Source organism: Triturus cristatus, chromosome 7 (assembly GCF_964204655.1).
Source record: "Triturus cristatus chromosome 7, aTriCri1.1, whole genome shotgun sequence".
Taxonomy (NCBI): domain Eukaryota; kingdom Metazoa; phylum Chordata; class Amphibia; order Caudata; family Salamandridae; genus Triturus; species Triturus cristatus.
The window spans coordinates 1,257,302,798-1,257,374,886 of record NC_140590.1 but is presented as its reverse complement, the minus strand read 5'-3'; positions in this window follow the sequence as shown (position 1 = coordinate 1,257,374,886).

The following is a 72,089-nucleotide window of genomic DNA, read 5'->3' as shown; positions in this document are numbered from 1 at the left end:
GCTTCCTTAGTGACAGAATCATACCTTAGCTGGTGGCACCAATACCACCCATGCCTTACTTGGGCTCACAAACCCCTGGAAAACAATATGGCTTTCATTTCACAGTTACTCCGGTTTCCACCATGATCCGCCCAAAACCCTCTGCTGCTGTTCCTATTCTAAAGGAATACATTTGAAATTTTAGGGCATCATCGAGTTCACAATTCAACAACATATCAGCATGACTAGTTTATGACTTCCAGTCACGCCGATAACATTACTAAGTATATATACTCAACAGTGCTCGCCCCTCAACTGGACTTCGCACTTCAGGACCCTAAATCATTCATTCAAGCATATCTTTCCAATGAAACTACAGCCTGTCTCCTCTGTTGGCCTGACAAACTCTTCCCTGCCACCACATGCAGCTAGTCCAGTCCCAGTGTCACATCTTCTAGCCCAAGACCCCTGTTGTTGCTTTTACCCACAACCTCAAATATTCTGAAAGTTTCAAAACACAGAATGGAAACTAGAGCTTAATAGCCTCTTTTACCACAAAGAAGCACATACTTTCCTCCTTTGTCACAGCAACATTTTCAAGATACGTAGAGCAATCGCTTTTCTGTCATTGACTTTACAACTCTTCTCTTTCCGACCTCTCTATTGTGTTCCAAAACTACCTACCTGTTGGCTCAAAACTCCAGATAATTTCCCCATAGAATATCATTGCTACCAGTTCCACAACCATGATGACCATGTCCAAATGGTTTTCAAGCATGGTTGGTAAATAGTTAATCATGTAATTTATTTTTTGTTCGAACTCATCAGGGCCACCAGTACATTCGACTTTCCCCATTCGGAAATTCCTTCGAGGCTTGCCTGTAAGTAGCATGTATCATCAGTACCAGCTAACATTCCACCAGAAATAGCAGCACCATTCTCCTTCCGTTTAAATGTCTCCCAGAATCTCAGGTGGACTCCTCTCCAACTCTAAATGTAACCCATGGAATCTCAACCACTGTGAACAAGATAGGGTATCAACCAAAATATCATCGAAGAAGGTATGTGTCTTGCTGCTCTGAATAACACATTCCATTACAAGCACACCAAAACCATTTCACATAGCAAACTCACCACCCAATGTCATTGGCCATCATTTCCCAACATAAATGTCATTTCTGGCTCGCTAATTCTGCCCCTCATATCATTAATGACAACACCCCTGGAAAGAATTACAGAAACGCTAAACTATGTTTCTGTGAGTGCCACAACTCTGGCTATTCATCAGCACACCAAAGTCCATTCCATCACAGTTCAAAGCCATCTGTACCCTCCCATAGGAAAATGTTGCTATTGTCCACGTCAGTTGAAAATGTGACTATGTTGCGTTGCTAAGCACAGATTCGCTGTCCATTTCGCTACTCTGGGCACTGTGTATGGAGTACTGAAAACAACCTTAAACCCCTTGTCAATGATCAGTGATGACTGCCAGTCTGGATAGTGAGCTAGCCACACCCTCATCTCATTCAGCCTAGCTGAGATTCAGACCTTTCACCAGTAACTCTTCAAGTGCCCCTCTCCCTGCCTGGTGCAGTGAACGTCTCTTTCCTGTTTAGAATGGAGCTGTCCCAGGAGGTTTTTGCCCCCATATTTACAGTATTTGTGCTTAAATCTGGAGGGTTACCTGTAACATACACCTATATTAAATGGCCAGCTCATGGCCTCTCCTGCTGGCTTTTGGTGTATCTCCAGTAGTCCCTAGGAGGGACACTCTGGAAAGAGGCTGTATAGAATAAGCAACCCCACTGTTACCATGCATGACCGAGATCAGTCTCAAGGACACATCTATTGAAGCCACAGATCACTATGACTCTCTGCAAAATCACTTTTTGGTATTCCCTCATCTTAACGCAAAACGTTGTCATACTGAAACCATGTTATCCCTCCCCTCCTAAATATGTTGGTACTGCCCTCATGAAATCTATATGCTTAAATAATGTTACTTAGGGTTTAGTGAATTTATTTCAAGGAATCCAAGCAAAGATAATGAAATGTGTCTATGCTTATGATGAGTACCCTTAGTCTCCTGGCTTGCTCCCTTTCTTCCTCTTTCAAGCACTTCTTCCACTGCTTCGCGACATGTTACATTTTTAAGATGTCTACATATATGTCTGGCCACCTTTTATCCTTTGTGCCTGGCATAACATGTGCACCCATGAGTTTTGCAATGCCCATGTCCAGTAGCTTCGGATCTCCTCTGCTATCTCCTCTTCTGTTATTGTCCTCCCGCCCGTATCACCCTTCCTTTGTGCATCTCCCTGTTCTAATGCTTTGACGTATCCTTGTTTTGTCTATTGTGCTATCTTTTGTTCATTCTTTAGAAATGAGGACCTCTCTATCTTTCTTTAAATCTAATCCTAATGCATTCCAACCACTGTTTACCATTGGCTTTGTGTTTCGTGACTCACCTTTGTTTGCTTTCTATTTGCTGGCTTTGTTTTAGGCCATCCAGCATGTCTTTGTACCTGCCGTGGAACTTAGCCTGTTTGCCACCTTTCTGACTGGCTTCTAGTATTCCTCCATGAGTGCTCGCTTTCTGGGAAATCTTGCTTTCTTTTTCTTGAAGCACTCCACGGGAGTACATGTGTTTTCAGTTATCGTCCTACTATGCTGCTTCATAGCAGTAAATATTCTGTACTACTTTGGAAAGGTTTCCCCAGAGTAGATTGCTAGCTGGGCTCAGGGGGGTCAAGGAGGGGACTGGTAAAAAGGCCCCAAATGTGTGGTGTATGTTGCAAGCATAGTACATATGCTCGCCACCTGTCCAGAGCTAGTAACATTTTGGCAGAAGATAGGCCATGCAATGAGGTTACAATTGTGGATAGGTTCCCCTCCTACAGTCACAGAAATTATATTGGGTTATAAAGAAGAGAGCCAGGTGCTGAGACGTCTTATTGCAATCTTATTGGTTGCTGTCCGACTCACCATAGCCAGGGCTTGGATTTCCTCTAAACCTCCTTCTATAGTTGAGTGGTGGGCTATAGTAAAGGAAACTTATGAAATGGAGAAATCCCTAGCTCTGGCAAGAGGAACCCGCTCCCTGATGAAATTAGATGCTATATGGGGGAGTTTGTCATTAGATACGTAAGATTAATAGACTAGGCAGGGGGACTGAGCTCAATTTAATTGGGAGAGGAGCCTCCCGAGATCTGGAATCTAGATGCTAGCCTTAGGTTTATTATTATCATTTTCAATTGTATTGTCCTATGTATGTTTATATATGTGTGGTGAAGTACTTTTAATGAGTTTTTGATATGTTATAAGATACTTCAAGTATAAGTTGTAGTGATGCTCCCTTGTTGACAATAAAAATATTTAAAATAAAAAACAATAATAAAATAAAAGGTTTCCTTGTTTCTATCTTTCTGCTTGAATGACTCTACTTATCTCTGCCACTACCAGTTCATCAACCTCACATGTCTGTGAGGAACAATGGAGCTTGCTTATTTTGGTCCATGCTCTTTAGTAATAGCATAACTTAAACCATCCTCTCCCTCAATTTCACGCCCATGCCATAAGCACTAGAAGTAGGGGTTGAAGCACCCCCAAAATAACTATGCTGGAGTTCAAAATGAATGAGCAATAAACAGACCTATTCTGCTTTTATCTTATCACTTTTGCTGTGCATTCAAAGACCGGGATCATTTTAGACTCTGTCTTCTGGAAGAGGTTGGTGTTTACTTTTCTTTTTCTGAGTTCAAAGTGAGAGAATGTATACATGCTAGGTACTGGGAGTGCGTAAGGAAATGCTATAGGATGTTATAGTTTTCTAGTACACAACAAAATGTAAGTGCCAGTATAAACTGCAAAAATAATTCAGAATATACTAGAATTAAGAAAGCAAAAATGTAGCACATTTGCTTGTAATTCTAAAGTGTGGTGGAAAGAAATATTTAGATATGATCAAAACAAATCAATACACTAGGTGATGCTGATTTTCACCCATTATCGTTTGTGCGCTGTATAGTTTTATTAGTAAAACTGTCTCTGTACAAATGTAATGGTAATTTCATTTGAAAATGTGTTGTCTGTAAAGACAGTGTGCTACCGCACAATTTATACTCCACTCTATGCCCCTCCACTCTACTTCACTCTATGTCGCTCCACTCTATGCCCTTCCACTCCGTGCCACTTCACTCTAAGACAGACCACACCACTCCACAACACCCCACTCTACGCTATGCACTCCACTCTACGTCACTCTACAAACCTTCACTCCACTCTACGCTACCCCATGACACTCCACTCTACTCCATTGTACGTCACCCCAATCTACACCACTCCGCACCATTCCAATCTACAACACTGTACTCCACTCTATGCCACTCCACTCTGACATGCCTCTTCACTCTACTCCACGCCACTCTGACTTTCCGCTCCATTCTATGACATCCCACTCTATGCCACTCTACTCCATGCCACTTTACTCCACTCCATGACACTCTACTCCACTCTATGACACTCCACGCCACTCCGCAATACTCTACTCCATGCCACTCTACTCTGTGACACTCTACTCTACTCCTTGCCACCCCACTCTGACACCTCTCCACTCTATGCCACTTCACGCCATTCCAGTCTATGACACTCTACTCCACTCTATGCCACTCTACTCTACGTCCCTCTATTCCACTCTAGTCTAAGACACTCCACACCACTCTCCTCAACACCACTAATGTTTAGCCATACTCAACAGCAACCACGCTGGTGTATAACATGGCTCACACACATTGGCAAAGCCAATACCTCTAGCATAGGCAAGACCTATTGGCTTCACCAATGCTTGTTTTCTAATGCAGCTGTTTCTTCCTCCCCTTTGCGTGATCATCTCTGTCTCATTATGAACTTTTCTTATTGTGGAAACTGTCCACGTCAATTGTATAAAAATAAAAAACAGTGCTGCCATACGCAGATAGCTAATACATGCTATGGAACACAGGAGGCCCAGGGGGGAAAATGGACACTAGTGAAGTGAAGGTGAACCTCGTATTTGCTGTGAGTAGAGTATCTGTAGGAAAGTAGTATCTGCTTCTTATGGTTACCATCACTTTTTGCTTGATGTTACACAGTTTTTGACTAATCTGACTGGGATCCTGCTAATCAGGACCCCGGTCTATCTGCTTTTTCCTTAAAATGTATTGACATGTACTTAGGTGCACTCCAGATTGGATACTGGGGTACCCTTATAAGTCCCTATGTTGCAGGGATTCTGCTCATGCACAGAACTATGTGCAGGAAACCAGGACCTCAGTGAATTGTGGTGTACCAAAAAACTCACCTCAGTACCCAGAACCCCTATCCGACCAGCATCAGTGTCCCATTCGTTATCCGTATTCTCTCGGAGATCCCAATGTATAGACAACCCAGAACAAGCGACTTAGAGTACTCTCAGGAATGGTGGGAATCAGAAATACCTGTTCGTAATTATTCTCATATCAGTCCACAACAAGAGTAATCAGAGACACGGTAAAGTTTAAAAGGTTGATTTTATAAACTACATGTCCTAAGATGCAGTACTTTGGCTAACATAAGCAGACACATGATTATAATTAAAACCATCAGCATTGTTACAATACCATAGAAAATGAAGGGAGAAATCATATTACAAATGACAGTGGAATACAGCCACCTTCCCTTCGCTAGTAGGCTAGTATTAATGTACTAAGAAGGTCTCTAGGCTTGAATGGGGAACCCCATACCGTAAAGATCAGCTTAGGTGAATCACATCACAGGATCAGCTTTGCTCTGCGCCTGGAAATGTTCTTCTCCAGAATGTGTTTCTAACGCATGCAAACAGTAATATTAAAGGCTCTCGACATTCAGGTATTTGCAGCTGTGTGCATATTATGGCTAGAGAGTGGGCCGATCAACCTGAACTCAAAAACATACATTGTCTGGCGGCTCACAGTGTTTTGCACACAATGTTAAGACCAAGGTCGCAGTGCACGTCCAAGGATGTGAACAACAGACAGTTCTCATGTGAAGAAAAAGCAAGCAAGCAGTTTTCAAAGAACAACACGTCTCTGCAGTGTTGTGTGCAAAAGCAGCAAAAAAAGGGCAAGATGGCTTTCTAACATCTAACGCGCTTATGCTAACATAGCAATGTATGCATCTAAATCGCTGCCTTCACTACCCCCCCTTGATCGGACCACGAACACATAGGGATACAAAAAGGAACGCAGAGTTCAAGTTCGACAGAGCGGAACCAAGTGCATGTATTGGAAATCCAAATAAAGAGGAGTGAAAGTTCGAGAGAAAAAAAACGTTTAAAAAAAAAAAAACACAATGAAGGGAAAAAAAGAAAATGGTAAGTCAATACATCATGCAAAGGCTCAACGAGCCCAGATGTAGCAACACACAAAAAAAAATGTGTGGTTTGTGCAAGGGAAGCTGGACGATAATCAAATTAATCCATTAATGTGTAAGCACAGTACGTAGCAACAGCTTCCAAAAGGAAGTCATCGGAACGAGTTGCAAAAGTGTCCGCCATCCAGTCTAATAAGGTAAACAAACATACATGTTCTTCGATTACTGGAACCTCTAGCACATTCAGAGGACAACTGGCGTGTTCTTCCAGATAACTTCTTGCCAAGAAGTCATACGGTGCCGTTCCGATGTCCCAATTCCCAAGGACTCCATGTGCCGCACCACAGGCCATAATCCTAACACCAGAACAGTCCAACTCATGAGCCACTAATGGATTCATCAGTCGATCATAATCCGGGGCAGGAGACACCGAGTTTGACAAGCACAAATCCAGAGCCCATTCGAAAGGACAATCTAGGCAATGAAAAACAGGTTGTACGCATGTAAAGTAGGCAAACCGGAAGGATAATCCATAGGTTATGCTCAGGGTAGCCAGTGGTAAAGTTCCGTAGTATTCAAGCATCCGGTTACGAAGATGGAGCAGCCGGGACAGGCTGCTGCGTGACACAAAGTGTGCAGCCATTGCGCAGTACGCAGACCAACAGCAGCACGCCAGCCGCGAGGGCGAGAATCAACGGGAGCCCTCCAAAGATGCTGGAAAAAATAGAATGAAAAAAGGCCGGTATCACACCAAAAATAGTTTGGAAGGAGGTCACGAGGCCGGAGCCCACAATTTTGAAAAAATGCGCCAAGCCAGTTGTTGACGAGGCTTTAAATATAGTTTGAATCAGGGCACCAAAATTAATTGGGAGATCAGTATTTTAAAGCGCCTGCACCTTGGTACGGGTGTTGGCCACGTGAAGGACAAATGTTTCACGGGACGAAGTCAGAGTGACTTCTTTTTGAGACAATAGAGCCCTTATTCTGCTCATCTTGTTGAACTCTGCTTTCAAGGTTGGAATGGAAGGCCAGATGGATACATCCAGCCGCCCATGCGGGGTGGGAAAAGGACATTTTTACAGCAGACTACTCTCTGTGATACAGTCACAATGTAGGGAATTCCCACTAGCATCCCGCAGCAAGCCTTGTTATTCAAAAGCAAATAACTAACGTTAGCTAGCAACGTGAAAGAAGGTGTAATAGCTGGCACTGGAATCCCTTTCAGGACGCATGCTAAATTAGGCGCTTGCACATTGCACGTGCCATGCAATTGGATGGGCCTACAGACTACAGAGTGATCAGGTGTGGAAGAACATTCCTCACCCTTCAAATATACTTCTTTACCTTCTCTCGTGCACCTGTATGTAAATGGGAGTGACCATACTTCATGCAGGAAAGCAGTACCCAACGGTTCATATCTGCCTAGGGCATAATGTTTCATGTACAAACTGAATTTAAACAAAGGAAATGGCAATGTGATTAACCCGTGGTTAAGCCACACAGCTGAGTTCAATTCGGCCACTGAGAAAGGCAAAGGTTCTAACTTTTCAATATGCAGCAATGAGTATGTTGCATCTTTCATGGACATGAAGTGTTGTTTCGCAGTTAGATTAAAAGGAAGGAATAATGATGAAGTATTCATGTAGTCCCAGGGGACTTTCCCAGCTTTTAACGTTTGCAAAGTCCATGCAAACTGCATTATAGAACACAATTGGTTCTGACCATGATATAAAACAGACACATCATTCTGCACGATATCAACAACAGATGAAACAATATTATCTAATGTGTAAATTCTGGAAGAAAGGGTGTTAATGCTATTATCTATAACAGCTAGCACTTTTTCCATATTGGCTTGATCAATAGCTCTCAATCTGGAAGCAGCTTCAATTTGTGAAAACTTCCAAACCTGGTTATAAATAGCATACACCCAACTTTTGGACCTGCCAACTACAAGACCTTTAACAAAATCATTCAAATCTATTTTGTCATGTAATTTAGATAAATGAAGTTTAACAGATGCCAAGGTGGAATGTTGCAGCCAAGAATGGCATAACTTCCCAACAGAGTAGGTAGTAACAGAATGAGAAGATTCAAAGCGGGGGTCTTCGCGAACCTGCGTATACCCAGGCTTCAGCCCCAAAAAACGATGTTGACAGGAATCTGAGCTTGTCCGCCAAGTCAACCATCCTTCTGAATTGAAATCGGAAATATTGAATGATGTGTTAGTAATGTATGACTGCAACGCATCAAGGGACAGCTCTGTATGATTATCCCAATGTGGATAAGCACCCAGATCTGGAATAGAGGGGGAATTCAGCTTTTTAGAAGTAGCCAATCCAAAACAGGTGGTCTGAAAAATAGTCAAATTCAAAAACAATATGTGGTTCGGGATGAGGCAGGCACGATGCAAAGCTTCTATTCCTTGTACCTGCCATGGTTTAGATCCCCAAACAGATTTAAGATCAATAGTATCTTTCCACAGATCATAACCCCTGACCGCTAAATCATCCATAAAGGATTTGGAATACAATAATTTAGTGTGTGTCAGCCTAACCTTCGAGGCAGACTCCGCTGCCACTTTAAAATAAAAGTCGGCAGGTTTTGAAACACTGAAATCAGTAAAATAGGCAAATTTGTTCACCAATGTGCTGGAGCTGCCTAACATTGGCGTTGGACAATGTTCCCATTGTGTATAATTCACAAAATTACGAAACGTATTGACTTTATGTAGGAAATGATTGCCATAATGTTGATAGCAAAACAACTCTCCGTAATTAGCAGTGTCTAAATACAAATCTTCAGCATCAAAAGCGGCATAATATTTCAAATCAGAAAACAGTGCTTCTATGGTCTGAACGTCCCAATCATCAGAGCGGATGTTTTGTTTAACCACATCACCCATAGAAACACGAAATACATTCGGAACATTAATAACCTCAGTGGGTCCATGAATTTGAAATTTAACAGCATGCCACGCAATCCCATCTAACACAGGCCAGGCAGTAATATTCACAAAAGTCTGGTCTCTCTTCATGATGTGTGATGAGGAGTGGGGGGCCAAAGTTCCATCAATTAATCTAATTGTCGATCTTTCTTTTAGGTAGTGTCCGTTCACAAGGCGAAAAAATACCACCACAAATCCGATGGACATGAATAAAAAAATACATATGAGCATTAGCCAAATGTAAGTCCAAGGGGGAATCAAAAAATGTCTTTTAAACCAAACAGCAAAAATAGAAACTTTTGATGGGGACCTGGAAGTCATAGAGTTAGTATCAAAGGAGAAACGTGACTGGGTAACTGCGGTTGATTGTAAAACAGGCAATGTTACATCTGCAGGATAAGCATACTCAGTATCTTCAGGTAGACCACCAGCCGGTGGTAGCAACAAAGGATCAGTAACTGTATGCATCTCGATGGCAACATCAGGCATGGTGGTAGGAGCCGGAGCCAAAACAGAATTTCTCAGCATCGCAGGGCAAGAGACAGCTGGAGTCATACTAAGAAGAATCGGCCACTCGCTGTAGTTTGACATTGTCAATGGAGATATACCTGTTATCCTTGCGACCAGGAAGTGGAGGTAAAATGACTGTTCTTGTACCCTGCACGCCAAGCACTGGAACCGGGGCACGATAAGACGGGCCGAACTCCTTCTTGTTCTCCACCTTCGAACGGACCAGGTCACCAACTCGAGGTAGCCAGCCGACTACCGGAATCTGAAGTTCAGCATCAGATGTGGAGGGCAAGTGTTCCTTCGCGAGACTATCTCTAGTCTCTTGTAGACTCTGCAACACAGCACAGTGATCATCTACGTCAAAGGGTGCGGCAGACGCCGCCATGTCTAGACCATCAAGGTCCGGGACAAACATTTTTATGCCAAAGAGCATCATGTATGGGGTCCGCCCACCCAGAGACCTTCTAGGGAGATTATTAAGTGCACGTTGGATGTTATACAGATGGGCTAACCAGTTCCGGCCAATGCCTAAAACCCTAGCTGTCAAGGATTGCTTTAAGTCACGGTTCATTCGCTCCACTACACTATTACCCTCAGGTCGGTATAGAGACAAAAATTTTACTTGGACCCCCAAATTTTTCATGGCTTCTTTATACGCCTTAGAGGCGAACGCAGGGCCCTGAATGAAAGGTACCACACGCAAAACTTCCCACAAAGACACGCAAATCCCTGATGACAGTACGGGCATCAGCACTCCTTTCTGGCCATACCCTCAGAAAACGTGTGCATGAATCCACTGCAACTAAGATATACTTGTACGCAGTATCAGAGGAGAATGGACCGCAGTGATCCAGATAAACACACCCAAGTGGTTTATTGGATATGTACAACTGAGTTTGTGGTGGACGCGCAGCAGTTGAAGGTTTAATCTGCTGGCAAATGTCACAATCAAGAACATTAGTGCGAGCCTGTTTATATAACCCGTGCCACCAGTAATGTTGTTGTAACAGAGTAACAGTTGCAGCAACGCCGGCATGGGCAGATGCCATACCCTCGTGAGCCGCTGATATCAACGATGGTCTGCAGTCCGCGTTGGGAATCAACCTGTCACCAGCGTCGTTAATTCTCACTAATGGGACGTTATCAGGACTTAAGTGATAATGGTAACGAAAAGGGAAACCTCTCTGGAACTTACTTCCCTTCTCTGTAGCAGCAATAGCTGCCAAAATGTCATCATCGATCTTACTTTTGGATCTTGTAACTGCTGCTACTAAATATGTCACCACTGCAGTTTTCGCTGCTTCGTCAGCTAAGCTGTTACCGACAGCGTGGACACCAACTCACTGGTGCCCAAGAGTGTGAATTACATTCACGAGAGGCAGATGGTCCTTAAGTTCTTCCACTCGAACCCAAAGCATTTTATGCTTAATTGTGCTACCTTTGGAATCACGATATTCATTTTGAGACCAAAAGAATAGATTGTCGTTGAAGGACTGAACACAGTAAAACGAGTCACTTACTATAAGAGTATTGACTCGAGGATCAGCAAACTCCAGTGCAAGCACCAGAGCACAGAGCTGCGCTAACTGTGCGGTACAATCACCCAATGACTGTGTATGCACGACATCAGATTAGAATTCACCATTTACGAAAGTACCTGCAACAATTGCGCAAGCTGCCGAATAGGCGTGCTTTGATTCCGTCGCCGGTTGCGCCGAACTGTCAGTATAAATGACACAATGGTAATCTTCGAGCGGGCGCAAAGACAGAGGAGCCGGATGAACAAATTCATATTGCAAGTACTCCTGCGTCTGCAATGAGGCATCAAAGATTTAAGTGACATCTGGCAAGGTCAGAGAGGTGGCCCATTGTATCCAACGCGGATGCAAAGCTTTTGAATTGGGTACACTGGCTTTCGTCACTGCCTCTAGGGCAGGATACAGTGTGACCACCAACATGCGTTTTCTTTGCGACAACACTCGTTCTTTAAGAATCGCCATCTGCACTGCAGTCAAAACTTTTTCGACCGAGGAAAAGCGCAGTTCAGCCGAAGTGTACAGGTGTGATTTGTATGCAATGGGGACGGTATCGCCCTCATTGAACGTTAAGTACGTGAAACCCACTGCGCCTGGCACAATTCTTATTACCAGGTTTGTGTGGTTATCACGTGTCAGTAAGTATTTTGAAGCAAGAAGATCAGCCTGCAAAGATTGCAAAATAGCTGAATGTTCTGGCAGCCAGCTCGATTTGGAAAAAGTAGGTTGTACCAAGGCATATAGTGGCTTGATACGCTGGGCATAATCGGGAATGTACGTACGACTGAAATTCAGAAAGCCCAGCAAAGACTGTAATTTTTTCAATGTTGTTGCAGCACGCAGACATGCGCACTTCTCCAGAAAGTGAGGAGCTAATCCTCGACCCTCATTGTTGAGCTCATAGCCCAAAAACAACACTGTATACTCTGCAATGTGAGACTTCGCAAAGTTGAATTTGTAACCGAAGTCTGCAAACATAACAATAATGCGATCAACCTTACTTTCATTATAAAATGATGATAGAATAGAGAGGGTGGCTGCTTCCTTATAATTTCTTTGCTGACGGAGACGACGGTGACGCTGTGTTCCTGAATCTTTGACAGACTGAATTGCTGCCCATTTCTTTGATGAACTCAGGACTTCCTAAATCTATGGGCACTGACAGATGCTTGCACGGCTCTGGTCTTGATCATTCATGGGACTGTAGCGTGTTGCATGAAGAACTTTCGAATTCTGACTGATTGATGACCAAATTTGATGACTTAGAGGACAACCAATAGCCAGAATAGGTAAATATGGTGTTCTGTGATTTGCGTAATGATTAATAAATTCACTAGATGAAACTAAATTCTTGCAATAATTAGATAAACAAAATATTGATTAACAAGCAAATGTGTTTTGGTCATTTATTAAGAGAGGATAGATCAGGATCTTGAGTGTATTTAGCCGGACTAAGTCACCCTACCAATCCAACTAAATGATCCATTGATCACGTGGGAGGAGTATCTTAATGTTTAGGTTTACGATGGGTAGATATAAGGTTTAATGTACAGATGTGTAAATAATTTTCTTCCTATAGGGTTATAAGGTATTCCTTTCATGTCAGCGCTTGGAACATTCATCTCTCCTGTAAGTGCAGACCAATGAGAAGTGAGGAAGGAATGTTGGTGTTATGGGCCCCACCAATGATTGTAGGAGTGAATGTGTTAATGTGATATTTGGTCTGTGACAAAAGGAGGATATTAGGTAAGGGGTTTCGTCTTGATTCCTGATACCCAGGTTTCCACGCTGCAACAGTTTTTCTGGTAGCAGAGTTATGGTTTTTATTGTTTTGGTTGGTGATTATTGCTTGTAAATAGCTTATTGATTTTTGGAAGGTATTGGTATGTATTAACACTCTATGTTGAGTTGCGTTGAGTTCCATGTTGTTTGACGGCTTCTGGGAGGTAGGAAGTCGGAAGTTTGTAACGGTTCCGTAGTAGAGCAGAGGTAAGCGCTGTTCTCGGGAAAGACGGAATTGTTGTTGCCCTGTAGGTACACAGGGGAAACGTGTAACGATTGGAGTTGCACGACGCATTGTCTGGGTTTGGTTTGGTAACATTGTCGTGTGTTACTGTTAGGGACTTTTCTGTATGAAAGAGGTGTATGGTTAGTGAAGGTCACCTGTGAAATTTTGGTCTTAGGTACCAGGAGTCCAAAAGGCACTCTGATTACGCTTATCACTGGAAAGGTAATAGGTGTTCCCTAAGCTTGCTAGAAGGATAAAGTAGAGGGAAGTGCTACTTTATTAACGTGTGTCATAATTCTGTATTAAGACAGACTGTTCGCTGTTCTCGGGAAAAACAGAATTCTGTGTGAATGAACTACATTTTCCATATGAAAGTGCGTGAATGAAATAGCATTCAGGTTAATTGTGAAACTCTGGTTTTATTTCTCAGAAGCATTGGGTCTCCAACTAGGTGTCTTAATTCTGGAGAAACGGTTAGCTAATGCTTGTTAGAAGGGTAAGGTAGATGTGCTACTTTATCAACGGAAGTAAGGATTCCATAGTAGGGCAGAGGTAAGCGCTGCTCTCGGGAAAGACGGACTTCTTGTAAGAAAGGTCATTGACTATTCTTTGGTTAGCGAAGCTGACAATGGTGGCGTTTTATGTCGTTACTAACAGATTCGTAAGTTAAAAGGACGTAAAGAAAAGTTACAGATACATTTTGTAAAGGAGGGGTCAACAGGAGCAGGAGCAGGAGCTGCGACAGCGAGAAAAGTTGACGTCAGAAAAGCCGCGCTGGGATTGGCTAGTCAGTAAGAAACGTAGACGTCCCTGATTGACGTGTTGGTACATGCCGCGCTAGGAGTGGAGAATTACAGGGTGACGTAGACATTGCTGATTGGTGCGTTGGTGTGAGACGCGCTGGGATTGGAGAATTGAAGAAGTGACATAGACGCTCCGGATTGGTGTGTTAGTGTGAGTCGCGCTACGATTGGTTAAAATAACAGAACAGTCGTAAGGAAAAGACTAGCGATACAAAAAGAAAAACAAAATGATGTATTACGATCCACCTGAAAAGGAGAAAAAGTCCTGGTTTGGAAAGATCAAGAAATGGTTTAAAAAGGATAAACCGATTGTGACTAGGGAAGGTCAGTTGCTTCCCCACTGAAAACCCCTGCATCCTTTATGGTTGCGAAATACGGATATCATACTTGTATTTGGTTCGATAACTGGGTGACGTATACAAAAAAGGATGGAGTTTTGGCATTTCCAGAATATGGTTCGTTTAATTTAGCGGTTTTAAGAAATTTAAGAGAGAAAATGATGAATCTAGAACCAAGACCTAGACCAACACAGTTTGAAGCACTAGCAGAATGGGAAGATGGGATGCATGACCGAGAAAGAGAGAGAAGTGGTGGAAGGTATAAGTACATGTTTGGTAGATACGGGCATGACACTCATGATGAAAAAATGAGAAGATGGCGGAATGCAAGTATGACTGAAGGTCTGTTTCCTGTGAGAACTACTGAGGAAATTAGAGGGAAAAAATGTACGGAAAAGAGACATAATATCGAACCAAGGGGATATGGAGTGGATGAATCAGAGGATGATGATCTGGATGACATGTTTTATAAAAATCCACCCCGTATCGACAAGAATCTGAAATGTTGACACCAAGTGCCCCAATGAGAGAAACTTTGCGAATCATTAAGACTGAACCAGTACCCCAAGAAATAGGGAAAAATAATTCTATGAGAGAAATAGAGAGAAAATCAGATGATAAAGTAAATGGTGAAAATTCGGTAGAATTAGCAAAGACAACTTTAGAATTAACGGAAAAGATAAGAGAATTGACCAAAAATTTAAAAGCTGTAACTGTTCCAGTGACAATAGGCCCTATGATGCCTATTTTTGATAAACAGAAAGATAATGGACATTGTTTAACAGTTCCTTATAACAGTAATAAACAGGTTGAGAAGCCAAAGCAGAGCTTAAATGAAAATCAATGGAGACAGACAATGGGTACGATCAAGCCAAATGCTTCGAATAACCCATTTCTAGGCCCAAATGTAGCAGAAAAACCTACTATGAAAATGGAATCCGTATTAGAAACACAAAGGGACTTAGAACAAAATAATGTAGAAAAACCAGTAGGCCCATCTTCAGAGGAACTGAGCGAATGGTTGAGAAGTCTGCAGAGAAAAGACAAAGAATCTCAATCAATAGATGTGGCCAAACTACGAATGGTACTGGAAGAGTTATTAGTAGGAACTATTCCCACAGAGAAGTTAAAAACCTACCAGGATGAGGAGTTACTGTTTCTGTGTAAAAGCATAACTTGGAGAGCAAAAAATCTGCATGAAAGATTAGAAGAAGTAGCAAATGAAATGGGTATATATATTGAAAAGGTAAAGGCCCTGCAGAAACCATATCGAATAGATTTCACTGAAAAGGACATTGAAAATTTGAATACCACGGGACGAATGAGTCAGATTAAGAAAATAATTATCCTGCTGAGAAAATGGGGATATGTAGACAAATGGAGAAGCAGATGGTATCGAAAACGAGATAATGCCTTAGATAAAACTTTTGCAGCTTTCCCTGTTAGAGAAAAGGAATAGGTAGTAACAGAATGCCCTATGAGAGAAATTCCAGGAGGAGGAGATGTACATGTCCCATGGACTAGACAAGATATTTTGTCATTCACAAATGATTTCCCTCGACTACGTGAAAAGCCCGTCGAGTGGTATAGGCAGGTGGACAGATTTGTAAAATTATCTAAAGTATTATGGATTGATCTAAACAGCCTGTTTGACATAATAGTACCAGCAGATTTGTAGACAGAGTGCAAACTTATGATAAATTGGCCCACACAAGAATACCCTAGGGATCCAAAGACAGGAGCACCTGACCCGGAGGTAATAAAAAAATACGAACAGGTCATTGCCTTTTTGAAAAATAAAGTACCTCCTAAAGAAACCGATTGGGTGAAAATTGACAGAACTCATCAGGAAAGTAAGGAGTCGGTACATGCCTACTATGAGAGGTTGATTTTGGCTTTTAAATAATTTAGTGGTGATGAAAATTTGAGTGAAAAAGACTTGAGTCATTTTTTATACAGATTTGTATATGGTCTACGTACAGAAATTAGTGAAATGATTAAGCAACATACCGTAGATTCGCAAAATAAGAAAATAGATGAAGCATTGAGACATGCTAAATATTTCAGTGATGAGATTGAGGCCAAACAACGTAAATTAAAAGAAAAAGCTAAGTGGGCACAAGTAAAGGTGGCTGAGAGACAGGAAGCCCAGTTAGTGGAACAAGCGAATAATATAGGCCCCAAAAAGTTCACTCCTGGGAAAGGTAAGTGAAATTTTAACATAGAAGAAGCCAAAAAGAAATTCCCATGTCATAATTGCGGTAGGATAGGGCATTGGAAAACCAAGTATAAATTTCCCCCAAGTACTAATAATGAAAATGCATCATTGAATCCACAGGTGCAGAATGAGGTGAGTGGTCAACCGCAGCGACAGCAGCAGGTTGTAACCCAACAGAATCAGGTGCCAAAACCGCCTTTCCACAAAGCAAAAATTCACAGAAACACAGTAATGAGACAGGATTCTACAACGAAGAACAGGGAACTAAGCTGCCTCGCGCTAGCGCTGTTTCGCAGTATTGGCTACAACGTGATGCGAGCGATTCGGAAGAAGGTTATTGATGGTGCCGAAGGGAGGGAGAAGAGTGCGTACTTGGCGCAACTCTAGAAGTAGACCAGACAGGCCCATTTGTGGACGGAAAGATAAATAACGAAAATGTTACTTTCCTAGTAGATACTGGCGCTACTCGATCAACTGTTTGGTCAGCTGATGTTAAAAATCTTCCTCTTTCGGATGAAACAATCCAAGTAGTTGGTGTATCCAACAGACAGATTAAAACTTATCTAACAGAACCAGTGAAAATTAGTATAGGGAAATTTTCTGAAATGCACCATTTTGTTGTGTGCGATACAAGTCCAGTGAATTTGTTAGGAAGGGGTTTGTAGTGCAAAATGAATTGCACTATTTCCTGTACCCCTGATGGTACAGCATTTGAGACCCCTGATGAAGACGTATTGTATAAAATGACTATGGCAAATAGAGAAACTGAGATTACTGAAGCCTATGCTGTATTTAACCCTGATGAACTACCCAAAGAATTGAAACAAACTGTAAAGGCAGAAGTCTGGGATTTCACAGGAGAATATGTGGGACTAATGAGAAATGTAGACCCAGTAAAAATAACAGTGAAGGAAGGAATAAGTTATCCAAATGTCCCGCAATATAAATTGACACCTGAGATATTTGAAGGAGTTACCCCTATAATTGAGAAAATGATAAAACAAGGCATTTTGAGGGAAATAATGAGCAGTCCATGTAATTCCCCAATTATGGGAATGAAAAAACCTAATGGAAAGTTCTGGATAGTGCAAGATTTGAGAAAGATAAACAAAATAGTTGTGCCATGTTGTCCTATTGTACCAAATCCATCTGTGATTCTGTATCAGATCCCCCATGAAGCAGAATGGTATACTGTAATTGATTTCTGCCATGCTTTCTTTTCCATCCCATTGCACCATGACAGCCAGCAGATTTTTGCGTTTCGTTTTGGCGAGCGTATTTTGGCGTGGTGCCGAATTCCACAGGGGTATACAGAAAGCCCCTCAATCTTTAATCAGATATTGAAGAAATCATTAGAATGTTTAGAAATGCCCAAGAATTCAGTGTTAGTACAGTATATCGACGACCTTCTTGTGGCGTTGAAGACTCGTGAAGCTTGTATAACGGACACTATAACCTTGTTGAATCATCTGGCTGATAAAGGACTTAAAGTGTCACCATCAAAATTGCAATTTTGTAAGAAAGAAGTACATTATTTAGGCCATAACATCGAAAAGGGTCTGAGGAAAATAACAATAGACAGAATCAGGATCATAAAAGGAATGAGAGCCCCTATGACACAAAGAGAGGTAAGGATTCTTGGAATGGTTGGATATTGTCGTCAATGGATAAGCAATTTCTCCCTGATCGCAAAGCCTTTGGTACGTTTGACAAAAAGTGATGTGAGAGATCCCATTGATTTGAACAAAGAAGAATTGGCAGCTTTTAAACGATTGAAAGATGGTTTGTGTGAAGCGCCAGCATTGGGAATGCCTGATTATGAGAAGGAGTTTGAGTTGTATTTCAGTGAGAGGAATGGATGTGCACTTTCTGTATTAATTCAGAAACATGGAAAACTGAGAAGGCCAATTGCATACTTTTCATCAATGCTAGACCCAGTAGCTGTAGCTTTACCTGGGTGCTTGAAAGCCGTGGCTGCTACCTGTCGAAGTCTGGAACAAAGTGAAGGAATTGTGATGGGATATCCTGTGAAAGTGTTTGTACCTCATGATGTAGCAATACTTTTAACAAGGAGTCACACTCAATACATGACACATAGCCGACTGACTAAGTACGAAAAAGTCATACTAGGTGTAACAAATGTGAGCCTTGAGAGGTGTTTGAATGTGAATCCTTCAACATTATTGCCTGATGCTGAGAAAGTGGAAGTCAGAGATGAAGCAGATCATGATTGTCTGGATGTACTCGATTTCTGTACCAAGCCACGTCCGGATATAAAAGATGTACCATTGCCAGAAAGTGATTTTGTGATGTTTGTAGATGGTTCTTGCCTGGGAACAGATGATGGAATGTTGAGTGCAGCATATGCAGTATGCACGGTTGCAGCAGTAATGGAAGCATCCTATCTGAAACGAGTGAGATCAGCCCAAGTAGCTGAACTTTTTGCTTTGACTAGAGCATGTAAGATTGGGAAGAGTGTAAGAGTGACTGTGATCACTGACAGTCAGTATGGTTTTGGTGTGGTGCATGACTTCGGCCAAATATGGCTACAGAGAGGATTTCTGACATCAAATGGAACGCCCATTAAGAATGTTGAAGTGGTTGGAAAATTGCTTGAGGCGATACAGCTGCCTAAGCAATTGGCTGTTGTGAAGTGTGCTGCACATAATCAGTCTGGCGATTACATCGCCGTAGGCAACAAATACGCCAATGATATGGCTCAATACTGTGCACGAAATCAGAATTCAATCAATAGGGGAAAGGAGAAAGAAGTGACTTCTTGCACCTTACTGTTTACTAACCTTGTGGGTTCCTGGGAGGAAGTGAGACAAGTGCATGAAGAAGCAGGCGATGAGGAAATGAAGCAGTGGGTAAAAGCAGGATGTGCACCAAGAGAGAAGGATCATGTATGGGTCTATCGGGATGGAAGACCAGTTATGCCTGATAGCAAGATGTCTGCCATGGCACGGATGTATCATGGACACATAGGGAGAGATGCCATTATAAGGTCGTTTAAACAGACCTGGTACAATGCAAAATTTAGACTTGTAGCAGAAAGTCTTTGTCAGAGATGTCTTATATGTCAGCAATACAACCCAGGAAGAAAGACAGTGGTGAGTCTAGGAACAATAGGTCGAGAAGGAGGACCTTTTACCAGAATGCAAGTAGATTTCATTGAAATGCCTCCTTGTAACAGGTTGAGGTATGTTCTAGTTATGGTCTGTTTGTTTTCAAGATGGGTAGAAGCTTACCCAACGAGAAGAAATGATGGAATAACAGTGGCAAAATTGCTTTTGAGGGAATTTATTCCCAGATTCGTGTTCCCAGTAACAATTGAATCAGATCGAGGAAGACATTTCCATAATGACATCATAAAACTGATTTGTGAAGCATTGAATGTACGACAAAAACTACATTGTGCCTATCGCCCAGAGGCTTCTGGTGTGGTGGAACAAATGAATGGTACTATGAAAACAGGATAGGGAAAATGTGTTTTGCCACGGGTATGAAATGGCCTGATGTCTTGCCTCTAGTACTCATGACAATTAGATCAATTCCAGACAGAACCACAGGGTTGAGCCCCCACAAAATTATCATGGGAAGAGCAATGCGCCATGTGTTCATACCAGCCAACAAGATGTTGCCTATAACTGATGACATGGTGTTGGATTACTGTAAAAGCCTGGCTGACGCAGTTCATTCCGTGTTTCATCAGGTTGAAGCGGATGCCACCACCCTTGAAAAGAAGCAAGCTCATGACCTGAGCCCAGGGGACTGGGTAAGAATCAAAGTACACAGAAGAAGAAACTGTTTGGTTCCAAGGTGGGGAAAACCATGACAAGTGATTTTGACTACAACAACAGCTGTGAAGTGTGCTGGAATCAAAAACTGGATTCATGCAAGTCACACATTGAGAATCCCAAATCCAGTGGATAGAACAGAAAAGGAATATTTTGATGAAACAGAATCAAGTACTGAATCAGATGAGGAAGAGACAAGAACAAAAGAAAACCCTGAAAAGGGGGAATTGGAGATAGATCTAACAGTTGTCCCAAAAAGTATTTCATTGAAAAGAAGATTACAAATTTCTGATACCAGCTCAGACTCAGAGACTGCACAAGCAACTTTATATTCGAGAAAAGAAAAAGATAGCGAAAAGACAATTGAAGAAATTGATGATAAAGAAGTTCCAGATGAAAAATTGAGAGAAATTCCACCTGAAATAACAAAATTAGATGGACAGGTGCCAGATACAGAGAGAGAGGGAAAGATTCTTGCGGAAGACCCCCGAGGAGGTGTACGGAATTCCAACATTCAGTTAGACAAAGGGACGAGTAGCCAGCAGGAAGATTGTGCGCAAGAAACTCGAGGAGGGGTAGGGAAAAGAAAAGAAGCAAAAGAAAGAAAAGAGGTTGGAAGTAAAAGGCAAGTTGAAACAGAGTCGGAAGAAAGTGAAGACGAAGTACCAGAAGACAGAGTCTTAAGAAAGAGGGCTTGGAGGACTGAAAGGAATGATAAAGGAAATAATCTGAAAAGATCAGCAAAGGATGAAGTTTGGCCGAATAAAATAAAGAGGTTGAGATACCGGCTGACACGAGTAAAATCACCAAGAGCTGAACAGGTGAATGAAATAACGAGTCAAGAAAAATCAAAAGACGAAGAAACAGTTGTAATTGAGGAAAGCAAAAGAACTAGGAGGCGTAACCAGAAGTATTAGTCGCTGGAATGGACATATGTGGCCCTGCCTGAAATTAAAGAAGAGGCAGATAGCCAACAAAATCCAGAGGTGACTATACCAGAAGTGGTTGAGGAAGACGAGGAATCGGAAATCCTGAGAGTTATCTTATCCGATATTGGAGAAGAGACGGATGTTCAGGAAATTCTATATTTAGACAACGAAGGAAAGGTGAAGAACGATGAGATGCCAAACTGAATAAGATAAGAATGCTGCTAATGGAAAGACAATAAATACGGAAAAAGATAAAAACTGGTAGAACCAAGTAGGTGCTTAGATAAACTAGTTGTGAAGTAGAAGAGGCTAAGTCAAAAGTCACTGTTCATTTCACGAAATGGCAAACACAGATAGTAGAAAAGGTAGATGTATATTTTTGAAGAGATGGTGTAAAATGTGTTGTTGTTCTACAGGGTTACTAATGCTTCTATGGAGTATACTAGCCTTGATGATTACATTTAAGGTTAAACTAGACACAATAGGAGGACATAGTGAAAATAAGACTAATATAGAGCAGATTCAAAAGGTAGTTCCGACTAGAATAGATAGACATTATTTGCATAAAGATAGGTCTATAACTGATTTTCTAACAATGTATTTTCGAAATTACTGTATGAATATGTAAAGACAATGGACGTAAGGGACTGCTACGTTTGTATGCAGTTACCTGCATCTGTTTCGGAGGGAGTGACTTATCACCACCTTCCTGTAACTTATGGAATAACATGTAGTATAATAGCTAGTTTATTTTAGGGAAGTTAGAATATTATTTCTCAGATGTAGATAATATATTTTCACAAGTTCCATCGATTAACAAATTAAATAAGGTAAAACATGCAAAGATGTTAGGTGAATTTTTCTTAGAAACTAAAGAATTAACATTAGAATATATATTTAGAAATAATTTGACTTGCAGTTTAAAGAAAGAAGAAAATACTTTTTGGGATATGGTTGAAGAAAGGAGATTGAGAATGCAAAGAAAAACATCAGAGGGAAAATTAGAGAGGACCGTTTGGGATGTAGAATTGGAAAAACACCTAAAGGGAGAAGCTAGTCCAACTATGGCTTTAGATTGGCCTCAGAACGGGAAATTTTGTATTAGAAAAAATCAGACTGCATATGATAATTACTTTGCAGGTAATAGTGAATGCCATGATACATACCAAATCATGGGTGGATGGGGATTTAAAGGTGGAAATGATCCAGTTTTCCATGGATTATACTTTATCTGCGGGAGTAAGGCATATTATCGTTTGCCAGACCATTGGTATGGCACATGCTATGTCGGCCTGGTTTTCCCAAAGATCTTTCATATGGAAAGAGGAGAACTATAACTAACTTATGTTTCTTACAGATATATAGTTAGCGAAGGTAAGTTACTTGCTTATCTGAAAGAAACAGTTAGTTATAGGTAACTTACCTTAGAATAGACACCCCAGCAATACCAACTCTGGAGGTGGGTCTGTGAACCAAGAAATTTGTGAAACAAAAAGCTGATTGTTTACCCAGTGGTATTTGGGGTGATCGAGATAGAACAATAGCGTTCTTTTCTGTTCCAAGCGGTGAAGACTCTCCTCCTCTTTGGAGGCGTGAGGCAGAGCAAAGAAGGTAGGCAGTATGATGCTTTGGCCGACGTGGAAAGGTGATCGTCAAGAGTCTCAAGTGGCAACTATGCATGGGTTCAAAAGGTGAACACATCAGGAATGTTAAAACCAAATTAATTTTCAATTGAAGCATAACAAAAGTGACTTGAACAGTGAGGGTTGATCCAGCAACAATATCACAAATGGCCAGAAAATACCCTTAAACTGTGCTCAGAGCAAGGCCTTGCACAACTAAGGACAAAACAAACAGCAGCACTTTGGACAAAGGTGCAGACAGAGGATCAACATATCCATCAGTGCACCAGGTTGAAAACCTTTCCTAACTGCAGGCATATAATGTAAATGTGGACGGATGCCCAGTGGCGGTTCCTCCGATAAGGCAGGTGAGCGTCACCCCACTGCTCATTGAGCAGTGCAAAAGAAAAATTAAATAATGATAACAAGAAGTTATTAGCATTTTATTTTTCTTTGCGGGACTCCAGCCAGGTTGGGCAGGGCAGGGCTGGGCTCGCCGCAATCATAGGGAGCAGTAGTGGTTTGCAGTCCCTCCCTAAGTGTGCATGAGCACTTGGCCGGCCCTCTGAGGCAAGCCAAACAGTCATGCGTACTTGGCATGTTCCCCACTTGTACAGCCCAGTGGAGAACATGCCCAGACTCCCAGATCAGACCAATCATGACACTACTCCTGCAGCGTTGTGATTGGCTGGGAGAGTCCAGAAGCCTGGGTACTTCCGCTGGCAGAGAGCGAGTACGGAGGAGAGGCGTGTGGTGGCGGTGGAGATTGGCTAATATTTTTTAATGTCACCTGGGTCAAGGGAAGCTTTTTTTAGCATAGGACACAGCAAAGCCTTTTTCCAAGCTACTGGAAATTGGCCTGAAGTCAGAACATTGTTCAGGAGTTTAGTAAGATGCACTGTAAGCATTATCGTGCGACCCCAGAGGAGATGTAGAAGAACAAGATGGATAAACTAAACTATTTGCATCTTGGTTAGAGGAGAATGCATCATAAACACTGTTTACCTGTGCTTGAAAAAACTGCCAACTTACTATAGAAGGCTTGATCAGAGATAAAGATGTGCCTATTGTCACAGTTTGAGAGAGTGGTAACAGTTTTAAAAAGTTCTCTCGTGGAATCTTCAGCAGTATTTATTTTTCCTGTATTGTATTTGTTTTTTTCTGAAATAATTAGGGCTTTATACTCACCAATAATTAGTTTGTATTTATTTTTCTCTTCAAGAAAGTAATCTCTCCTCCATCTCTGCTCTTGGGCCCCGCATTTTTGTTTTAAGTTTTTTTAACTCAGGGGAGTACCGTGGAGTGGATGGATTTATCATGTGACTATTTATAGTATATTCTGGGGCTAATCGAGTGACTGTGGAGTCTATCCAGTTGGTAAAATTGGTAATGCGGGCTTCAATATTGGTATCTGATACTGGACTGTGATTTTTCAGTACACTGTGTAGCTCAAGAATATCGATTTAGGGCCAACGGCGTAACATGATATAATTACGAGAATTAGAAGAACAGATTTACTAGGTGGGATAGCAAGACTGAAAAAGACTGCTCTATGATTCGACCATATCAGAGGTAGAGCTTCATCAAAACTTAATGCTGGACTATTTGTAAAAACTCCATCCAGTACACCAGAGTGCCATTAAAAGCGGTGATGTTATTAGGTTTAAAAACAAACATCAGGGCTTCACCATCCACCTGGGTGACAGGATTAAACATAGCCTTAATTTAATTGCGATAGATAATCGAAATGCCCAGCCCCCCTGTTTGCTCTGTCTATCTAATCTGTATATATCATATCTATCTGGGATTGCAATTCTCAAAGTTGGGTCCGACGAAGAATTGATCCAGGTTTCCATGAGGAATACTAAGACCGGAGCATAGACGTCCATAAACTCCACAAAGTCATGTTTATTTTTGACAAGGGACCTTATGTTCAATAACACACAGGTAAAAGACTCAGACGATCGTCCCGAAACCTGAGTAGGATATGTGGGAGGTTGGCGGTGAGTTGTTACTAGAACACCAGGTTGGGTTGAAACTAAAGTCATAGTTACATGTGGGGCATCCAAACTGACTTAAATTTGCATTGCAATTATAAATCTCACAGCAGGTTTGCCTACCCTTACAGCGAATGTCCATCAGCTCGTCCCTCGTATAGGTCAGGGTAGGAAAATGACCAGGGGTCCTGGCTCATAGCTCAGTCCGGCCGCGGACGGGTGAGACGGGCTTGCCTTAGGTGCACCTTCAGCGTGCCAGGGGTGTGGGTTTGCTACCCTGTCTTTTAAAAGGCCGGACATACAGGGGCGTGGCCAGCTGAGGAGGAGTGCAGACACGCCCAAGAGGTGAAAAACTAAGGGGCAACAAAAAGGACAACCTGGGGTTCAGCAACCCCTTTCTTGCATGAACAGACTGCACTGCCAGGGAGGCACACGGGGAACTTAACAAGCATCAGTTGTCATAGAGTTTGAGTGCAGAGAAGAACTGCCAGGCCATCCACTCCGCCTCGTCCCCTGCCTAGTATTCAACTACAGTTTACATGTTCTACAATTTTACCTCGAGCCCCTACTAGTACTACCCTACCTTCGCAGTGCGTTGAACTGCGAAAGAAAAACTAACATCCCAGGCCTCAGTGGGCGGGACCAATCAGGTAAGCGAGGTGGACCAGGCCGCCAGAGCGACAGGCCCGTCACTGCCAACTCAGCCCTTCTCCATTAGCCTTTTCATCATTTCAGCCACAACATGAAAGCGATCATTTCGCCCCGCCTTTTCTGTCTGCCCGGCCTTCCCCTCAGGGAAATGCACCTGTCTTCCAGGAGATGCGAAGAGAATTGGAGAAGGAAGTGTCTACGACGAGCCAGGGACCGGGGACAGGAAAGACGGAGAATATTGTCTTTGTTCGGTAGAGTCGGTAGGTTAATTTCCAGTGTGACGTTGAAGAGAAAAAACCCAGAAACTTTAGAAAGGCTAAGCCCCCCTCACGTGCACCCGGGCAATGCCTAACATCCACTCCGCAAGAACCGGGGATTTCCAGGCAGGATGTTTTATATGAAAGGTAACAAGGCTGAGGCACCGATTGTTGGTGATGAAGTGAAGATGGCGGCAGTACACCAAACATTGGCCAGGTGAAGACCTGCGTGGCCTCCCTCATTGGTGCGCGGGGTCGCCTCCATGGATCTGCGTGTGTCTCTTTCCCCGTATCGTGGCGTCTCCCCTCTCTCCTGCCGCTCTTTTCCATCTCTCGTGCCCCCAACAACCTCGCTCCTCACCTTAGCGTTCCCATGCGGCCTTAGAGTAATATACATCGCAATGCCTTTTTTAATGATGTAATATTGTATATTTCGCAAGAAACTTACCATATAAAAGTAATCATTAATAATCCAGAAAAAAGAAAAGAAATGTCAGCATCTGTACATCAGTATAACACGATATTCAATTAACCAACATAAAATACTATCTGTCAGCAGGGAAGACAATTTATTTTAACTATTGCAGTTTTATATAGCGCAAACTTAATCCAAAGGTGACAGAGCGCTTTACAAAAAAACCAGGTAAGTTACAAAAGGTACACAAGATACACTAAACACGCTAACAAGTTACATATATACAGTTACAAAAGTACACAAGAAAGACTGAGCACGCTAACAAGTTTTATATATGCAGTTCCAACTCTAACTATTTGCTTATTTATATCGTAAAAAAATAATAAAAAAGGTGTCAATGTTAGGTTAAAAGCAGGAGTAAAATACATATTTACAAAGTTGACCTCATGTGAGTGCTTGATGACCGAAAGGTTCAAGAAATAGGTTGAATTATTCCAGGAAGTGCCTTTGGAGGAGGAGAGTTTTTAGATCAGTTTTGAAGGTCCGGAAAGAGGTGGTAGTTCAGAGAGATGGAGGACGCGAGTTCCAGATTTTGGTCGCATTACCAGAGAAGGATTGGTCCATAAATCTTTCCCTTTTGAACATAGGAGGTTCGAGCAGTAAGTTTTCCGCATTGCGTGAAGGTCTAGAGCCGCCTGAGATTTTGTGTTTTTTAGCCAGATAGCGTGGGGTGGAGGTGTGCAAGACTTTGGGGGAGATACAGGCAGTCTTGTAAATAGACCTTGCTTCGATAGGAAGCGAGTGAAGAGACAACAGTAAGGATGTGATGTGATCATTTATTTTAGCCCCATATACGAAACAAGCTGCTGAGTGGAGGATGGATTTTAGAGGGGAAAGGTGGGATTTGGGGAGGCCAGCAAGGAGAGAGTTGCAGTAGTACAATCTGGAAAGTACCAAAGGTTGGACCAAGGTTTTTAGTTCTTGCTCAGGAAAGAAGCGCCGAACGCCCCAGAGAAGGCGCAGTTGGTAGCGTGCATTCTTGGCGATGGTATTGATATGGGACTGTAAGTTGAGCCTTTTGTCTAGGATGATGCCTAGAGATTTGGCACTGTCAACAATGATAGGTTTGTTGTTGAGAATGTTCAGATTGTTCATCCAAGATAGGATAGGAGGAAGAGATAGTGAGGTCAAGAGGAGAAGGAATCCTGTTTTTGAAGGATTCAGAATTAGTTGTTGAGTTGACAACCAGTGGTGGATGGAGTTGAGAGTGGTGTTGAGGACTGAAATATCATGAGTGGAATATACCTTTAGTTAGATTTGAGTATCTTCCGCATTTAGGTGATAATGGATCCCAGATTTTTTTAGGAGATTACCCAGCAGTTCAATGTAAAGGTTGAACAGTGTGGGTGCGAGGATCGAGTCTTGAGGGATGCCTTGTCCAACAGCCATTGAAGTGGAGAGACAGTTTGCTATTTTGGTCATCTGGGACCTGCCCAAGAGGAATGATTCAAACTATTTGAGCACTGTGCCTTCAAAAAACATTCTTAACTTTAAAATATTGAAAAGAGCGTTGTCATTAACAGTGTCAAAGGCTGCAGATAGGTCCAGAAGGATCAGGGACAAGATCCACCAGAGTGAAGTACTCGCGGAGCATCATCAATCACTTGAAGTAGGGCTGTTTCAGTACTGCAGCCTTGGGTAAAACCAGATAGGAATTCTTCGAAGGGGGAGTTCACCTTGATGTGTTGTGAAAGTTGCTTCGTCACAAAACTTTCTGTAATTTTAGCAAGAAAAGGGAGGTTGGTGATAGGGCGGAAGTTGATGAGATCTTTCACATCAGCAGAGAGTTTCTTAAGAAGTGGAGTAACCTGCCCTGTTGTAAGGGCAACAGGAAGAGAGTCTTGGTTGAGGAAGAGGTTTATCAGACTGGTCCAGTAGACAAGTGTGTGGGTGCAAAAGTGGATGGCGATGTCACTGGGGATGGGGTCGCTGGAATGGATAGAGGGTTTAGTTTCTAGAATGCTTTCAAGGAGGGCCGTTCCGGTGATGGTGTCAAAGTTCTGCCACAGAACTAAGGATTTGCGGTCATCGGGGTGGTAGGATGGGTAACCTGATCCACAAGTGATATTAGTTTTTCATCAAAGAAAACTGCTAAGTCTGCCGCCATCTTGGGGGGGTCATCAAATATGGTGGGAGAGGGAGAGATGTTGGTGCTTTTGATAAGGTCGAAAAACTTTTTAGGTCTGTTTTGGGCAGAATCGAGGAGTGTTCTGAAGTGCTTCGCTTTTTTATGGAAGATGTATTTGTGGTAACAAGATCTTGCGAGGCAGAGATTGGATAGATAGGTGGTGGAAGGAGAATGTCTCCAGGAAGGACACTGGCGGCCGCCACCACGTCCTGAGGTTGTGTAACCGCACAAAGGTCACAGAAGCGAATATGAAGATTTGAAGGTTTGGAGCTACTGGGGGGAGTGCGTTTGAGCGATCCTGCGTATGGGTGAGTCCACAAATGGATAAAGTGGACACACAGAGTCTCTTAACCCCATCTCAAGACAAGCGCAAAGAAGTAATGAGCTTCTCTTTTCACTTTTTATATTATAATCATGGACCTACAAGTCCTGGAATCCTTGCCCTCTGATTTGGAGGAGACCACAATTGTGTGAGGAATTTACCGCATTCAGTAAATCTCCACACTGAGAGACAGAACCTGGCCTTGCTTAGATTGCACCCTGTATGTGGAAAATCAAATTTGGCGCCCTTCCTGCTGCTCCTCCCCTCTGCTCTCCTTTCTCCCAAAGGTGTTCCCTTTAAGCATTTCAAATCGCTATATGTAACAGAAGTTACTATTATACTGAGTGCTTAATTTGTAATAAATAAGTGCAGTTGCCCAAAGTTTTCTAAGGAGGTTGTGGCCCACATTCGCCATTGATGCGGCACACTTCCGACACTGGACCACCATCACACTGTCTTCAGTTCTTGCACGAGGCCCGCTTGGAAGCAATAACCGCTAGTGAGGTTGGAGGGGTTCACCCCAAGAGAAAAACGAAAAAAACAGCACCAAATGGTACATTTTATAGCACATTTGGAACATAAATGATGAAAAAATCCAAAGGTTCTGAAGGGGCACTGACGAAATACACCAGTACTTTTTTGTTGTTCCAAGTAAGAGCTTAGGAGGAGAGGGGGTGAGATGCGGCCAGAGCTGCCAACTTTGGAACTGGGGAACTAGGTTTAAATTCCGGCATCAGCTCAGCATTCTGTGATTCTAGGCAAGTCACTCTTTCTCCCTGTGCCTAAAACTTTTTATCTGACATTATGTATTATAATTTGGTGCTCATTTAAATTGCTATAAAACCCTTGAATCAATTTGTGCTATACTCTTTGAAAATATCAAGGACCCCCTGTAGAGTATATATGTCAATTCCTAGGACAGGGCAAAAAGCATAATGAATAGTGACTTCCAAGGCAATCATTGTTAGATAATTATCACAATTAATGTCTATTTCAAAAAGACAAAACCAAAGTTTTGTCTACAAAAGCATTAAGAAGCACAGTGTACCACAATAGTTGATTAAAAATAAACTTTTTTTCTTTATTATAAAGAATTTGATATATAAAAAAATGTTATTTTTTGGCCATAAAACAATCACAGGTTAAAAAGAGGAACACATTTTTCTGATTTTCTCTGGTTTTTGTTGCTATTATTACATTGATACACCATAAAGTTTGTGTATAACAACCACAAAAATTAAATTGCTAAATTAATAACACGACAAATAATCAAACAGTACATTAAAATATAATGCGGCAGTGGATTGTCTTCCGACGCGCGTTTCGGCGCAACAGCGCCTTCGTCAGGAAAGCCACACAATTTTTTTCTGATAACTGAAGAGTAAATTCTCGTGTTTTTTTTCCAAAAAACTTCTGTGGGCAGAAGTGTAAATGATAACTTATGACGGCGTAATTAGTTGCCAATCATCTTGGTCGTATATTGTTAGTGTATATGAAAATCAAATGGAGAGGCAGCAGAAGGAGCCCAATATTATCTAGCTTTAATATTGGCGAGAATGATGTAAGTATATCTTTTTCTTTTCATTGATTATGAAAGAGATCCAATGTTTTATTCTTTTCCGCAATTGGTCTTGTGGTTCAGATTCGTCGTATGGGCACGAAGCGCCTCACAAGTCTACCTCCTCTGGGCTTGAAAGATTTCTACGAACAAAACAATCAATTTGTGCTATATACAATAAAAAGAAAATACACTTCCCAGGATTACTGCAGTTTGCCCTCCCAATTTCACAAGACCGATCTCTTATCAAAATGTCCAGACCATCTTTCTTCACTTCTTTTTTTAACAACCTGCCCCTTCAAATAGATTCTGAGATCGTCCTTTAATGGGTAACAGCTCACAAACTCTTCCTGTCTAAAAGAGCCCACACCAGTTACTATCAAAACCATTTTGCTCCTCTTTCTTTTTTATTTTTTTTTATTTTTGCATTACCAAATTACATATAGTAGCATCCACAGATAAACAAGCTGCAACAAAACAGGATGATGATACAAAGGATACAGGAATTTATCCCATTCCCCCCCGATCATAAAAAGGCAATTTCTATACATGTCCCCCAGCATGGTGACTCCTGCATTTAGCATTACATTTAGTGCCCCTCGTTTCTGAGCAGCCGAGATACCCGGGTGGGCGGCACTTGGCATAGCAGGCGTATATCAAATATTCTCTTTCTACACGAGCACCCAGAACGCTCCCCACCCGACAGTGCTTCTAACCGGGCTAATCTCCTTTCCAAGACCCCCATTTTCATTATGCAGGACCATAGCAGTAAGTGGAACCGGGAAAGACGTGTCCGCCTCCACAGCTAAATGTGGTAGAAACCATTGAGAGAAATACCAGTAATGTGCAAACTGCGCCTGAGCACACAAATAGTACAGTCGCAAGTCTGGTGTCTCGAACGCCCCCGCTCAAACGGCAGCGTCAAATTGCTCCAGCTACACCAGAGCCAACAAACTGGTCTGTAATGTTTTGAAAAGTGCCTTAATTAGGGTTATCGGTATGTTTGTGAACAGATAGAGAAGCTTGGGAGAAGGGTCATCTTTTCCACTGCAATTCTGTCTGCCAGAAACAGTGGGAGCCGCATCCACCGGGTAACTTGTTCTGTAATTTTGGTTATTGCCCACCCCTAATTCATACTGATCACCGTATCTGGGTCTCCATGCACCCAACCCCCAGGTATTTCACTGGCTCAGTGGACCATGCGAGTGGGTACTCCAATACAATTTCTTGAGTGCCATCAGTCAATGGGAATACCGTGGACTTTGCCCAGTCTATGCCCAACCCGAGTGCCTCTCAAACAAGACATACTCGCGAAGTACAGGTTCCAGATGCATAGCCGGCTGTCGGAGGTATAGCATCATATTGTCCGCATGCAATGAAATAGCTAGCGGGTGCTGCCAGAATCCCAATGCGGCGTCAGCATGAAGCAGTTGAATCTTACACACCAAGGGCTCTAGCGTCAACGAAAAAAGCATTGGGAAGAGAGGGCAGCCCTGTCTAGTGCCACTGCTTATTATGATTGGGCACGATACCCATTGACCCGAACAGTGGCAACCGGACCAGTGTACAAAAGTCGCACCCATTTTAGGAAAAACAGCGACATCCCCATTCTCTGCAGGACCACAAACATGTACCCCCACTGGAGTGAATCAAAAGCTTTCGCCGCATCCAGTAGCAACGCCACGGCAGGGAGCTCAGGATCCATCTGATGCAGTACTGCAAAAATAGTACGTAAGTTATGCATGGTTGATCGCTTATGCACAAATACAGACTGGTCCGGGAGTATCAACTTGGGGACCAAGGGCTATAGCCTGTTGGCAATGATTTTCACCAATATTTTTGTATCAATATTTATGAGGGATAGTGGTCTGTACGACTCACATCTATTAGGTTCCTTGTCCGGCTTTAGCAATGATACAATAAGTTCCTCTCTCAGGGATGGGGGCAAGACACCCTTTTCATAAGCCTCAGCAAAAACCTCCAGCAGTTTCTGGCCAAAGCCTCTGCGTATGATTTATAAAAATCACTAGGCAGCCCATCCAGCCTAGCCCCTTTGCCTGATGGCAATGCCGTTATTGCTTCCCTAAAGGAACTGTGGGTCTTACAGTAAATCCATATATATAAGGGTGTATATATATATGTGTCAGCGTGTATCAAAAATAGAAGTGCAAACACAGAATGTCATCAAGAGACAACAAGAGCAAAGCAAAGAAAAATGGGACCCTTGAGCAGAGTTTGGATCACCATCAATTGTCTATGTGATCAATCCTATCATCTGGTCATCCATCCTAATGAAAGATATGTCTCTTGATCATAGAGATCATCTCCTAAGGAAAAAGCTCTCTCAATCGGATCAACCGAGAAGCAACAGATAGACAAGAGAGAAAAGATATAGTTGATTATTAGTCAATTGAGGAATTAATGCAGTGCTCAGAAAAGAAAAAGTGATGTGCTAAAATAGAGTTATGAGGAAAAAATGTTATTTAATAAAGAGAAAAGAAAACCTCATACTCTAAAGAAAAACAACAGTGCAATAAGCAGTGTTCAACAAATGACTGCGATTTATCCAGGTCGACATGTTTCAGCCATTCGGGAAACAATTTTTACCCAGGGCTTTCTTCAGGACCTCAGTTGTCAACGCTTTGCTACTGCATAAATGTGATAAGAAAGAAAATAGAAAGAGTATATATGCTTATATTGCTCTTAACAGGTTGGAATTAATACAACCTTCATATGATCCTCCACCTCAAAAAGGATGCAGTAGGCATCTATGAAAAAAACATATAAATTAACATATTTTTACTCATGTGACCTCAAAAATGACATCTCAAAAAACACTTCTATAGAACAGTTGGCGGAATCGCCACTGTCCTGTTCTCAACACAACGATTCTATGTTGATGCTCACCCAAATTGATCGAGGGCTGGACCTCACCTCACCTGGAACCTTTACTCAGGAATATGATCCCCGCTCTGGAAAGGATATCAATTATTGTTGTAGTCAATCCCATTTTTCAAGATAGGGATACCTTTCATCCCCTATACGGTGCTAGTCAACAATACTACAGCACCCAAGCATCTCCTGTATGCGCTACTTATCTCCACCGTAACCTGTATCAAAAGTTAAAACCTCGCCAAAAGATCTAGCTAAATTTAGACTTGAGACAATCTATCCTTACACGAGTGAGAATTATTCGCCTCCAGAATTTAAGAATAATGGGAAGAGATATGGGTCCACCTATTCGGGGTCCAGCACTGAAGATAGTGCTAGCGACTCAGAGGGTTCTGGGCCGCACAAACAGCAATACAGAGGACAAGTCAGGTTCAATCATTTCAATGGATATAGAGGACATCCTCTGCCCCAATTTCAACAATGGTGGCCGCCGACTCCGTGGTGGTACCCCACACATCCTTTTCAACCACCTATGACACCTTTTCAAGGGTTTCAACCTGAGTTTACTAATCAATCTTTTTTAGGATCGGGTCCACAAAGATCAAGAGGCCGAAGAAGAAATCAACGGTCCCAGGTACATTAGAACCTACAAACGGGACCGTATACAGGAACCCGGAGTCAAACAATGAGGAACACTACTGCAATGATGAACAATCCAAATCCAGCCTCGTTGTAAATTTGAGTACTAAGATTATGACCAAGGATGAAGAATCAGTTCTGAATAGAGGTTCGGGCTTTGTTATCACTTTTGATGGGGATCCATTTCAGATACAGTGCGAGTTAGGACAGTTTTTTCGAAAATTGAGACTACATTATTTCTTCAAAGATAAAGAAATCAGTGGAGTAGACTCAGTTGAAAAAAACACTGGCCTTAAGAAACGTTCTGTGTTCAATCCCCCTACACACACAGTACCGCCGGCAGTTCTGACCTTTGAGAAGGCGGTCCAAGAAGACATTTCTAGACTTTGTAAGAATCATAAATCCACATACAATAATTTGTCTCTGGTCGAGCAACTTTATCACAAGACTCTTCAGTAACAATCAAACCAGCGGATAAGGGCGGGGCTACTGTTATTCTAGATACAGTGGATTACAGAATAGAATTCCTCCGACAACTAGAGGATCGTCGTTTCTACCAGTTATTGAAAGAAGATCCGACTGAAAAATTGAGAAAAACTATTAGTGATATGGCTGATGAAGTCCTTCAAGAAGGGTGGATAACAACTCAGGAATGTCAATTTCTTCAGACTAAATATCCAATCATGCCATATTTCTATATCCTACCCAAAGTGCACAAAGCCCTAAGACCACCTCCAGGTAGGCCTATAATTTCTGGCCAAGGATCCATTTTGGAACCTTTATCTACTTTTGTAGATTTCTTTCTCAGAACAATTGTATGGAAGATGCCTACGTATCTCCAGGATACGAAAGACGCACTACGTCTGATACCTACTATTGATTTTGATACTGAGAGAGATTTTTTAGTCTCCTTTGATGTGGAAGCATTGTATACTTCTATTCCTCAGGATGAAACATTGGACACAGTTGCCTCTATTCTGTATGAAACAGAATTGAATTCATTCACCCCAGTTCATTTCATCATGGCACTTGCCAAGCTGGCCATGAAGGAGAATTATTTCAGATTTGAAGAATTTTTTTTTTTGCAAATCTCCGGTACCAGCATGGGAAGTGTCTTTGCGCCAAGTTTGGCAAATTTGTATGTACACTCATTTGAGCAACAACACATTTTAACACCTACTAATCCGTTCTTCTCGTCGATCCGCCTCTGGAAACGTTATATTGATGATGTGCTGGTCGTGTGGCGTGGAGATCGAGGTTCTATACTGCTTTTTCATCAATGGCTCAATACTAGAAACCAATATTTGAACTTCACGGTGGAAATTGTAAAAATGAGATTAGCTTTCCTGGATTTGTCCATTTTCGCTACACCTACAGGACTAGAGAGCGAACTTTACCGCAAACCTATGTCACGTAATTCCTTATTACAGTATGACAGTCAACATCCCAAAGCATTGAGGGATAACTTGCCGTTTGGGCAATTCCTGCTACTTCGTAGGAATTGCTCCACTGAGAGTACCTTCAAAATGCATGCTGACGCCTTAATTGAACAATTGGTTTCCAGACACTATCCCCGCAAATTGGTCACACGATCACTGAAGTGGGCTAAAAACAATCACCGGCAAGCACTATTAGAACCTGCTATTGAAAAACCAGCTCTTGACCGTATGACGTTTGTCAGTACATTCAGTACTATGGCCAATGATATACAAAAGAGCGTTCGAAAACATTGGCGTATTTTGAATTTGTGTGAGAACAAGATCGCCCCTCCTCTGTTTTCTTTTAAGAGATCAGGGAACATACGAGACCATTTAGTGCACACACGTCCCAAATCTACACCTCAGAAGGCAGTGGGCACTCTATGGGACCTTCCTGCAGTAACAGGTCATTTCCCATGTGGTAGCTGTTCTATTTGCCGTCAAACTACACATACTACATCGTTAGACATAGGCACCAATAGACCATGGGTCCAAACCAAGTTCACTAATTGTAACAGTGATAATTTGATCTACCTCATCACTTGTCCCTGTCAGAACAAATATATGGGAATGACAACCCGCAAGGTTAGGATTCGTATGTTGGAACACAAAAGTTCTTTCAGATGTAAGAAATCCGCCACTAGACTTATGAGACACTTTATTGACAACAATCATCAGGCAGATGAGTTCAAGTGGACAGTACTTGAAAAACCTGTTATACCCATGCATATTAGTGACATTACGAAATATTTGTTCACTAAAGAACAGAAATGGGTTTTTCGACTTCAGAGTGATGTAATGGGTTTGAACGACGAAATCCCATGGACTAGTTTGTAGTCCATGCGATATTCGCCGTTACACACCATCTGGATACAAAGATGAGAGCGAAAGGGACCTTGAATGAATAAGAAAAGCCTAGGTGTCCATTTAATGCCTTAGTTTTTCTTTTCTTTAATAAAGACCTGTGGTTCTATTCTAATAGTAGAGAATATATGATTCTACAGCTCGAATACTGACAATAGAGTCGAGTGATAAGGACTTGATTTGAGACAGATTATTGACCTGATGGTTCGTGGGGGCCTGGTAGAAGGGTCTATACAACACAGTGAGTACTACTCGGCTGAAGGTCTCAGTGCTCCCTTCTTCTTTTCTTCTTCTTTTTCCCTTGCCTATGCTTCCTTTGAAAGGTTTGGGGTGTGTTAAACATAGGTATATATAGTGACATTGAGGCATTACTACGGGAATTTGCCACTGTTAGGGAAATTGGTTGCAAGGTGAAGATATGTTGGACGGTGACATGTCTTTTTCAATAAGATTATCTATGTTCGGTCGTTCACTCCGCACACATTCTTAAATTCGACATGCAGAGGCTTTGGATTAGATTGTACTACAAACGCCATTTTTGTGACGTCATTTTGTAGTTTTAGGTCTACACATCGCTGTGGGGTCTTTCTCTTTAAATATATTCTGAACATCGACATATGGATGACTCGTACTAGATTGAACTACAAACGTCATTGTTGTTACATCATTTTGTAGTCTTAGCTACGTGAACATCAAGAGACGATCACTCCGCACTAAGTAGCAACATGTGTGGAGAAAAGGGCGCATTGTATTTAAATAGGTCTGTTTTCTTGGATTATGCACCTCCATTCCCGACTCGGATGCTGGTCCGGGGCAACGACGGACAGGTAGGGGGTTTCTGCCTTCCTATCATAGACATAGCCGTTGAGTATGGTTAGACTTGTTTTGCATGGAGAGGGCGCAAGTAAGATCGGATGGCGGTGGAGTTAAGATTGCAAGAATAGTAAAAGAGAACGGACTATCATTCATACATTTGAACATTAGGCTGCATAAATTTCTGCGTATTGAGATCACGGATAAGCCTTAGAAACAATCTATGTATATCCCTGAGACGCTGCTTGGATATGCACTCTTGAGAAGGTTCTGGCATAATGCCGGATTAGCCGACATGTTATAGTAAGTGAAAAGAATGCATTATCGATAGATTTACATACAGTTTCACATAGATAAGAGAATGAAGACTGCGCACGAGTGTTGTAAGGGTTATGGTTAGATTGCTCACACAGCCTAGACAGAGACGAAAGAGCAGATTGATTTGATGAATGTGCACAAAGACGATGATGTGCTAGATACAGGGAGAGTTAAGTCTACTTTCATGTAACACACAGTAGCCATTAGTAGTAAAGTGCACTTTTCTGATTCATTTGAGGCTCTTTCATAATAGGTCTCAACATATAGTACCACATTTTTAGGCTAAATCAGTTAACAGCGACCACTTCAGATTTTGGTGAGGTTTTAACTTTTGATACAGGTTACGGTGGAGACAAGGAGCGCATACATGAGATGCTTGGGTGCTGTAGTATTGTTGACTAGCACCGTATAGGGGATGAAAGGTATCCCTATCTTGAAAAATGGGATTGACTACAACAATAATTGTTCTCCTTTCCAGAGCGGGGCCTCATATTCCTGAGTAAAGGTTCCAGGTGAGGTGAGGTCCAGCCCTCGATCAATTTGGGTGAGCATCAACATAGAATCGTTGTGTTGAGAACAGGACAGTGGTGATTCCGCCTACTGTTCTATAGAAGTGTTTTTTGAGATGTCATTTTTGAGGTCACATGAGTAAAAATATGTTAATTTATATGTTTTTTTCATAGATGCCTACTGCATCCTTTTTGAGGCGGAGGATCAGATGAAGGTTGTATTAATTCCAACCTGTTAAGAGCAATATAAGCATATATACTCTTTCTATTTTCTTTCTTATCACATTTATGCAGTAGCAAAGAGTTGACAACTGAGGTGCTGAAGAAAGCCCAGGGCAAAAATTGTTTCCCGAATGGCTGAAACATGTCGACCTGGATAAATAGCAGTCATTTGTTGAACACTGCTTATTGCACTGTTGTTTTTATTTAGAGTATGAAGTTTTCTTTTATCTTTATTAAATAACATTTTTTCCTCATAACTCTAGTTTAGCACATCGCTTATTCTTTTCTGAGCACTGCATTAATTCCTCAATTGACTAATAATCAACTATATCTTTTCTCTCTTGTCTATCTGTTGCTTCTCGGTTGATCCAATTGAGAGAGCTTTTTCCTTAGAAGATGATCTCTATGATCAAGAGACATATCTTTCATTAGGATGGATGACCAGATGATAGGATTGATCACATAGACAACTGATGGTGATCCAAACTCTGCTCAAGGGTCCCATTTTTCTTTGCTTTGCTCTTGTTGTCTCTTGATGACATTCTGTTTTTGCACTTCTATTTTTGATACACGCTGACACATATATATACACCCTTGTATATATGGATTCACTATAAGACCCCCAGTTCCTTTAGTGTTTGATATTGCAGAAGTTGGGGAATAGAACTGTGGCACGTCGTTAATCTTCTTTTCCCTCAGACCCTACTGTACACCTGTTGTTTTGTCTGTTATTGCTTCCCTGACATCTGTATATTCCTGCCGACCATTAGACAACCACCCAAGCGCTACGTTCTCACAATAGCTAGAGATCTCACTATCACTCGCCGTCGGTCTCAACCCCATATATATCTGAGAAGAAGTCAAGTAACACCTTACTAATATCGGGAGTGGTAAATTGCGGGATAGAGTCACTACTCAGCATCCCTACTATGTGCTCCTGACCCTTGGGGAGCGCCAGTTTATGCACCAAAAAGAGACTGGGCCTACCACCCTCCCCATAGGTATGGGCCTTACATCTCCTGGACCTGTGTAAAAGTTCCTGTTCAGCATCCTGATTATATTCCGACACCAGCTCTTTAAATTGCGCTAGGAGTGTAGATGAGGAGCACTGTTCATAGCGGTGATCTAGTACACTTATCTGGTCACTCAGTCCCTGTAACCTATTTCGAAGTGCCTTTCAGTACACCTGCCTGAGCCCCGATACATTCCCCCCTAATGGTGACCTTAAAAGCCTTCCAGAGTGTTCTTGCCTCATCAACTGACCCTTCATTTTCAAGAAAGAAATTCATTATAGCAATCCCAATTGGGGTCGGGAACACAGGGTCCAATAGGGACGATGGCTGTAGCCGCTACTGGAATGGTGGTCTGGCAAGAGCGGGCACATTTAGCTCAAGGAGCATGGGAGCATGATCGGACAACGTTTTTGCCAGATGCTGAACAGTCACTGTCCATGGGGCTGCTTCCTTAGAGACCAGCTAATGGTCCAGCCTTGACCATGACCCATGTACCGAGGACACAAAAGTCTCCTCCCTCCCAGTAGGATTGCGGCTGCGCCATATATCCACGATCCCCTCTGCCTCCATCAGCTCAGCAAGTACATACGGAGCCTGCTTACCCTGTCACATCGAGCCAGCAGACCGATCCAGCCGACGGTCCAGGCACACATTCAGATCCATACCCAATATTACAACAGAAGGGGGGAATGACCTGATACGCCTCCAGACATCATTAAAGAAGGCTAGGTAATCCGCATTTGGCCCATAGGTATTGACAAACAGGAAAGTCACACCTCCTAGCTTACCCTGCATCAGCAGCACGCTACCCTGCTCATCCGCCTCAGCCTTGAACAGAGTGAATGGTGTGCCATTCTTAACTAGCACCAGCACACCCCTAGAATACGATGAGTACGATGCTGCTGCTCGCACACTGGCCCAGCGGGCCCCCACATTACATTCCAAAGGCTTAGTGAGGTACGTCTCCTGGAGAAATGCCACCTGTATATCATTCCGATCAAGAAAAGCTAGCACATTGCGGATTTTCTTAGGGTTGTTTAGACCGCAAACATTCCATGTTATTAACTTAACAAAGCCAACCAGACATCAATATTTAAAACATGGCGCACTGGATCCCCCCTTACAAATCCCCAGATTGGAACCCATATTGTTGACAAGGTGTTGCACTTGTACTGCACTGCACCTGCAACATTTTTTGCCCCCCCCACCCACTTCAGCACCCCCAACTTGCTGAAGATAGCCCATAACAAAGCAAACAGATCCCCCCCAGGAATAACACCAGTGAAAAAAGTGAGGTACACCCATTGAGAAATGCTAGAGTGCAGTCAGCCTCCCACTGAGAAGGGAGGTGACCGAACATGTCCATTGTATCAACGTGGCGGTCCAGCAAGTGTCCAGAACCCAAAGGGCAACAGATTATCTATACCCCAACAATGCCCTTACGACAACCAGGAGATTTAACCCAGGCACTGAGATGCCAACATATAATGTCACTAGTATTTTACCTCATCACAGCGAGCCATCCCCTACAGACCTTTTCTGTCACCGCATCCGAGGGGCCAGAGCTGACCCGCAGATAACAGTCAATAATATGCAGTCCCAAACTGGTACTCACTGCTCTTCTTCGTCAGGATCACATGCAGCGTCTCGCCGTCTCTTCTTCAAGGATTTAGCATGTTCCATGGCTGCCTTGGGGTTGTTGTAGATCTTGGCAGAACCCTCAGATCCAATTCTCAGGCGTGCATGATAGAGCATAGCATATGGAATATTTTCAGCTATCAACAGCTTTTGAACTGGTGCAAATCTGGAAACCATGCCAGCTCATTTTATTGATAGTAATTGAGCCTTTTTCACGTGCCATTCAAAGAATGGAGTCCCGGTCTCTATAATTGAGTACCGGCGCGAAGATCCAGCCTTGCCCCAGTGACAGGGCGGGCAGCCAGCGAGCAGTGCACATGTTCCACAATTAGCATGGTAGACAAATGTTCAGACCCAAAAATGTCCTTGAGAAGCCCCTCAACAAAGATCTCCAGCTTCCCGGTGTTGGTCGATTCCAGCAGGCTAATTATTCTCAAATTGTTCCACCTCAACCAGGCCTCCAAGTCTTCATACTTTGCCTGGATGACCGCGAGTACTTTCTCCATGTTTAGAGCTTTAGTGGACACACTTTAGAGGTCGTCTTCGGCAGTGGAGACTCGCTTCTCTACCTCACATAGCCTGGCGCCCTGCTTGTCGAGCTTGGCAGACATATGGTCCGAGCGGAAATTTAATGGATCTATCTTGCCGTCTATTGGTTGCAAGCTTTGCTGCATGGCCAAAATGTTGTCTCCAATGCAGGAACCTCCGTAGCTGGGGGGTCCAACTCAGAGTCTGAGTTATGCCTTTGCTATGTCTTCCCCGGTTTGCGGATTTCAAACGTCAAGCGAGACTGCCACTTGTCCGTTATACCCATCTTGGCAAGTGTCTCTGTTACACCAGCAGCACACAGACAAGGGCCCAGATGACGCGTGCAAAACCACTATTGGTTATTTAGCCGGTATTGCCGTTATATTGAAGGGTCTGTCCCATAGACCTCAGGTCCGGGTAGCAGCACCACCACTCCCCTGTCTTAGCAGTGCACCTTCAGAGTGTAATGACAAGGCACACCAGTGTGGCTTACCCACGCACTTAGCAGGCCAGGGATACCAGCAGCAGGCCCGCTATACTTCAGCCGCACAGTCTGCAGTCCAGGCCCAAATAAATACGTACCATGAGCCAGTGCGCCACACCGTTGTATAGCCTCACTGTATCCCCCGGTGCAGCACAATACTCCACACCCGGGCTGGGGCCCCAGTGTCCGCCCGATGCGCTCCACAGGATAGCGAGGCCACACCCGGGATCGGGGAAACTCTGTTGCAGCGATTCTCACTGTGTCAGTGCCCTCCACTGCAGGCCTCGCCACAGTGACTCACCGCGCCCAGGGCCCGCAGCCTACCTCATGGCACCAGGGTTGGGCAACGCCCGCTGCTATCCAGTCCGCTGTTGCAGAACCACTCTGCAGAGGCAGCAGGCCTCGCAGGGCTGCAGCGGTCCTCCGTGTCGATCCGAAGGTGTAGCTTCAGCGCAGGCCAGGCAGGCCGTCAGGCAGTCACCGCTTCCCGCCCCGCCGCACCATCAGCACCCACGCCCCTCGCACTCACTGCGGGTACAGGCGTGCAGCAGCCAACAGCGCCAGCAAGGCTCAGCGGTAGCCCAGGTCCACCAGTCACAACTTGAAAGGGCCAGGGACTTCGGCCCCGCACGGCGGTCGTCATTTTGAGTTCGCAGGCACTCCGCCAAAGGTCAGATTTCTACATGCAGCAACGTTCTCGTGGGCAAAATTCTTGGAAATAATCGCCTGGGCTCTGCGGCAACACTATGGCATATGTTTCAGCAGTGGATACCACGTAGTTGGCAGGATTCTGGGCGGATAGGAGATTCAGCCAGAGAGCTTCACTAAGGCGCAGCCATCTTGCTGTGCCCCTCAAGCGCACCCCGTGCTACCCTTTCAAAATATCTATTTATTGAATTAGATGAGTTTCTACTAGTATATTAGTCAAAAAGCCTTGCACATTTTACAAAACATTCATAAATTCCAAACATTGGATTTGGATATAGTCTTACATTATTAAACATAAGCTTTAATCTATGACCCATGTGAAAGGGAGACAACCGCTTTTATAAGCCTATTTTAGGATATTAGTATAGTACGTAAAATAGTGCACTATGTTGGGCATCACAGCTTCAACTAACAGCACGGCCAACATATCCATTGATTTTCTTGTGGGTGATAGCATGCGTATCAAACAGTTGGGGTTCGCTCCCTCACCGTTGCTCTCTGTTCTTTCTCTCCCAGATAAAATAAAAAAATGTGAGATACAGCCTCCTTGCTGCAATTTGCTTATTTATGGACAGAAAAAACAGCATTTGTGATATTTTAGCACCTTTGTCAAGACTCTTCTGCTTCAAGAGAGTGGAGGATGGGTTCCAAAACCTCCCTCACTGAAGAAATAAGCAATACGAAAATGCAGAAAGAGGCAAAACTGGATTCAAACACAGTTCCACCAAAGCAGATGTTAACAGTATTTCGGCTATGGAAACTGATAGGAGAAGCAGATGAGGAACGAGTAAATGCAGGAAAATATACTACAGCCAACAGATATGGAGCAAAAGTAAGTGGCAAGCACAGGAACCAATGAAAAGCCAGGAAAACGAGGGGGTGGGATGTAAGCCCCTTTTAAGATTTATATTAAAAATGATAGAGTCAACAAGCACAGCGAGCGCTGTGCCGGCGAAACCTAAAAAATGGGCATGTAGGTGAGGACACTGACTCAGAAGTGTATCACTGTGAACATGATGTTCACTGCATCCGTTCACATTTCTTTTTGAAGGACACATGAAGCCAGTGGCAGGCACCGTGAGTGAGACGTACACTCTGGAAACCTACTATTTATTTGAAATATTTAGTTCAGGGCTGGATATGGTGGTGATCTCTGGCTGATCTCCCACTACTACGCTGCTCGCCAACCATGCCCTGTGTGCCCTTGTAAGCTGCCAGAACAATGTAACAGAGAAGGCCAGTGCTACAATATAAAAACATTCCGGACAAAGAAGAGTCTCCAATGGGATAGATGTACAAAGTAGGCCTGGGTGGTAAATTCCGTTCCGCTCGTGGATTTAGCAGAATTTGGGTAATTTCGCGTTCCGCGGAGAACGCGGAATTGGCCACAGTTCGCCGTTCCGTGGCTTCGCGGAATTTTTTGCTTGTTTGCGTTCTCAAAATGTGTGTTCGTGAGATATTTCCCCCCGAGCACGCAAACAGTGTTCGCGAACAGGAAAAAAGCATTGCGAACAAGCAATTCCGCGTGTTCGTGGAACTTCTGCGTGCTCGCGGAGATTTTTTACCGTTTCGCGTAGCTTTGCATAGCTCGACTATGCAAATTCCACCCACCTCTAGTACAAAGTAGATTTATTCATGAACAGGCTCCAGGAGAACTATCTCTCTCAGCCATCCTTTCCTGGCCAGGTTTTCGTTAACCCCCTCAAGTCATAGCATTCTCTTAAAGTTCATTACTGGAATGTGACATACTTACATTTCATAACCCAAGTTACCGCAGTGAGGAGGAACAGAATCATTGCACCTCAGCAGCTCCTGCATGTGTTGGGTACCCACTGGCTGGAGAGGGGTAACTCTCAATGAAAGGTCTTCTGCAATTGACCACATCTGCTGCTGCCTCCTTGCTGCTGCCTCCTCCTTGCCACTGCCTCCTCCTTGCCACTGCCTCCTCCTTGCCACTGCTGCCTTCTCCTTGCTGCCGCCTTCTCCTTGCTGCTGCTGCTGCCTTCTCCTTGCTGCTGCTGCTGCCTTCTCCTTGCTGCTGCTGCCTTCTCCTTGCTGCTGCTGCCTCCTCCTAGCTGCTTCTGTCTCCTTGATGCCGCTTCCTCCTTGCTGCAGCTGCCTCCTTCGTGCTGCTGCTGCCTCCTCCTCCTACCTGCTGCCTTCTCCTTGAAGCTGCCTCCTTGCTACTGCTGCCTTCTCCTTGCTGCAGCTGCCTCCTCCTTGCTGTTGCTGCCTCCTCCTTGCTGCTGCTGCCTCCTTCTTGCTGCTGCTGCCTCCTTCTTGCTGCTGCGGCCTCCTTCTTGCTGCTGCCTCCTTGCTACTGCCTCCTTGCTACTGCTGCCTCCTCCTTGCTGCTGCTGCCTCCTCCTCGCTGCCGCCTCCTTGCTGCTGCCTCCTCTGTGCTGCTGCCTCCTCCTTGCTGCTGCCTCCTTGTTGCTGGTGCCTCCTCTTTGCTGCGGCTGCCTCCTCCTGGATGCTGTTTTCTTGCTGCTGCCTCCGCCTTACTGTTGCTGCCTCCTCCTTGCTGCTGCCACCCCCTTGCTGCTGCTTCCTCCTTGCTGCCTTCTTCTTGCTGCTGCTGCCTCCTCCTTGCTGCTGCCTCCTCCTTGCTGCCACCTTGCTGCTGCCTCCTTCTTGCTGCATCTGCCTCCTCCTGGATGCCACCTTCTTGCTGCTGCTGCTGCCTCCTCCTTACTGTTGCCGCTGCCTCCTTGCTGCTGCCTCCTCCTTGCTGCTGCCTCCTCCTTGCTGCTGCTGCCTCCTCCTTGCTGCTGCCTCCTCCTTGCTGCTGCCTCCTCCTTGCCACTGCTGCCGCCTCCTTGCCACTGCTGCCTCCTCCTTGCTGCTGCCTCCTCCTTGCTGCTGCCTCCTCCTTGCTGCTGCCTCCTCCTTACTGGTGCTGCCTCCTCCTTACTGGTGCTGCCTCCTCCTTGATGCTGCTGCCTCCTCCTAGCTGCTACCTCCTCCTTAGTGTTGCTGATTTCTCCTTGCTGCTACCTCCTTGCTGCTTCCTCCTCCTTACCACTGCTGCCTCCTTCTTAGTGTTGCTGCCACCTCCTTACTGTTGCTGCCTCCTCATTGCTGCTGCTTCCTCATTGCTGCTGCTGCCTCCTCCTCCTTACTGATGCAGCCTCCTCCTTACTGCTGCTGCCTCCTCCTTGCTGCTGCCTCCTCCTCACCACTGTTGCCTCCTCCTCACCACTGTTGCCTCCTCCTTAACACTGCTGCCTCCTCCTTGCTGCTGCTGCCTCCTCCTTGCTGCTGCTGCCTCCTCCTTGCTGCTGTCTCCTCCTTGCCACTTCTACCTCCTCCTTGCCACTGCTGCCTCCTCCTTGCCACTGCTGCCTCCTCCTTGCCACTGCTGCCTCCTCCTTACCACTGCTGCCTCCTCCTTACCACTGCTGCATCCTCCTTGCTGCTGCATCCTCCTTGCCCTCCTCCTTGCTGCTGCCTCCTCCTTGCTACCTCCTGCTTGCTGCTGCTGGTGATGCTATTAGAGTTGGGTCGTGCCTTCATGCTCACAAGTCAGGTCATCTCCTTCCCTCACCTGAATCGCCAATTCGGTTGCGGAATTAGAATTGAGACATGCTGGGAAGGATCAAGGAGGGAGACAAGATAATTTGTGCAGCCCCTGAAGAGAATGCAATAAAATACATTTTGTAAAACAGGTTTCTTAGCAAGCTCAGTGCGCTCCTCTGAAATTAAGTGCCCTGGGCCTGAACCCAGCTCGCTCATGCCAAAATCCAGCACTGCTGAGAGATGCGGTATGTACAAGGTGTATCAAATACCTCCTTTTCCGAGTCTGCTTCTGGAAGATGAGGAATTACATGCAGAATGTGGTGTGGTGGATGAAGGGGCGCTAGAGGGCACACACGCAATATGGCCGCACTATCGTGAGGCTCCGGTGGTGCGATAATCCGCCATTATCCTGCTCTAACAGAGGCGCCGGCATTTCAAATCTACAGAACTGGAAGTCGGAAGGTGTCGGGAATAAGATACCTCGGTGCTATGCGACAGTCTGTCCGAAAACACGAGCAATCAGCAAGTGTTTGTCCGGACTGAGTTGGTGAGGCCTGTGGAGGTACGAGCGAGAGCAACCAGCGTGGAACCAGAGTGTGGAGTCTGGGCATGTGGCCGCCTTTGTGTGGGCTGGTGCTGACACCGGGAACAGTGAATGAGGACAACGAAAGTGGACAGCCCCCCCTGCACGGGTGGGGGTGCACACTCTGGAGTCAAGACGCGACGGCCCAAACAGGCACCATTTTGAGATCTGACCCTAGAGGCCTGGTCAGAAAGTAAGCACACACCGGCTGCACGCACAGGAAAGCGAGATTCACTGACCACGGCAAGGAGCTGGGACCAGCAGGTGCCCCCCATGAGGCCAAGCCCACACTTGGCTGCAACTGTCCGAAATAACCCCTAACACCGCCCGGAAGGTGAGAAGCTCGTGGGTAGGAGGCTCCCCCCACCACAACAAGGAGAAGTGAGCCGCTGTCCTACAGCGGAGCCGTTTCGATTTCAAGTTGAAGGTTGCCCACCTAGCGAAGAGGCCACATATAAGGGCCTGGCAGTGGGAAGGCTGTAGAGCTTGCTAACATTGCTGCGACAGCTGAAACCGGGTGCAAGAGAAACTGTGCCCCCCTCTCGGCGTGGGACCGGCAGGCAAGTTGGTGCCACAGATACTACGTTGCTACCCTCCCCAAGACATACTGAACTCTGCAATGCTGGGAGACACCAGACACCTAGGACGTCTATAAAGCAGGTCAGTGACAGGCGTGCTGCTGGCCTACTGCCACCAACCCTCGCTGCTGCCTCCAGACTAACACTCTGCAGCCCACAACTGGGCAATTGTGATACGGCGCGAGGAGTAATTTCCCTCCCTGCCATAATAACTTGCACAGCTGCTGCGGGGGCTGATACAAACATCTGGCCAAGTGGGAAACCAGACACTGGTACATCAGCCAGGCAACATGGGCAGAACTGAGGCCAAGCAGGCCCAGTTGGTGTTTGAACCTCGAAAGACGTCTCAAAGTTAGAGTGACAGCGAGCAACACACCATTGACCCACCAAATGAATCCTCGCGGCCCGTGGAAAATTACATGAAAGCACTCCTCAATACTTTGCAACATAGTCTCACCTCAGTAGAGGCCAAGATGGACACAAGTGCAATCGAATAGACTTCATGGCCCAAAAGTTGGAGAAACACGATGCACGCATTGGGGAAGCAGAACAGCGAATCTCTGATCTAGAGGATGCAGAGACGGTGAAGAGAACGCAGCTGACACAGATGGACAAATTGTTAAAAGTTATTGCAGCCAAAAATGAGGACCTGGAAGTGCGCTCGAGGCGCAATAACATATACGTGCTAGGCGTACCAGAAAGCACCAAAACAGGCAAAATGGAAGAGTATGTTGAACGTATGCTCTGCGGTGTCTTTGGTGCTGAAATCTTCTCCGCCCATTTGGCGGTGGAGAGGGCACATTGTTCCGTTTGCCCCAGACCACCCCTGGGGTGCTGCCAAGGCTTATTATTGCCACGTTACTTAACTACGGAGACCAGGGCACTGCATTGCGGCTGGAAAGAGCAAAGAGCAGGTTGTGTTTGATGGCCACAATATTGCCTTATAAACCGACTTCACACGCGCAGTCCAGGAGGCCAGGAAGAAATTTGTACCGGTCAAGAAGAAATTGCTCCATCGGCAAATAGATTATGCAATGATGTACCCAGCACGACTCAGAGGCACCCCCCATGGGAAGCAGCATTTTTTCACCAACAGGTGGAAGATTTGCTCAAGAGATTAAAGAGGCAACAGATGAATCAGGAACGAGAAGACACAGACGACCGCTCTGTATTGCCGCTGTCAGAAAATCACTGAGTAGAACTGCATTGGACTCGTTGTGGGTATGCACAGCAAACTGCGCACCTGCAAAAAGCCCCCAAGATATCCGGCATAGCTTAAGACTTACCTTTTGATACTACTGGGAGCCGGCACCACAAACCGTTGCCCTTGATTGTTTAGTTGTGCTGGCGAGACTCTGCAAGCACCTACCTTTGTTTTGTGGGCACCCCCTCTCACTCTTCTCCCCTATTCGGGGTGGAGGCGGGAGCGGGTTGTTGTGCCCTATGGTGCTGCCCCCACAGGGTGATCCCCCATTTCTCTTTAAGTACCGTCCCGGGTAATTTAACTTGGGTTAATCCCCCTTTCCATTAATTTCCTCTCTAGTTCTCCTTTTCCCTCTCTTATTTGTAGGATATAATATTTCGGTTTGAAACAACTATGCTGACTATCTATGATGAGCAATAACAAACTGCCGTCCTCGTTAGGGCAGTTATGAGGTAACATTTGGGGCTGCGCAGTGGGTATAATGACCTCGGCAAGTTGAGGCTGTCGTTGAGGGTGGAGGGTGGGGGGAGGAGGGTTTGGTTAATGACACATTGTATAACGTGCAGAAATATGGACCACATACCCTAGAAAATATTCAGGGCACTACCATTAGCTTAGCACACTACCTAACAGGCTGCACGAAAACACTGCTTAGGTGTCTGTACCTAGAAACAAACTGGAGATACTCCTCATAACCTGGAACATAGGGAGCTAGGGAACCCAAGTAAATATCGCCAAATACTGGCATACCTAGATAGGCATCATATACAAATAGCGATGCTGCAAGAAACGCATCTTGATCCTAGACGACCCCAGAGATTCGCCGCTAGGTGGGCAGAGCATAGATGCTTCCTGTCCTTCTCCACCTCTCGGGGCACAGCGATCCTAGTTAAAAAAACACACCATATGTACACGTGGGATCACTTCAGGACCCTCAGGGACGCTTTTGCATTATGTGGGGCAAAATGGCTTCTCACTCTGTGACTTTAGTCAACTGTTACGGACCCAATATCGATGATCAGTTGCTCTTCACTACCCTATGGGGGAAGATAATAGCCACTGGCTCCACCCACGTCATCTGGGGAGGAGGCTTTAACATAACACTCGAGCCGGCATTAGACAGATAACAGCCACAACCACATCACTATAGCAAAGCCCGTCGGCAAATACAGGACATTCTCACCGAGAACTGCTTGATTGATACATGGCGCTATCTGCACACAGAATGGAGGGAAGGTACATGTTATGCAGCGGCACACGCTGCATGGTTGAGGCTGGACTACTGGGTGGTCTCCCGAGGGCTGGGTACATGGCAATCACACATGGAACACCTTGCACGCACTTATTCTGACCACTCTCCCGTGGTGCTGCGCCTCACCCCACCGGTGGACTACTGCCCCATAGGTGACATGGCGTTTAAACCCCAATATGTTTTTAGATTCGCTATTCCATACCGAAATCGGCCAGTAAATACACAACTATTTCCTGGGTACTGTTGAGCAAATGACTACGGTCTGGGAGGCGTTCAAAGCCACCATTAGAGGGATATGCATTGCTAAAGGGGGTGGGGTTCTGAAAGACGCACCGTCACTGCTTGATCGTCTGGAGAAAGCGCTAAAGCAATTGGAGCACGAAATGAAACTCTCGCCGTCTGCAATGACCCGAACAGCGCTTAGAGATAAGGTAACTGAATACAGAGACACAGCAGATAGGGAGTGCCTATTCCGTGGTAAATATTTTAAAGCATGAAGATATGAAGAGGGAGTGAGACCTGGTAAACTGCTGGCCAAGCAGATCCGTAAACCCCGGTTTTCGAGTTATATATTAGAAATCCAGTCGCCTGGAGGAGAGGTGGCTAGAGATACTCCGGAGATCCTCCACGCATTCCAGACATTTTATGCCTCACTCTATACTACCAAGAGACAACACTCGCTCATACTGCAGCCCTACTTGGAGCAAATCACTCTTGGCTGGCTGAGAGACACACAGAGAGAGTCCCTCTCTGTAGCTATTGAGGAAGACGAAATTCGCACCGCCATCATGCAGCTCAGTTCAGGCAAGGCTCCTGGGCCGGATGGCCTGTTGGCTGACTTTTATAAAGCATAGGTAGGACATTTAACCCCCAGCCTTAAAAAAGTATATGAAGCGGCCTTGGAAGAAGAGTCCCTCCCTCCCAAAAAGCACGAATCATCCATTATCTCCATGCTCAAACCAGGTAAGCCGGCCAATAATTGCCAATCTTACCGTCCTCGACAAATTGCGATGTGAAACTATTAGCAAAAGTTGTTTCCGATAGGCTAAGCCTCCTCCTGGGGTCTCTAGTGCTTCCTGATCAGGCTGGGTTTGTGCCTGGCCAGGCTACTTCCCACAAACTCTAAACTCTATTCACGATCATGAAAGACATTGACCCTGAACTTGAGGCAGCTGCGGTCTTCCTAGATGCATCCAACGCCTTTGATTCGGTGGAATGGGACTATCTCTTCAAAATATTCCAAAGGATGGGAATGCCACAGAGCTTTTTGGCCACGATACGACTTTTATATCAGCAGCCACTGGCTAGGGTGTTGGTAAATGGAGTCCGTTAGGCCCTCTTCCCCGTCTCAAGATGCACTAGACAGGGGTGCCCACTCTCTCCTCTGCTATTCGCTCTGGCCATTGAGCCACTGGCAGCCAAGATCAGGCAGCAGCACCAGGAATGGGCCTTTCAATACCCCAACAGACAAATTTCAATATCCTTATATGAGGATGATATCACACTCTATGTAAGGGAACCCCAGACTAGTCTCAATCCTATACTGAGGGAATTTTTACCTTTGGGGGTATTTCCGGGCTCAAAATCAACGGGGAGAAATCATAGATCTTTCCACTTACTAACGCAACACAACCCTACTCCCTGGACTACCCCATTGCATGGTGCTCTGATGGGGTTAAATACCTGTGGATAACTGTCTCTAGAGATAAAGCAGAACTGCTCCGGGCCAACTATGAAAGAGCGATAGAAGGTCTAACAGAATCAGTTACTAGATGGATTTCCCTGCCCCTCTCCATTGCAGGGAGAATATTCCTGATGAAAATGGTTAACCTCCCTAAATTGCTGTATTTATTCATCAATATTCCTTTCACTCCTGGCCAAACCTTTTTTATGACTTTGAGAACTCAAATGATAAGGCTTGCTTGGGGAGGTAAGCAACCTTGACTAAAATGGAAAACCCTGACTCTACCTTTCACACAAGGGGGGTTTGAGGCTCCCGACTTTGAACTATATTAACTTAGTGTGCAAGCGCATTATGACACATATTGGTTCAACCCCCCCCCCCCCCCCAGATATGCCACACCAGTTATATGGCCCTTAGGGACATTGTCGACATTGCTAAGTTAGCATGACCTTTGCTGCCATGATGCTGCTTTTGCGCACGTTACCACATGACTTTATTTTTGCAAGACTTTGTTTATGTCTTTCACATGAGAACCGTCTGCCTTTCACGTTCTCTGTTGAGTTCTTGGAGTTTAGTCTGAACTCGTTGCACAAGGTCGATAAACAATGCCACTTGTTATTCTGTTCTGGTCAATCCCTAGCACCTACACATAACATGCTAAATACAGCTACAATGCTGGAGACTCGCGCTTTGATATTACGGGGATGCATGTTGGTTTAACTAGGCCTGGGCGGTAAAATCCGTTCCGCTCGTGGAATTTGCGGAATTTGGGTAATTTCGCATTCCGTGGAGAACGCGGAATTGACAAAAATTCCGTGATCCGCGGCTTCGCAGAATTTTTTGCTTGTTCGCGCTTTCAAAATGCGTGTTCGCGAGATATTTCTCCCCGAGCACGCAAACAGCGTTCACGAACAGGTTAAAAGCATTGCGAACGGGCGGAACAAGCAATTCTGCGTGTTCGTGGAATTTTTGCGTGCTCGCAGAGATTTTTTACCATTTCGCAGAGGTTTGCATAGCGCGACTACGCAAATTCCGCCCACCCCTAGTTTTAACACACTTGGAGAGAGCCTGTCCATGGAGAAGAGCTATGCTGTTCCTATGATGTAGACCTTACATCCAGGCTTTTAAGTATGGGGTCTGCTGTCAAAGCCCAGAGATCTTCTTTTACATAAATAAACTTCTTTCAGTCATGGGGAGGGTGGTTAGGCCTTAAAGTTCTTTTTCCACTGTCTTTATATAATGACTTCCCCTTTTGTACTCTATGGAATTGTAACAATGCTAATTGTTCTGAGTTTATGCATTTTGCTGCTGGTAGTGGCTCGTATACTGTATTGTAGAGCACAATAGTTAAAATAAACATTTTGAACTATTACAGTGACTCTGCTAATTCTTTTTGTGGACAAGTACGAGTGAGCGAGCGAAAGGGTATGTCTTGCTACTGCGATTCCTGAGAGAGTCAGGTGTGTTGTGTTCTGGGTTATCTAATCATTTGTAGCTTCGTGATTTTTGGAGAACGAATGAGACACTATAGCGAGTCGGTTTGGGGATTTTGGGTACTAAGGTGATAGGTTGGTATACCCTGTACACCGAGGTCCTGTTTTCCTGCGCATAGTTCTGTGTAGGTGCAGAATCCCCGCAACACACCTTGCGGTTGAACAAGGCTACATGGCACCAGCGCCACTGTCGGGGTTTATAGCCACACGCACTCGGGCAAGAGACACTGACCCCACCACAGTAGCATGCACTGTGACAGCATGGCAACAAATTGCGAAAAGACTGAGAGTGGGGATGTTATAGTCACCTCTTCTTCCAGTTGCCCACCACCCTGAACTAGACTACTAGCAGTGATTCTTGGTAACAGGAATATTGATAGAAACCCCAGTTCCCTAATAAACAAAACTCAGTGAATGAGCAAAACGAATGTCTCCTTATTGTCAGGAAGATATAACAGGAAAGTCCTATGACTTCTAGGAATGACCTTGTAACGTTAATTAAAAACGCGTAAAGGAAAAAAGAGAAAAAAACGAATCTCCAGGGACAAGTGTCCCAAACAAATAAGTATATGGATTTCTAAATACTGCGGTGCTCGTAATCAGCGCAACTGCACGGTTACCGTATATGTAAAGTAATGTCTGTCTCTTTCTTTATGTTGCAGGACTGAGGCAGAGTCTGGGATGCAGCGCGAGCCGAGGAACAGGAATGCCAGGGAACCGCTGGGGGACAGAAGCAAGACACCAGGCGCCGCAAAATGGTGATGCGCCGAAGACAGGAACTGGAAAGCAGCCTCCCGATGGTGAACCAGAAGGTAAGTGACCCGGAAGCAACACTAATCCCGAACACTAGAACTCAAAGTGTTCCAGTGTGGGATCGTAGGAGTTTTATACTCCTTGCCAGGGCCCCGCGTGCTCGACATAGCCGGACCGGCAGTTGTGACAATATCACTGTACACCAATAGTACACACTATAGACAGCCCCTGAAACCATCAAGTGGAGACCAAGATATAGTTTGCTATGTGGTGCCACTGTAAAAGCTCACTGTCAAGTTATACTCATACTTTGCCCTACACCAGGGATACTCAAAATGCGGTCCGGGGGGCGCATGCGGCCCTCCTGACCTTTAATTGCGGCCCCCTGGTGAACAGCAGCATTGGACTATGTAAGACCTGGGGTCTCCAGGCCCTAAGGGGGTAACGTGACACGAGCGGCTGGGCACCCAAAGGCTTATGTGTTAAGCGACCATACAACACACACATCCTCTGAGGCAGTAAACGCACACAATAAGGGACGCCACACAGTTAATGTTAATGCAAGTAATTAGATTTATCTAATCAAAGGAGCACGCACAACTCTTCAGATGACAATGGTTCTCAACTTGCACATATTTACACTTATACTACCGCATTGTATTATGGTTACTTCAGAGATCCCTACAGATACATTGAGCAACGGTGCCCATGCACCCTCTTGAGCATTCCGCAGGAGTAAAGTATTCCTTGTATGACCTTAGGCACCCCTGAGCGTAACGTGAGGTTGAAGCGCTACCCCTTCAAAGATTAGGCACTCCTGGGCGCAACGTAAGGTTAACGCGCTACCCGTAAACCTAGCACATTGAGGACCTTCAAGCATAACCTGAGGATTAAGCGCTACACGTATATATGGCACATTGCACTTCTGAGCCTACCCTGAGGATAAAGCATTACTCGTACATATGACACCTTGCACTGAGGAATTCAACCTGAAGATAGACCGCTACTCGCGCCTGGAGCGCGTTGCACTTACGAACACAACTTGAACTTAGCGCGCTACTCGCCCAGGGAGCGCGTCGCCTTGAAGAACACAACTTTCAGGTAAAGCGCTACTCGTACACGGAGCGCATTGCATGTAGGATTACAGCTTCCAGATAGAGCGCTACTCGTACACGGAGCGCATTGCATTTAAGATTACAGCTTCCAGCTAGAGTGCTACTCGTACACGGAGCGCATTGCATTTAAGATTACAGCTTCCAGCTAGAGCGCTACTCGTACACGGAGCGCATTGCATTTAAGAGCACAACGTTCAGATAGACGGCAGTCCCCAGGTAAGGGCGATCCCACGGAGGGAGAATTCGAGTTCCAGATGGAAGGGGAATCTCCCGCGGAGGGGGGAAAGTCAAGTCTCTCCACGCGGTGTCGCTCCCGCTCGGCAGGGGGCGCACCGGGGTCTTCCCAAGTCTCTCGGGGAGCAGGGGGGGAGGGGCGAGTCCTGGGCCTTCCCTCGGCCACGCTACCTCCCAGCCTCCGGGGGTTTTACCTCTGTCTCGTCGTCCGGCTCCGCTCTGGGCCCCTCACTTCATACGCGCAACGGCACGGGACACGTCACGGCGAACAGCTCTTCCTCACAACGCTGCAACGGCAGCGACGGGGCCCCAGGTTTCTCCGCGGGCCCCGACCTCGAGTTGACACGACCCTGAAGCCTCCGGGCCGCGGCGGTGATCGCGCTGCTGGTCCTGGCGCCAGGGGGGGGGGGGGGGTCCAAATTAAGCAGGAGCTCTGCCAGCTCCGTGCTTGACAGTAAATCGACGTGGGGTCCCAGGTCGGGTTTGGAAGAGCAGAGAACAAAGCGCTCGGACCGGGGCGATCCCCAGCAATCAGGCAATCAGCCTTTTGCAGGAAGTTTCAGTATTCAGATCTTGTCACGACGTTTCAGCACTCAGTTTTTGTCATGAAGTCTCAGCTTTCAGTTCTTGCGACGCAGTTGATACTGGCGCCCCTGGGGGTTCTGTTCCTTGGGGGTAGGGGATGAGTTGGCGACTAGGTCCTTCCTAGTCACGCTGGGCAGAGGTTCCCTGGGTCCTCCTACTGCTGGGCAAGATCAGTGGGTTTCACAGGATCCCTCACTCACTTAAGAGGCAGCACCTAAGCCCTGTCACTCTCAGAGGCATAAGTCCCTGGCTAGGCCCTACTGCCTAAAACTCCTGCATGGATTCTCCAGCTCTGCTTTACCCCAACTGGCCAACTAACTAGAAAAAGTTCCCTCCCTCGCTTAAGTAGCCCTAGGTCAGGTGACCTCTAGCCAAGGTGGCAAAAGTAAAAACCACACCTCCCTTCTAGAAGGTTCCAGCACATTCCAGGAGCTTCCCCATTCTACCTATGGGACAAAAAGGCGGGCTGGTGTCGCAACATTGTTGTGGGGTTCCAGCCAGCTCCTGGCAGCTAGGGTGCTACTAATAAAGACCACTCTGCAGTAGCAGGGGTCTGTAGCAGCCATCTTGGGAGAAGTAAAAAAAAAACGAAAAAACTCAGGGAAAAGGGCCAAGTCCAACAGACTAATTCCTAGTAATTTCCTGGTTTGCTGAAGACTTCTGGGGACATTCTGAAAGCTTCCCTGGGAATACATTCCACCTGCTACTTATAATTGGCTTTTTGTTCATATCTGGTTTCTGTAGTTGTAGCAGCACATACCCAGCTCACTAAGAATTTGTGAATTTCAGAGACTGGGATATTGATTCTTTGGTAGAAGAGCTCTAATTAGAGCAAAACACTGTGTTGTGTCTTTGGTGTGCCTCGTCTGTCTGATCGATTGGTTGAGTCTGAGCTCTGTGCAGAGTGCAAGTGCAGAGTGCTGAGCTCTGAGATCCGCTCTGAGACCGGCGTGTGTGTGGTCGTCGCCGAGGAGCCGACGGAGCCACTACGGAGGAGTTAACGTTGTAGGCCAGGAGCAACGTTGGTGTTGGCGTCGGCGTGGGGTCGATCCTCTCCTCGCTGAGCTCTGAGCCAAAGCGGCCACCATTAAGGAGACAATGCCTGCCGCTAAAGGTCCAGGGCCCCTTTGGGGGGGGGGGGCAAGGACAGGTGTGCTACATTCCGTCTGTCCGGCCAGTGCCCCCACCCAGCTCCTATTCAGCTATTGCTTTTTTTTCTCAGGTTAGCGGACCACTTCCTTGTACTGTCCTGTCCTGTCGCTTGTTATCAACCACTCCTAGGGTGGCTAGGGCAGTTGCCACAGATTGCTCTTATTTTTATAAAGGAACAGTGGTCCCATTCAAAGAGAGTAAATTAAGATGCCACAATTAGTACAATGAAAAACTGGGTTTTATGTTTGAAGACAATGCAGAAAATACTAGTAAATTACAGTGAATATTGAAAACAAGTAAAACAGTGAGTGAGTTGGTGGCAGGGTAAAAGGAAATCAGCCGATTTCCGGTACCCAGGCAAGTGATTTAAAAGGTGACTTTTTGGTGCTCGAAGGTAGTTATTAACAAAAAGTCAGTAAGACATTTCATACTCCGACATTTCAATTTATAATACAATGGAGTTTAGAAATGGTTGTCGACGACGTTTCGATCCCTTAGCGAATGGTGGGATCTCTTCAGGACAGGAGAATGACAATAATTTGCCTGGGAGGAAGCCTAGTGGGGAGAAGAATAACAGTATGCAAGGTTAGGAAGGGAGGTTAGAAGGAATAAAAGAAAGCGAAGGGGGAGTGGATTAAAAAGGGAGCAATTGGTAAGATACCAGGAGAGAGGAGTGCCACAGGGGTGGTGCAGAGTATTAAATAGTCAAGGTGGGAGAGACTCACAGTGCCCGGAGCGGAGAGAGGATGATCCAACCTGGATGGCGTGTGATGCGCTAAAGCGTCTCATGAATCAATCACGAATATAAGTGTTGAAGTCCGGGACTCAAAAAATGTTCGGAATTCCGTGGAGGCGGGAGAATTTGAGCCTGCGGGGGAAGCGGAGGGTAAAAAGGGAGGTAGGGGAGTGCATGAGCGCAAGCTGCAAGTAGAAGTGAGTTAGGCTAAGGATTACCTGAATTGCGGTGAGACAATAGGAGGAGAAAAGTGGCCCGTCAAGAACCGTCTCATACATCAATTGTGAAAGCCGGGACTGGTAGATTGTTGAGAATCCGAGGTGGCGGAAAATTAACCTGCAGGGGAGTAAGAGGGTGAAGGGAGTTAAGACCGTACGTGAACGCAAGGTGCAAGGGGAAGTAAGGCGGGCTAAGGCTTACCAAGGTGACGGTGAGCCAAGGGGAGGAGTAGAATGGTCCGTCAGGTGCGGGTCAGCCCATTGCTGGATAACGAATGAAGTTCCGAGGGAGCCGGAACATACGTATGGAAGTGTTCGGAAATAAAAGCAGCCTGTGGGGAAAAGGGGGGGGAGAGAGTGAGCATGGAGGGACTGGGGGGTCGGGTGGTAATAGAGGGACACGACGGCGGGAATAGATGTGGACTCACCGTGGGGCGGGAGCCCAGATGACGGCAGCGTTGAAGGTAGCTGGTAAATCCGCGGAAGGCGTATAGTAACGCAATTAACCTATGGGGTGGAGGGAGGGAAATAAGTAAGGTGGGGGGAGTAATCTAAGGGAAGGGGAAGGAGACGAGCGGCGTAGGCTCACCTGGGGAGCTTGCGAGGATCCGGCAAGGTGCGGGCTGTGTGGGCGGTTGGAGAGCCTCAAGGGGACGGAAGTGCACGTAGAAATAGAACCGCCCAATGATCGACAGAGAAGACAGCCAGAGTGGGCCATCGTGGCGGCCATGATGGAATGGTCATAGTCGCCCAAGGAATTATGTAATTGTGGAAAAGAGTGGGTAGTTAGGGAAATTGGAAGGAAAGAAAATTAAGCCAGAAGAATGGCAGCTTCGGACGAGGGACGAGGGCCAGTAGAGAAGAGGAAGACAGGGTCTGGCTTAAATAATTAAAGTTAAAAATTAGGAAGGGAAGGGGGAGGGGTAAAGGCATGGAAGGACCGGAAACATGCTCAGTTCTTGGTACATAAAATTACAGAAAACATTTTAGTCAACTTTCGCAGCGGTAGATGTACAGTTCGAGGATATTCAAGGATTAGAGTAGATTAGACCAGTCCTCAAGTCGGTTAAGTCCAGAGTGATGGCTATCACAGCGAATTATCCATTTGAGTTCCTCTTTGTTGAGGACAGATGCAATGTTCATGTTCCTTGAGGACTGTATGATAACGCTGATCACCTGCCATGTCATGTCGTCCTCGGTATGATTGAGTTGTGTGAAATGTTCAACAAGTGGAGCGTTCGCCGTCTTGCAGCGGATTCTGCTTCTATGTTGACAAATGCGAATCCTGATTTTCTGCGTAGTTTGCCCCACATAGATCAGATTACAGGGGCATGTTATGGCATATATAACATTATTAGTGTTACAATTAGAAAAATTATTCAGGGTGATGTTAATGTTAGCATGCACGAAGGTTTTGGTGTCCAATGTGAGGCTGCAGACACTGCAGCTTGTGCATTTGAAATGGCCCACCAGTCGTGGTATATTGCAGAAGGTTCTAAGAGTAGGATCCCTTTTGGGTTCTGGGAGTGCGGCCCTGACTAGATGGTCCTTAATACTTTTGTTCTTTTTGAATGCAAAGAGGGGGCTTTCTATATGGAGGTTGCCGGCATTCATTGTTGGCTAGTGTCTCTTGATACATTTTTTCACTACGCTAGAGATGGGTGTGAAAGTGGTGACACAGACAAGTTTGTCGTTCTGTTTCTTATCCTTGGGGGTGAGTAGAGTTTCCCTCGGGCAGTACCAGGCTCTCTTGAGCGATCTCTTGACTAATTTGCGTGGGTAACCTCTGTCAGTCAATTTTTTGAGTAGCAGGTTAGCTTCAGAAAAATAGTCTTGTTTAAAGAAGCAGTTGCGCCGTATACGCAAGAATTGCGAGTATGGAAGTGAGTCGCGAAGGGCTCTGGGGTGGTGACTGCTATATGCTAAAAGGGAGTTTTTCTCGGTGGGTTTGCGGTAAAGGGTGGTGTAGAGACCCCCATTGTGAGCAATGATAGATAGATCCAGGAAGGCTATTTGTTCTTTGCTGCTGTTGATAGTAAATTTTAAACCATTGCTGTGATGATTAAGCCAGTTATGGAATTGGGCAAGGTGGTCTGTGTTACTATTCCATATGAGGAAAATATCATCGATGTAACGTTTCCATTCTTGTATGTAGGGCCTGAAGGGATTATGGGGGGATAGTATGGTATTGGTTTCTAGCCAGTCCATGTACAGGATCGCAAAATTTGGAGCGAAAACTGCGCCCATACTGGTACCTTTTACTTGTTGGTAAAAGGTACCGTCAAAAAGGAAGAAATTCTTAGTGAGGCAAATTTTGAGAAGGTGAATGATAAAGGAGGTGGGGACGGAATGGGGTTGTGGCCTAGTATTAAGAGTGGATCTTATAACGTCAATGGCTTCATCATGGGGAATGTTGGTGTAGAGTGACTCCACATCGAGGGTGCAGAGGAGGTTACTGAGGGGATTGCTCTTAGTCGCTCCCAGACCACGAGCTTCCAGGACTGCAAACACCGTGAGTGCAAGAGCCACACTCTGCTCTTGCAGAGAGTGAGCCCCGCTAAGCAGCGGAGGAGACCCGGCTAGGTCCGGGTGCAGCCTGCTGCTCAACCCGTTGAGCCCCACTCGCTCTTGCTCCAGTCATGTCTCATTCGTTTAATTGGCAGACCTCACCGTTCTCCACTCCACTTCACCAGGGGCTGACCCTGGGAGGACCTGCCGGGGGAGCGCACCCTGAGGCCAGGTGCATCGCCGCAGTAGGCCACGGGGGCCTGCAGGAGGAAAAGATTAGGGAAGCAAAGGGGACTGAAGATACACTTAAGGGTGAGGCGTCTGTCCTTAAAAAGAGCCTGCTGTTCTGATATCAGCCTCCATGTGCATCCCTGCGCCATCCTCAGAGTAACTAGGCCCACATCAGGAGGTCAGGTCGCATAAGGGGACAAGTGCAATTTTCGTTTCAAGAGCAACTACAAAAAAGGCACAAAGCCGCAAGGTAACCCGAACCCGCTCCAAAAAGGATAACTTGCAGGCAAATGAAATGGACTTTGAGTACTCGCCGGCCGTAGCTGGGCCATCAAGTCCGGGGGGTGCACTGAGTGCTGTAGGGCAAATCTACAATCAAACCTCCGTCAGGTGGGGAATGTGGCCCATTTTTCCCAGCCAAGTATAAAGGACTTTTTCAAACAGAAAGATGGCACCCACTGTGAAGGCAATTGTGATGCCAAATTGCCTGTATTTTCACCTGCACTGAAAAATGTGCTTATCTATAATCCAGGAAATTTGTGAGGACACTATATCTCACAGGGATTTGCTGAGAGATAGTGGAAAACAGTCGGCAGGTTTTACGCCTTTAAACCCAAATGTACCTGTGGCAACAAATTCCCCTTATGAAGTAGTAGTTAAAGCTCAAATCCATAATGTTTCTAATACCAGGCAGGTAAATGTGCTGTCTACCCAAACGAAGTTGAATTCTAGAACAAACTGTGCACACCAGCCTGCAGATACTCTTTGGGACATATCCAAGTGTATCAAGCTCTCAAATGATAGTGATGCTTCCGTTATCTGTCTGAGTGAACTGTATGCGATCCAAGTGAATCAAAGCTCTTTGATATCTCGGTTGCCTAAGTTTGGGGCTGAGGGGATATGTGAGAATTTAGGATTGTCTATGTTGGAGGTATCAAACAATAAGAGTATTTTAAGTCCATTTGGTTCAGGGATATGTGGTGGGGATCAGTTATTGGATGACCATCCAATTTTAATCCCTTTAAAAAGTAAAACCATAAATAGTCAACATGGTGTACAGATCATTGGTTGCACAGATTCCTGATGAGCGTTCTACAATGTATAAAAGCGCTGATGATAATGGTGTTTGGCAAAGTCTGTTAAATACAATGAAGGCTGTAACAACTGCACTTGATTTCCAATCAAATACGCTTGAAATCCAGGTGGAACTTCTAAACACTTTTAGCAGTCTATGTGGCTGGCATTGATACAAAACTACAAAATTTGACAAGTTTGGTAGTTGCGGCTCAGACCGAGGTTAACGATCAATTAATAAGATGTACATGTTCTTATATTTTAGATAAGGTGTCCGATCTCCATAAAATAGTAGGATTTCTTGATGATGAAGTCAAAAACACAGCTGGGAATTGATTCCTGGACCAAACCCCAGTTTGTCATAACAATTTGGGAGTCAGTATACCTAGTGTGAAATTGAAGCAGCAACATCTCCAGGTAGATGTGTGTTGTGATAATACTAGGGCACCAGAGGAGTCTGGTGAGGGACCAGAGGTCTGTCTGGGTTTAGCTACACGAATCAATGGAGGTTATGCTCCCCAGGGAAATAAGAAAATCAAGTCAAAACATATTGTTAATTTCCCATGTTCAAGCTCTTGAGATAGTTTTAGTGATTGTCCCACACTATCCAAAAGGGCAAGAAAAAGGTTGCGGAAAGCTCGGTATAAGGCCAAGAAGTCAGCCGCTCCAGTAGTGACAGCAGCAAAACCCAGGAAATGTTATCCCATTTTTAATCAAGCTACTAAGATATGTCCCATTCAGGACAGTGCCAAAAAAGGTACGGAATCTCACTCTTGATTTATTTAAGCTTTCTATGTGTGAGGCTCAGGCATTTGCAAATGGTAGAAAAAATGAATTTCTTACTGCCAGTGGTATAATGAAGCCGGATACAGCAGTCATTAATAAGGGAGAGGGAATTAGGAATGACTGTAAGCCCCGGGGGACTAGACCCCCGTCCCATGACTAAGTTGCCCACACCCGAATAGGTCAAGTTCAGCTGAAATGTTAGAGGCCATTGTCACTCAGAGTCTAACACCGTTAAAAGTATTTTCAAACATCATTTTAACTAAAGATAGCACAGCAGGCCCATCAAGTTCTCTATGTTTTAGACAGGATAATAGTACTAATAACTGGGGGGAAAAATAGCACTGCATCCCCTGTATGAATCTTGGGGTACTCATGATAGTCTTAACCGAAGCTTAATATTGAAAATAATTTCAACCATCCCTGAATTATCATTTATTAAAACCACTGATTTGGTGTCGGTGCAGTTTAAACAAATGCAGCCAAACACTCTTCGTAAATCCACTGTTACAACTTGGTCCTCTAATGAAATTATGACCAAACTTTTAGACTCAAGTCTGTATTTTATGGAATGTGGTATTAAGGTTGAAAATTGGACCCCTTTACATTATTCCCCAATTCTAGAGGTATTGGCCCTTAAGGTGGTTACGGAAAGAATAACGGCCAAAAGTAATCAGCCAAATCCAGTACTTAGAGGTGCAACGGGTCCATCAGCTACTCAATCTTGCAGTACAGGCCTGTTGATTACTAACTTAAACAGGGGGTCGAATCTGTGAGTGGCTACCTAAAAATGATGTGCGAATGGAGGATTGGTCCTGGCTTCAAGCTACTCTGGCGAAGGGGCATCGAGGAGATGGAAATTGAAAGTTTTTAGTTACAGATGTTAATGCTGTGCAATTTCGACTATGCTCTTGGAATGTTCATGGGCGAAACCATCTACTGTCTGACCCGAATACAACGTTGTTTCTAAATTCTTTTACAATTTTATTACTTCAAGAAACATTGAGAGAACAAACGACTCCCTTGCTTAGGTTTGGTAAGTATAGTCTCCGGACAGTGCAAACTAATAAATCAGGCTGTGCAAAGTGTGAACTCTCATGATACATTGCAGACAACTTAAATATTGTAGTGGAAGGGGTGAATTTCAATCTGGGCTGGTCACAATGTCTTGTGTTATAGAATACTGAATTTAGTTTAATTATACTTAATGTGTATCTAAGTGCCAGAAAAAATGAAATTAAGCAGCTGTATATTTTGCGAGATATCTTAAATACATTAATAATCCAGCACCCGAAGCCGGTTTTATAGTCTGGTGATTTTAATTTGCATCTGATTCCATTGTATATTTTGCGAGATATCCTAAATACATTAATAATCCAGCACCCCGCCGGTTTTATAGTCCCTGGTGATTTTAATTTGCCTCTAATTCTGTTTCTTTCAGTAAATGGTAAGATTAAAGGAATTGCAAAAGAGTGTTGTGATATAATGTCCCAGGCTGGATTTAGTTTGTTAAACGAAAATCTAGCATCGTTCCATCATTTAAAAATTCTAAACAAGGATCAATTATTGACTACATGTTTATATCAGATAATTTAAGAAACAAATTGTCTGAATATACGGTAATCCATCGGCTCGAAAGTGATCATAATCCTCAAATCGTAACATTCAGTTCTTTAGTGAAGTGCAATCCTAGATTTAATGAACTTCCCAACATGACCCACTCCTCATATAATCTGAAGAGGTTAGTCTGGCATACAGATAAAGAAGACAAGCTGCTTAAACATTAATAAAGGAAGCTGATCAGTGTGAGCTGGGGGATGTCAACATGATTAACAGATGGAACTTTATAACAAAGTCCCTGGTGGGGAAATTTGCAGCCCAACAGTTTAGGAAACCAAGTAATACATTAAAATCTTCGAAAATATGGTTCACTAATAAGCTATTTAAGTTTTAAAAAAATCTCTTAATAGTGCTGTTCGGGAGGCCTATGCTTATAGATTCCATTAATCCTGTTCTGTTTCTAAAGAAAATATGAAGGAACTTAGAAAAGTTTATAAACAAGAAGTCTGGAATGCTACATCTAATTATCAAACAGGGCTTTGGAACAGATTATTATCTGCCTCCAAGTAAAACAATGCCAAACGATTTTGGGCAGTAATTAACAAGCTTGAAAGGGGAGGCAGCAGGACATTTTGTGTAAATATATCGGAAACTGTTTGGGTAACTTTTATTACTAATTTGTATTTTTACAGAGGTTCAAGCGGTAAATCGACCAGATATGTGCTTTGGTTATGGGGTAAATGGTATATCAATTATTGATATGGGGACTGGCATGTGCCAGGGGATGAATTCCACCATTAATTTAGAATGTGTAAATTGTAATCAAATACTAACTCTGCTATTTGGGCTTCGCACAAATGGTATTCCCGGTCCTAATGGGCTGCCTAATGCCTTATTCCGTGCCAATGCTGACGTGGGTGGAATCGTATATAAATTGTTCAATGAAGTATTGACATTGGAAATTGTGCCAGCATCATAGCAAGGTAGCATATTGCAGCCTATTTATAAAAATGGTCAGGTTGACAATCCCGCTAACTACCGTTTAATTTCGTTAACTGATGTTGATGCAAAGGCCTTTGCCTGTAATTTGTTGAGAGAATTGGAAAAGTGGGCTAGGCAGGAAAGCATCATTCCGCTTAACCATCGGAAGGGCCAATCTACTACTACCAACCTGTTGGCACTCACTTTACTTGCAGAGCGGGCTGTCTTAAAAAAACTAAATTTATATATTGCTGTTATTGGTCTAAAGGCAGCCTTTGATTCAGTGCCTCAACATTTGTTTTGGAAAAAATTGTTTGGTTGGGGCATACCAGGGAAACTGTTGAAGGCTATTATCCTTTTGTATACAGATACCTGGGTTCAAGTTAGGCTGGGTGATGGTAGTTCCTTATCAAGGAAAATCAGAACATATAATGGACTAAAGCAAGGTTGTGTTCTTGCCCCTTGCCTTTTTATCAGATCTTCTTCAGCATCTGGACTCTATTAATGCCCATGCCCCAAGGTTGGGAGGGGTGCAAATCAGCTACCTCCAATATGCTGATGATACTACCCTCCTGAGCCACACTCCTACATACAAATAAATGGCCTTGAACTGAATGTTACAAAAACTAAAATCATGAAAATTGGACCTGTAAAACAGAAGTTTAATACATGGAGGGCCAATTGAAGTTGTTAAAAAATATAGATATTTAGGGGTGGTGTTCGATAACAGAGTCTCTTTTAAATACCATTTTAAGGACCTAAGGGCAAAAACTGTGATTTTAATTCATGCTTTTAAATGTGTAAAAAACCATTGAATTGTCAATCATATGATTATATTCTTAAAGTCATGAAAGACAAGTTACAGCCAACCCTTTTATATGGCTCACCCATTACCAGAGGTAAAGACACAAAGCTCCTAGGTTAACTGGTAGTTAAGGCCTTCAAATCAACTTTTGGGATCCCCAGATCAGTAAGTCAAGCAAGAATAAGATTAGAGTTTGGTCTCCAAAAACAGTGCTTGGTATGATAAGGAGCTTTTTTGAAATGTATGTACTCTGTTTTCTTCTGCTCCTGCTTCCCTAGGGAGCAATTGCTGGCTAGAAATAAATAAGTCTACTTATGCTGTTAAATGGAGATCTCATATGCCTAAGGGATATTGATCTGCAAATAGCGCTCCAAGAATTCAAAATGCCCAACTATAACTTAATCTTAAAAAACTGATCAAAGCTGAATCCCTTAAGTTGGATAAAAAAGCACTAGCAGGGGACAATTATGCATGGTATGTGATTAACTCATACCAATTTTTAAGCATTCAGCCATATCTGAATGCTCCTTTCTCAGCAAAAATAAAAAATATTTTCTTAAATCTACGAATGGGAATAAATCCAACAAAAGAGGGCAAGCAGCCTTGGATTCAGCGGTGGCCGGATTCTAACTGTAAACTATGCAGATGGCCACAAGAATCATTAGTACATATAGTGCGCGTGTGTCCTAAATTGATTAGCATTCGGCATACCTTCTTGAAACCTCTATTTTTGAAGATCGGGGTTAGATCAGCTTGCCAGGCACTTATTATGTCCTTATCTGGCGAATCAATCCCGTTGTTATGCCAATTGATAACTTTTTTAAACACAGCCGAAAAATGTTTGGTATAATCAGTTTGAGGTGTATTATATTTATGCCCCTTGAACTTAAGAGCCTTTTGCACAGTTTGATATTTTGTAGAACATAGTGTTCATGCTGCTAGGGTAAGAATTAGAAATGTAATAGTTGAAGCTACTCTGTTATAGTAATTGATACACTTTATTATTGTCTTTATACAATGGAATTACTAATTATTGCACGTTAGCTCTTTAATATGCAATATGTGCAATATCCCGTTATAGTAATTATTGATGCATTTTAATATGTGCTTACAATAGAATTACTGTTTACTTCATGAGTTAGCCCATGCTTGATAGATTTTAGAATCTTTTTTTCATATGCACAATGTATGGTGAATTGGTCTGGTTTTATGACATAATTATGAATGTATTGGTAATTTTTTTATAATATTAGTGGTGACTTTTTAATTATTGTGTGAAGTGAAGATGTTTTGATTGCAATGCTTTTTAATAATCAAGCAATACATACATTATTATTATTATTATTATTATTACTTGTGTTTTGTAACTCACAGTTGCTTTCCATTTGCTGGCTTTCTTTGTTTTAGGCTGTTCAGCATGACATTGTCCCTCACCTGGAGATTAGCTTGTTTAATGTATTCTTTCCTGAGTGCTTAATTTCTGTAAACAGACCTGTACATTTAATTCTTATCTTGTCACATTTGCTGTGAATTCAAAGACAGATCAATTGTCAGGCTCTGTCTTCCAAGAGAGCTTGGTGTTTACTTTTCTTTCTCTGACTTCAAAGTGACAGGATTTATCTGACAATCTGGGGGGTTGAAAGGAAAGCAATTTTTCTAGCACACTATAAAATGTAAATGTCTGTAAATGACCTGTGGAAATATTTCAGAATATTTCAGAATTAGGAAAAAATGAAGCATGTTTTAATATTTTAATATGATCAAAATAAATCAGTACACTAGATGATGCCATTTCCATACATTATTGTTTATGCACTCAATAGTTTTATCAGTAAAACTGTATGCCTGTGCAAATGCAATGGTCATTTTAACTGAAAATGTGTTGTCTGTAGTGGTAGTGCCCTACCTCACCATGCATACTCCACTCTATGACCGTCTAGTCTACGACACTCTATGCCATGCCACTCCACTCTACTCTATGACACAATACTCTACTCCACTATATGACACTCTACTCTACTCTGTGAGAAGTTGGCCTGGCATATGCTGGTCACTAGTTATAGTGGCCACCTTGCACCAGTCCAATTCGACTCTTATGGTAGATAGGTTTAAGACAACCTTTTAAAGAAAGCTATCCTAGTGGTAGCTGTGGAGAGCAGCCTTCAGGCTAAGTCTCAGAGGAATGTAAAGCAGCTTGTTTTACCTTATAATCTCTTGAATTACGAAATGAAAGGACACCACAGAGGTATATATATCAAATATATATGTATTTATTTCTAGACACACTCTACTAATCTCTTTATGAGATTAGAAGCCAGATACACATTCAAATGTCAACGTTTCACAATAAATTAAGCACAAATATGGCTGGAGCCCTAGGGGCGTACCAGACCATATACTAAAACAAGCATTGGCATAGCCAATAGGTCTCGCTTTTGGGACCTTATAAGTATTTAGTTATGCAACTGTTGCATGGCTAAACACTTATAAGGTCCCAAAAGTGAGACCTATTGGCTATGCCAATGCTTGTTTAATGTGGGAAGGGTCTATGTCTCTAGCAGCTCATGATGGCCCTTCTCCCACCTCAATAATAGTAACAAATAGCGTACTACTGGCCCAGTGTTTTGCAGATATGGCGCCTACCATACAGTTTATTCATGTGCAGAAATTAATGAATTAACATTTGTAAGACGAGCACATGGTGTTACATCCATCTAGTGAGACAAAATCTCATTAAATAGGCATTGTGAGTACGGACTCCGTAGTTTCCTGTGTAAAGTAATTGCAAAATGTGTGGCAGTAAGTATTGACATTTCAAGTTGGTACGGCTGCACTATGGTAAACATATGGAATTAGATGCTTGCATTGTAGAAATAAGTCCAAGTTCACTTGTTCTACATACCACGTTTTCTTGGGCATATTTATTTGCACTGACATGCTACGATCTTTATGTTTACAGATTTATGTCTCGGGCTGTCTCCCAGCATCTATAACCAGTCACATAACTACAGCTCAGATTAACACGATCACTACAAGTTCCTTTGTAGAACTCGGAGAGCTCATCATTCAGGCACCTAGTAACACTGGCCTCAGAAACTACTAAAGAGGCAGGATGGCTCTTTTCCAGGATTCAACGGATGCAGGAATAGTCTATGAAAGAAGCTCGCACACTTGAGTAGAACTGAGAGCAAGAAGGAGGAGATGCATCACATTATGCAATGCCCTATAGATGCGCCACGCACAGGAGGAAGCAAAACCCAACAGAAATGGAACTGCAGTATCTGTTCTGCTTTTTTAGTAAACAGACTACTGAAGAAGGAAAAAATCCCCATAGACTGATATCCAGATCAGCAATTTGTGGTATGAGTGGTGTAGGGCAACCGGATGCTTGTTTTTAATTCCTCTGTCCTTGAAATGTAGGTTACCGAGCAATTGGACGCGAGTAATGTACAATTCACAATAAGGGGGCACAAACTAAGCAAGCAAGATACTTCCCTGACTGGTTGAGACTGTGATCTCCATTCAGAGGCCTTCACAGAGGCTTGGCCAGTGAGGTGACCTGATGCCGCAAAACGCACATGAACCTATTAATAGAAGGCTACTAATGGAGAATGTTCCTTTACTGTAAGGGCTTCAATAGGGGAACGTATAACACTATACCTCTAATAACGTGCTGTCTTGATAGGCCATCTTCAGCCTGAGGAAGAATTTACAGGTAACCATTCAGTTTTCAAAGCCAGGTGAGCCAAGCCACGAGTACTATTTAGGGTGGTTCCCATGTTAAGGCTTTTGGTTTCTTGTTTAATAGGCAGTTCAGTTACACAAACTACAGACGTTTATATTACAAGGTTTTGTTTTCAAATGTTCCTATGTGCTGGTTCTTGCACAGCCCTCAAGTTCTAAACAAACTACAATTTTTTAACACAACCCGTCTTCAAGCATACTGGTTTATATATGCAAGGGATACTTTGGCGGTGCTAGGAACCTGGAGAGTGCTTTTGAATCTAATTTAAACACAGCACCTCATCTCTAACGCTGGCTCAATGCAGGAGCAAGTTAGAGGTTTAGTGTCCAAGTTTAGTGTCCTTGTCACAAGGATGTGCTCCCACAAAGATTACCCAGAAAATCCCCTAACAATAAACCCGCCACCTAACTAGTACCAATGCCACTTTGCAACAGATGTCATTTGGTTTAAAAATGCAAAAGCTTTATCGGAATGACACAGCTGGGACTGAGCGCCACTAAAAGAGCTCCAACTAGTCTATCCCTTAAAGGATGACAGGAGGCTATCTAAGTCGTCCATTCCCAAAGTCTAGGATGCTTCTGCTTGTGTCTGTGATGTGGCATCGCTTGCTGAGCCAAGCAGTAGGATTCCACACTGTGACCAGGACTCATGTTTACATGCCCAACAATATTTTATTACAGCATTGAACTTCTTTTAATTAAACAACAAATCAGCAGCTAACTGTGGACTGATATCCTGAAGAGCCTTTCTATTGCACTTTTAAACGCAACAACGAATAACCTCTAACAAAACCGTAATGCAACATGGAGACTGGGAAAGGAAAAAAGAGAGTAACTTGTATTTGCCGGTATCACCAGCTCCTCCCACTGTACCACACCTCCTGCGAGCCAGTGTATGACCACGTGCGCCTTCACCAGACCAAGTGCACACAAGGACGAGATTATCACTGGTGTCAGCCAGGATTGTGAGGGGTTCACTGCACCCCCAGGAAGCCCATGTTTTACCACTCTACCAGTCCGTGGAGTCACACAAAATGAAGGGGACTCCTGCAGAATGAGGTGATGGGCCCCTGACACTCTCTTATGTCACGTATATTCATAAGCCTTGGGTGGAAAGAGGCCCTCTGAATGGTTTTGGCACCACAGGGGCCTGCGTCACACCCCTGCTACCAGGGGACCTTGCTACGTCACTGAGAGCAGGACAAGATGAAGTAATCAAGTTTAAACGCAGTATGTGGGAAATAAGAGGAAATGGCTTCCTGGCTAAAGGAGGAGTAAATATGTTTTCTTTATCTAGCTATTTCTTGCCAACGATATTTTGAATGATGCTATGAATGACTGGAATGTACAATGCGACATAGTATATGTCAGCAGCTGCGGCCTCAAGATATCAAGAACTAGGTTTGGAATTTCATATATAACAAGCGTTGGCCGCGCGTGAGCGGCCGGAGATGCAATATGTGGTGGGGGAGGGGGAGAAGCGGGAGTTGTGTGTGCGCGTGCGTCATCGTGATCGCGATCGCTCTGAAAGCAAAAGTGATCGCGATGACGCACGAGTTTTCAAAGTGCTGCTGGCGGCCGGCTTCGCGCGTGCACGATCGCGTGAACGCAAGCGTTAGGCCAGCCAGCAGCACTTTGAAAAGCCCACATACAAAATGTCTCTCCGAGCCAGCGCCCATGCGCTGGGCTCAGCGAGACCTAAAAATGGTATAACACTGTCGACTTGCAAAATGACAAGGCCAAGGGCCTGGGGAATCGCTGGGGCTTCACTACTGCCGTGTTAGCAGGTAAGTAACAGGCCCACGGGAGACGCGTGCAGTGTGTGAACACAGCCGCGGGTTCCCTATTGATTATAATGGTGCAAGTCGCGGTTTGATTTTTAAAGTTCTAGGATACTTCGAGGAAGTCTACAAGCAAGCCACTTACAAGGTAAGTAATTCGAGGGCCAACACACACTAGGGCACCAGAGTGCATGAGTTACCTCACCCAGGGAAGGGGTGCATAGGTGTCTTTTGGTGTCGGGTCGCGTCGCTGTTTTCTATGGAGACCAAAGAAGACTTGCTGCTTGTGTCGACTGAAGAAGTGTTCGGTGGAATCCAAGGGTGGATTCAAGATGCTGAAGACCTGAAAATTGAAGGGGCAGTGTTCAAAGTCACTTGCCAGTGACCGGTGGCCAGGAAGATGGCTGACCACGGATGTCGGGTGATTTCAGGTCGTCGATGGTGTTTTGACTCTTCGCTCACGAGGTCCAGGAGGGATCAACGATGACCAGCCGCTGGATTCGGAGTGTCCCATAATGTCTGCAGCTGATGGCGGTGTCTGCAACCGGATTGAAGCCAACAAGCCTTGGCAACCGCAAGTCTTGTGTGGAGTGAAGAAAGTTGATGGTGCAGACCAGCAAGGTCTGAGGGACTCAGTCAGCAAGGGTAAGTGAGGGCAGGTCTGGAGCAACCAGGGGAGCCCTTTGAGTTGATAAGAAAGTCTTCGGGGGACCTGCAAGCCAACGGCCAAGGGATTGCAAAGACGCCTCTTCAGGAAATGCTTCACAGGAGCCCACGGTCACTCGGGACGGGGTAAGCTGCTGATTTTCGCTGCAAGACCTGCTGGAGGCTTGGGCCACAAATGGTCCAATGCACAAGTTTGTTGAGTGTCGTGAAGGGGTTGCACTCGACAATAGTGCACGGTCCCCGGGTATTGCTGTTGACTCCAAGGGAGATTCTTCTGTCTTCCAAAGGTAGTGGAACATCG